The sequence below is a fragment of the Chaetodon auriga genome, chromosome 2 (assembly GCF_051107435.1).
Source record: "Chaetodon auriga isolate fChaAug3 chromosome 2, fChaAug3.hap1, whole genome shotgun sequence".
NCBI lineage: Eukaryota > Metazoa > Chordata > Actinopteri > Chaetodontiformes > Chaetodontidae > Chaetodon > Chaetodon auriga.
The window spans coordinates 5568165-5640253 of record NC_135075.1 but is presented as its reverse complement, the minus strand read 5'-3'; the positions used below and the strand labels follow the sequence as shown (position 1 = coordinate 5640253).

The following is a 72089-nucleotide window of genomic DNA, read 5'->3' as shown; positions in this document are numbered from 1 at the left end:
CCATGGTGGGTGCAGCCTCCAAAAATGCTAGGTGAGTCCATATAATGTAACTGTGAAAGTACATCTATATCCACACAATGTGATTAACACAAAAAACGTGACAGAGACACAAACGCCCCTTCTCTCTCCTCTCTCTACTGGGAGCAGTTTAGCCTTGCATTGTGATAACACATTACTTTGGTCGGACCTTACGCTAAGTGAGCTGAGCTCCAGCTGTGTCTTGTCTCCTCCCCTGTTCTGTCCTTCAGAGCACAGCTGGGTCCCTTCACTGTCCGTGCTCAGGCAGTTGTGCACGCTTAGGTGTGGTTTGTGACTGAGAGAGCATAGGTGTTCACACTCATATGCCTTTAAACGGGCTGTGTTTATAATTATGGTTGCATACGGTATGTACGGTTGGGATGTGTAGTTGTGTGTTTGATAAGGTGTTGTGTGTGTGTCTGTGGGTCGAGTTTGTATATTTGTGTGCTTGGCTTTATGCATAAACAAGGCGTGTGTGTGATTGAGACAGGGCTCATCAGGCTCTGACACATGTTTGTTTTATCACTGAGTCACTTTGCTGCCCTGAAGCTGTTGGTTTAACAGCCATTCAGACATTGAGTCTAATGATTTATGTCCTGGGCTGAACGGCTTTATGTTTCAGAGAAAAACACTTTATTCTTTGCTGGAACTATCTTGTTATCTGATGCTTCTTGGAGTCTGGTTTTCCATTCAACATGTAAAATTCTCAAATGTTAGTTTGTCATTGTTAGATAACCTGTGATACCATGGTACAAATCAGAAAATGGTGATGACTCGTTGATTTTGAGTGACACACACACACACACACACACACACACACACACACACACACACATACCATACACATGTACACACACACAGACACTTTTAGGTAAGTTTTATCAACAGCATCCTTTCATATTTTGTACCAAAAAGACACTGAATGGATATTCTTATGAATCCAACTTCGTGACTCCTTAAGTAGAAGACAGTAAAGATGACAGGTCTCGATGTTGCTGTCACATTGTAATGTCATGTAATTTTAGTCTGGCACTTGGATGAATCAATATTTTTACATAAAATATAGAGATGAACCCACAGAGAATTATCACCTAATTTCCCTCAGCTAGACTGAAGTCTCTTTCACCCATCTGGTCTGCAAACTCATCTGGTTCAGTCTGGCCAGTTGAAATCTGGCCAAAATTTATTTAGTAACTTCTTTGCTGGCAAATTTTCTGGATTGCCCAATCACAGACAAGGAAGACTGATCAATCTAAAATAAGTAAATTAAGAAAGAACCATGTGTAAGATGCTAATATTCATAAAAAACAAAAACAAATCTATCACTCATATTGTGAAATTTCAGTGGATAACAATAATAAACCCATTTAAATATTCCACTTTTAAGAATAAAGGAAGCGACCAATTATCATCCTATTCACACTGTTCCAACTGTCAGTGTATCAGTTAGCATCACCGCTTACCTTCCTTTACCCTGACCCATAAATTAGCTTGTATGTCATCACCCTAAAATTTTGGTTTTCAGCTGTTGTTGTTGTTGTTGTGTTGAAACTAGACCAAATTAAATTATAGAATATTATTGAAAGAAGCATTACAGTATACACTGTTGGATCATAGAATGAGAAAGTTATGACAGTTATCTATGTTTGCAGCAGATGATGATGATCTTTCATTACTCTAGCGTTTGTAGCCACTTGGTGTGTTGGTTAGAGATAAAACTTATGGAGCCATTTCCATGGCTCTCATGGTCCTCTTAAATTCTAATATGTCCAAAATGATAACACTAAAAAACAGCAGTTCTTTGGCTGCCAACATGTACAGGACTGAATACATGATTTCTGAAATCACATGCAATTCACACCATCCTTTAAACAGCAGTGGAAAGATCAGTTTTAACTGGTTATGAAACAGTCTTAGTTTAATCCTGATGCGTTTATGTGACAAACATAAGCAAAGGAGAACATCAGCAAGAAGACTGGCTCCTTCTACACAGCTATTCTTAGTGCCTGCCAGTGGGGTGAATTCCCCACAAAGTCAAATACAATGATTTATGGCACATGAAGTTTCACAGGAAGGAAGGAAGCAGAAGGAGATTCTTCTTTAGAGAATTTTGATTTTGAGAGTATTTTTTTCTGGTAAACACTGATATTGGCTCAGCATCAGCAAAGAGAAAGACAAAACACCAGTGACAGAGTTCAGGCAAAAAAATGAGTCAGCCTTGGTCGCTCATTCAACAGATGGACAGAGTAGTGAGATTTGAATGGATTCAAAACCAAACCTGAATAGGAACCCATCCTCCTGGACCGGCCTGTCATATGGGGAAATTTAAATATCAATATAATTACAGAGCAAAACTTTACTTTGTTTCACCGTTGTGATATGGTGATATGAAGTCTTATTTAGCCACAAATAGATAGATTACGTCATTGCTATGCATGCTGCAATGTAGCTATTTAAAACAAAAAAAATGTATGAGCAATAATTTCTTTCACTTGATTTTGTGGACAAGTAAAGCAAGATCTTGTATATCTGTAAAAGAAATGTATTAAAAAGCATCTTTAAAAATTGAGTCATGGGTTCAGAGTTTATACGGCTCACTCAGCATGTTCAAAGTTTCAGCTTAAGTTCGTTTGTGTTTCACTGACTAGAAGATTCAAAAGAGAATAACTGCGTGTTCCTGCGAGCATCATCATCAAGAAGCTGCCAGAGGTCCATTTATAACAGAGTGGAAAGTCAGACAGTGTGGTCAGTCAACAAGCCTGTCAGATGAGTAAAGCTTTCCTAATGACCAGCTGTCAACAACCAATTACACGTCCACACTACCCTGATTTCCTGCAGATGTGATTTTATTTACTCAACATAACTCTGGACTGGCAACTTCAAAATGGTGTGATGAGATTAGGAACTGACAGCCTTTCAATGCTTCCCAGTTCTCTATAGGTTTCATATAAAACTACAGAAACAAACAGACCGGTCACTCTGACTGTTGAGCTCTCAAGTTTATTTAGGTGCTTGTATTTATTGTATTATCTATCTATCTATCTTACACATTAGAATCAGGGAATAGTCAAAAGAAAGATAAATGTATGTACGGAATCAAAACAGGGTCACAATCCCATCATAGACAGAGCAAAGTACATTTATCCACATTATTGCTCCTGAAGGAAATAGTCCAATCTGAAAGTAACCGGATCACAGGTCAAAGCTATTTTAATCTTGACTAAACAAAGCAGAGTCAGACTGTTACTCAGTCTGCCACAACATCCTTCATCACCAGGATCAACTCACTGAGCTCCTTTAGCTCTAAATCATTTCATAATGAGTTCCCTGAAAACACAGCAGACACAAAGGCACAATTTCGAAACTCAGCTCTGACATTATACAGTCATTTCCATTGAGGCTTGTGACGAGATAAGACATGAATACTCTCCATACACACATAGAAAAGTAAGCAGCAGTCGACCTGTAAATGGGGGCAACAAACTTTGCTGGTAGTCCATGTTAGGCTTTGATTCACTCTCCCACTAACTGCTAGCAACTGTTAAATTTCACTCATTATTCAAAGCACACCTGGCTATAGAAGCCGTTCAGCTCAAACCTGCAGAGTATACCTTGCAGTTTCAGCAAATTGAAATTGGATAAAGTTTCCAATAGAAACAAACCGCTCCAGAATGATCATATTTATAACATCTTCCTTAAAATCTTCCTTCTCAGTGTTTTTGTTCACACCTAAGTAGGATTGCTGTGTTCAGATTTACCCAAATAAATCGAGCAATAATAAGATGTTTGAACTGCTGTTTGGTCCACACTAAGTGGATGATGTCATCATCATCATCATGTTATATTTGCTGACAGGTAAATCAGTGTTGTCACACATCCTACAACATCAGTACTATGTGGACACACACAGGGAGGATGATCTGAAGAGCTCCTGATTTAATATTTATTATGGGGATCATTAGTTAGTTGAGACAGTTATATGCTATAAACAATAGACAACAGAGGATGAAGAGATACCTTGTTACAAAATCTTGCAATGGCATAAATTGTTGTGTGAGAGGTTATAGAGTTCCCTTGACCAGTAAACAGATTTAATAGTCATGTAGCTTTATAAGTTAGAGTTTATAACATTAAACTGAGTGTTAAGTATCAGTAAATACTGTGACTGGTCCATTTTACTTTCACACCAGAAACTACCCAGACCAAAGTTTGACTGACACACCAGCCCAAACAAACCAAAAACTGGCTCTCAGTCGGTCTCATGTGAATGAAGAGATGAAAAGTTGGGTTTTTCTCCTCCGAAGAGGACTGTGGTACAGTTTGTTTGCCGGCTATGATTAAATTAATTGTGAACCATTAAGAAAGCAGTCTGTATAAGCAGCACATCACCATGTGTGTGTTGTGATTCTCCCTGATCAGTCAGAAAGTGAAAACAAGTTCAAACACGTGTGTTGTTTTCTTGTGTCCTTCTCTGTGTATTTTAGCAGCTTGTCAGACAGTGAGTCAAACATGGCAAGCACACAGTAACTACACTCCCATCTTTGATTTGCTTTCACAAGCAAATCCAATGATTCTGGCAATTTCATTGACATGAATTGATTTCAGTCTAAACGATACAAACACTTCTTCCATAACTCTAATCAAATCAAATCCAGCAAATTCTCCAATAAAATACATGCACACTAAAGCTCCTATCGAGATGGCCAGCGTCTCCCCCCGAAAGCAAAGTGCATGGTAATGTTTGAACCAAGGCTGCTTGAGCTCCGTCACTCTCTGTCAACCTGGAAACACTCCCGTCATTGAACAAGCTCCACTAATCCCTAAGCACTGCATAACGGTGAGAGACACTCAATCTGTGTGTGTGTGTGTGTGTGTGTGTGTGTGTGTGTGTGTGTGTGTGTGTGTGAGTGAGAGAGAGAGAGAGAGAGAGAGAGAGACAGAGAGAGACAGAGACAGAGAAAGAGAGAGTGTGTCTTTGCCTGAGGACCATTGGGATTTCCCTTTTTAATTAATTCAGGATTTGTTTGGGGCAAGGGGTCAGAAATGGAAAGAGAGATAGTCTCTCATGTAAAACCATGAGGCCAAAGAGTGTGTATAGAGGTGTAATGTGTGTGTGTGTGTGTGTGAGTGTGTGTGTTGGGGAGAAGAAATCCAAGTAGGAGAATGTCAAGGTAAAAACAAGGAAATAACAGATAGAAACGAAATTTGTTTGTATGGGAAGCATAATAAGAAGTGTGCGATTAAAAAATAGAAATGGTGTGTGTGTGTGTGGGGGGGGGGGGGGGGGGGCATCTTGAGCCAGCTGTCTCTAACAGTAATTAGGCCAATATTAGAACATAAAATAGCAAATATATTCTAACATCCACCGTGCACACTAAGTTATGATGTTCAACAACCTGCCTGTCATTGTCCTTGTGGTGGTGCAAGTGAATCAGGCTTGTTATTTGAATATGGCAGGCTTTAGGCTATCTCGCATGCAGGTTTCATCTTTCAAAGCTGGAAAGAAAGATGTGGAACACAAAAAAAGAAAAGAAAATTGGCAGTTTAGTGAACCAAAGGGGACAACAACGTGCTGCGCTGTCATTTGAAACAGCCTAGGCTATTGTCTGTTTCAACCACAAAAGTAGCGGAACATCAACAACAACAACAACGAAACAGTAGCCAAGAACCACATTGACAATTAGCTGCTCATCAACCACAGCAGTTGCAGGCCATTATTAAAATATTCACTTCCCAAACCAGAACAGTCTGGTTTGGGGTGGGACCTATGCTTTTTTTGGCTTCCACACCATGGCAGCATCATCAGCCACATCTGCCATCTCTGATCCACACCTCTACATATTTTTCAGCAGGGAACTTCACTTAGGACACGAAAAGATTGTTGTTCAGTGTCTCTACCATCATTCCTGTTCCTTCATCAGACAGCCAGGTGTCAGGATTCAGCACCGCAGCAGTGGACAGCACAACATTTGCATCCTCCAGTCTCAGTGGTTTTGTTTCTTGCAAAGAAAAAGTGAAGCTCTTCAGACTTCTTGTGATGTGTCTCACTGGTCTCAGATCTCTCAACTTTTACTTTTGGCATGATTTCTGTGGCAACCCTTCGATGTAGAAGCAGAGACAAGGCCTTTAGGGTTTCTAGTGCGTCTTTCACCCAAGCCATCTCTGATTCAAATCATCAATTAATCATCTTTTGATTGGGACTCTGAGAGGCCCACACCCCTTAGTTAGTGTTGCTGGGCACAGTAGTGAAGTTTGCAATATTCAGTTGTTTTCACTTTTAATGTTACAAGAGAACCCGCTTTCCTGGGTAAGGTAGGCTGGGGGTTGCTGGAGCAGAAACTTTTTCAAATTCAGAGCTGCTAATGCAAGCACACAGCTTTGGCATGTAGTGAAATCCAAAGTCGAACCTAGTTGTAGTTGCTAAGCTATGACTGATCAACTACTGGGGAGAGTCAATCATCAATTTCTTAATTGTATAACATGTAATAACATGATTTATGTAAGATCCAGGTTGAAATAACTTCTTTCTACTGGCATTTTTTCACTTGCTTTCGGAAAATTAGATTTTTATGAGAAGTGTGGAGTGCATATTTTTTCATGCATTATAATAATTAGAGTATGTATACACACTATAGGCCTATAGGCTGGCAGGTCTCTGTGTGCGTGTGTGGGTGTGTGTGTGTGTGTGTGTGTGTGTGTGTGTGTGTGTGTGTGTGTGTTAACAGATGTAAAGGGATCACCTATTAAGGTAAACTCAGGGTCAGAGGAAGTGCAATAAAAAAGAGCAATATAAATTTAGATGGCAAGCAGGGAGTATAGGCATGAGGACATGAGTGAGTGTGTGTGTGTGTGTTTGTGTGTGCGTGCGTGCGTGTGCGTGTGCGTGTGTGTGTGTGTGTGTGTGTGTGTGTGTGTTTTTGCCTACATTTGTCCAATTCCAACAACTAAAGAATGCTGACCTTGCATGTCCAGTCAAGATGAACTAGTCAGTAATCCCATCAGTGTTTAGTAACTTGGCTTCTCTTTTATAAAACAGTGTGTAGGATCCATACTAAAAATGTACATGTGAGCAAACTACACACTTATAAAAGTGAATATGTACACCAATATTCCCTTTATAAATCACAGTGGATTGGAAATGTACACACATGGATCTGCGTCATATCTTGTCCTCTACACGTCCATGTTCAGCTGGTCAATGCAAAAGAGTGCCAACATGCTGCTTAATGCAGTGAGAACAACAGACATTACAGTACCAGAAATTAAAAAAAAGTAGTCAGATCTGAGGGTGCAAAAAAAAAGAAAAGAAAATTGCATTCCACCGCCAGAGTGTGTCTGCCACTGGTTGGGGCAAGGGCACACAGCCACTGCAGTGTCTCCAGCACACTCTGTGCACACACAAAAATTATAAAATCTAAAATCATACTTGATGATATGCACAGTGAAACTCTGTTTTGCAATTCTTCAATGTTATTTGATATCATCTTGGATTTCTACGACCACTGATGATAATTTCTTCATCACAGTCCGACTGTCTGATCTGTGCTCCAGGGGAATGTGATGGTGAGAAAACTCTGATGAAATATTGAGCCAACTACAGTTTAAAATTTGAGTTGGCTGATATCTTTTCAAATTGAAAGAAGCTTAGTTACGGCTCAGCACGTGCAAGTGCAAGTACAAACAGCACTGCTGATATGTTTATGATAACATGGATCTATAATTAATATTTGATATTTAGTGAAATGGTCATCAGTATACAATTTGGCTGAAGTTCACCACCTCATCATCTGCATTGCCAAATTCTCCTCTCCAAAAAGTGTGGTATGTCTCTTTAATGCCCTATTTTGTGCAGGAATTCAGCTCTTGTTGTGAATATATGAAGCAGAGGACTGACTGACAGGCATTGTAGGTTGTGTATGACTCCATCTTCCTTTTCATCTTCCTTTTCTTTCAATACACAAGCTATGTGATGACACTGTAAATGTAATTGTTAGATTACCTTTGAGAGTTGATAATTTCTGCAGATCTCATAGCTCATACTCATAACTGAAGAAGTTTTCAGTTCAGAACATGTATGGAGAAACCTTTAACAACAAATGTTCAGTTTGAACTGAGTCCAGTTAAACATCATTGTCACTGACTGAGATTTTCTGTGCAGGTCCTCACTGTGACTGAAAGCACCATTATCAACATGCAAAAGCAGTTTACAGTCCCATTAGCCACAGCTGCACTTGGTGTTTTGTGCTAAAGTCATATTAAATGGTAGCCACAGTAAACACTATTCACCTTATTTTCCATGACAAGGGTGACAAGCAGTCATTTTGTCACCCTACTTCCAGCTGAGAGAGATGTAAGTTAGCTAGCCATAGAAGATCACCAAAGCTATGATGTCGGGGTTGCCATAATAACTAACCCCTCACTAATCCCCTCCTCCAAAAAAAGCAACTGTCCAATCATACCTTAGTAACTGTAACTATGCACCAGCAGGCCTGTCAAGTTTTGCATTTCTCTACATGTTGATACAGCATGCTTGATGGCTCGCAGAAGAGCAACACTCGGTATCTCAAGAGGCTGGTAGGGTGGCGTCTTTTACAAGTGTTTCAAAATCCTAAAACATGAAAGCAAATGTGAGGAATGGATTTATCTTTGCCTCCATCTGGAGACATGCCACAGTAAAAAAAATACCTGACACATCTGTGGATATGTTTATCTGTGAGTTGAGATGCAACTACATCAGAGTTTAGAGTAATGACAGCAGCTCAGTGCTGCTCTTTGTTTGTTTTGGGAAGTTCACACTCCAGCAACTCCAGCCAAATGTGTGTCAGGTGATGACGAGGTTGTCAGATTCAGGTAGGCTTGCTAGCTTTGTGTGAAATCTGTGCTCTAAATACAGTTTAACAAATACATTTACAAGATTGTGTTCCGCTTTTCTTTTCTTTTTTGATGCATCTCTTTCTCTTACACTGTTTTGTATAACTATGGTTGCCATCCTATATTAATTCCCATGATGATGGACCTTGAAATTCATCAAGTGGCACTTCTTTGTTGAGTTTTAAGTCCAGTGTGTGACTGATCCATCACAGGTACCTATCAACATAATACTATAACTTCTCAACCAGCTCATATTAGCGTGTATTTGTGTGTGTGTGTGTATTGGAGGTAGATATGTGTCTCAATCCTCATTGTTATGAAATCATGTTGTTTGGTTTCACTCAAGCAAAACCTCGGCAGGTCCACCCTACTTTTGCAGTTCCCACAAAATCCTTGTAAGCCCCCTTTATGATTGATACACAGTACAGCACACACTGTAGGCACACACACAAACATGCACACACACGTGCACGTGCGCACACTCACTCATACACACTGTCTGTTTCTGGATACTCTAATGATTCATAGGGAGTAGCTGAGTGTTATTACAGTTTGGAGGGCTCTCACTCGTAAAAATGGCCCCTGTGTGCGCACGTGTTTTCGAGGTCTGTGTGTGTGTGTGTGTGTGTGTGTGTGTGTGTGTGTGTGTGTGTGTGTGTATGGACCTCAAGCTCTGTGACATTTCTTAGACTAACATTAGTCAGAGAGTAAGAATTTCAAAACTTTAAGTGAGATTCATTTGTTCTTGAGAGCTCAGCAAATGAGAGCTCACTGTTTCCAGTGAGTGTGAGAAACTAGTGTGTGAATGTGACGGATGTGTGTCATAATGATTTCAATGAAATATGGAACCCAGCAAAAACTATTTCTTATCACCTGACAAAGTTGCTCTGGCTGCAAAGTGCTTGTGATTTTTCTTTTTCACCTCACCCTTAATGTGACCCATTAAGCCATGACTGAGAATAATGTAAGGGCAGTTATGAGAACTAGCTCACAATACAGTGCTTCATATTAAGATGTTTTGCATTTAACACGTGTGTGCATGCATGCGTGTATGTGGTTAAGAGGAATGCGCTGGGTGCAGTAATTGAGTGATAAGATCACAGCAGAAGGCCCAGGTGTTGACAGACACGCAGAGAGGTGATGAGACTGAGAGAGACCATCTTAATGCAGATTCTTTCATTTCCAGGAGCTGCATCAGTCAGATGTGCTCCCACCAAGAGCATTCATAAGGCACCCTTTAGCAATTCTATGGGATGCACCTCAATTTACTCCACTGTAAACCCATCCACGGCAATATTAGATGACCAGAGCAACTGCTCCAGCCATCCAACTCATCCCAGCCTTCCTTCAAGATTCGTAACAGGTGATTAATGTTGTAAAACCGTTGTTGTTTGGTTAGGTTTAGGCTCGTAATCGAGGGGCAATTAATTGAGGTCCTGAGGAGCAGCAAGATAAATAGATATATAGAATAGATATCCTATGGGGTTCAGACACTGGTGGGATGGTGGCTGATGACTCTGTTGACTCTGTTGACTGACAGGCTGATGAGGATGATGAAATGATGAAGCTGATGAATTTGCACAGACTGGGTGGTGAACTGGGTGGTGATGGGGAGGTGGAGGGGTGAGCGAAACAGCAGCATGAATGAACCAAGGCAGAGAGTTCGTATTCAAAAAGACAGCAGTGAGATGATAGGCTAACAGTGATGTGGCCAGCTGATGACAACAGCTGATGTCACAATTGACAGCTTCAGACAATGACAGCAGAGAAACTATTCTGTACACTAGTCAGCATATGTGAGAGGAATGAATGCAGGATGGTATGAGAAATAAGCTACAGGCCTAAGCATGCAAAAGAATAGTCTTCCTGACTGAACGTTTTCAATAGAGCTTCAGTAAGTCTCATCCTGAAGGGAACATGGATGTGTACCACATTTGTTCACAATCCATGTAGTTGTTGAGAAACCACAAAACCACAAATTTCAACCTCTTGATGGTCAAGGGATCACCAAAGTCAATATGATTCATCCTCTGGGCACAATATCTGTACCAAATTTCCTGGCAATCCATCGCATGGTGAGAGATAGATTTCAGTTTGGACCAAAGTGGTGGACTGACTGATAGACCATGGTCATCCTTAGAAGCAGGCTATTAGAATGGCTAAAACCTGTCTAAAAGCAGTGTCTGAAAACAAACATTTGCTTTGCTTGATGGTTCTGATCAATTCATTTATTGTTTATATTTGTTCCTCTACAGTTGTTTTCACTCAAGTTTCAGTCAGTATTCACAGGCAGCTGTCAGGTTACAGTGTGCAAGACAATAACAGAGACCAAATGTATTCAGTTTGACGTTGAATGTCCGCATTGTGTGCTCATTCCAAAATCCTCCAAACTTTATTTTCTTGGGTATACAGCAATGAAAGTTGGGAAGGGGAAAAATTCTGTATGTGTAAATATTGTTTTTCTCATACTCATTTTACCTAGCAATTCCAGCCAACCATTTGTGTTCAGATGGGAAAAGTGAATGTTTAAATTGGTGGATGTGAGATATAACTTGTTATAGGATACACAGGGGAAGACTTAAGGTGGGTTTGGTGTTGAACTGCATCCAAGCACACTTCCCACTCTTATTGGACCCACTAGAGTGGGTCCAATAAATGTGTGTGATTGCATGCGTCTATATGTGTGTGTACTTTAATGTCCAGTGGGGTTGTTGTAGTTAATATGACAAGGGTCAAGGAGATGCTGGGTTATGAAACTTAATTCCCATCATAAACCAACTCATTTCCACCACAATATGTAGAGCACACAAAGCAAGTGAGTATGGAGGGAGGGAGTAAAGATGGAGGAAGGGAACATTCTGGTTAAAGAGAAAATAAGGAAAGGGAATAAAATAAGGAAAATATTTCGAAAAGGAGCAAGGACAGGAATATGAAAGTGGGGTAAAGGTTAAGAAAAGAAGTGACTGAAGGAAAGGAGGTAGGGCTATAGAATGAAAGCACAAAGAAAAAAAAGTCAATATTAAAAGAACAGAGCGAGATAAGGGAGGAAGCCTGGCCTGTCCCCCTGAGCTGGCTGGGGGGAGCCACTCCAAAGTGTGAGCAGCTGGCTCTAGGTTGGGAAAAGTGGCTAACAACAGAAGGTACAGCTGAAGGTTGGGGCTTGGTGCTGGACAGGTGGACTGCTAGAGCGCATGGAAGGCAGTCTCCAGTGTTGGGCAGAAGGCCTGCAAAAGAGGAGGTGGGTGGAGTCGACCCCTTTGGCTTATAGCAGGTAGAGATGGATAACTGATGATCTAGCTGGGCATTGACATCACCAGCTTACTTACTGGCAGAGGTGGCTTTGTGGTGCTGGGAAGCTGAGATACTGAGGCACTGGGAAGCTAAGAAAGCCCATTAACTGTCCCTGTCAGCCACCCTCGGGACTATGGGCATTCAGCCTGTGTCCCATTCAACTAGTCTGTGCCCTCCTAGCCTCTAGGCTGCCTCCCATTTGGCAAACCTTGGGGTCATTTGCTAAGATGTCAGGTCGGTCTGCCTAGTCCTCGGGGTTTCACCCGCAGTCCAATGGCCAGACCGAGAGGACAAATCAAGACCTGGAAGCCACTCTAAGGAATCTCCCTTAGGTACCTGCACATTTGCACAAAATGACCATTACACTCTTTTGACTTCAATCCCAAATTAGAACCTGCAGTTTTGCATGTTACAATAAAATCATCAGCTTAATTTAAGAATATTTCAAAGTAGTTTGAAATCTGTGAATCCATCCAGTTTGATTAAAATCATCATCATTCACACTGCCAGATAAGAACTGCTAAAATCAAAATCTTATGAATCAGTGAATAAAAACAAAATTTCATATCGACTATGGTAGAAAGTATTGTTTCTGGACGTGGACGACAGTAAATTTCTAACTTCCAAAAGAAATTGCGTACTGCAAGTAAAAAGTGCAAAAATAAAATGTTAAGTGACACAATAAACGTACAAATTTCATACCAGCTATGGCGGTAAAATCTTGTTTTTGAATGTTAGCAAATTAATTTGAGGAGATGAAAGACTTAGAAGTGCTTTCTAAATCATCAACTTCCAAAAAAAATTATGTACTGCTCAAAAAAAAAAAAAAAAAAAAAACCGAAATGTTGAGGGCACAAGAACTGTAGAAATCCCATACCAACTATGGAAGTAAAGTGTTTTCTTTGGTAGTTATATCCAATTTATGGACTGATCTGGAAGTGCGATTGTCTCATTCATCACCTTCAGCCAGCTTCCCAAAGTAAATTCCTATCGTACTGCCGGTTATGTACAGACATGTTTCTTGAGAAAATAAATTACACTGCTAGATAACTGCTGACATCAAAATCTTAATTAGCACAATAAATACAACAATTTCATCCCAACTATGGAAGTAAGGTATTGTCTTTGAAAGTTACCTCGCAAATTAGGGAAGATGAAAAATCTGGAAGTGTGAAAAATCATCACTAAAAGCAACACTGTAAAGGGAGAAGTAATTTGAAAAGAAGTAAGGAAATAAGAAAAGGGAGAGACATGAAAACTTATAAGTGAAGAAAGGGCAAAGGAGGGGGAGATGGACTGTGGATGGAAGGAAAGAGAGGAATTGGGAAGGGGATGATGAGAAGGAAAGTAAATGAGGAATGCATGGAATAAGAAACAAGAATGTGAGTGAGAAGACAATGGAGTTAAAGCAAGAAATAATAATAATAATGAAAGAGGCAGCGAGGAAAGGACCCTTAAAAGTGCAGTACGTAAGATCGAGAAGAGAGCAGACTTAGCCTGAAAATTTCAACCAGTAGTAGTGATTGACAGTTGTCAGACACTCCCTCAGATGCTCCTCTGGCTCTGATTGGTTGTTTTGTGTTGGGCACGGTGGATTCTTGCACAGTAGGAGCAGTAGGTGGGACCAATGGAGCCATTTTTTTTCAGAGATTACATGTTTCATGTACTGCAGTCTGGGCATAGGGACAGTTTTAGCAAATATGACAAAAAAATTACTTTTGTACAAGTTACCTACTGCAGCTTTAACGAACAATTAACAAGGAGTTAACAAAGAGAATGATGACTGGAAGTAACGGAAAGACCTCAAATGAAAAGACAGGATGACAATCTGGCAAGAAAAAGGGGAGGAAATGGGGTGCAAAAGAAGGGAAGAAGCACATGCGTGGGATGGAGGGATGAATGGAGGAATGCCAGTGTTAATCCGTGTGTGAGAGCAGTGGCTCAGTGTCAGGTGTCTGCCTGTGAATGAACCAGTCTCACTGCAGAATCACCGCGACTGGGCCGGGACGCAGGGAGGGGGGAGAGAAAGAGCTGCAGCAAGCCTGACAACAGGTAAGTGTTTCTGAGTATGACGGAGAAGAAGCAAGCAAACAAAAGTGAGAAAAATTGAAAACTGAGTAGAAGTCAAAGAAGAAGAAAATGTGGAAAAAAAACAGCATGAAATGTCAGCATCTGTACCTGTTTGCCCGCGAGGCTGAATGTCTGTCATCAGCAGGCTTCTGTGTCCTGAACAGGAGCCAATTTGTAGAGAATTTGTAACCCTCTGTCCTCTTTCTGCTGCTCAGATTCAGTCTGTCTGACACTTTTACGCCTGAGGATTGTTGTCACAATACCACAGTCCAACACACACCAAACCCCCCACGCACACACACACACACACACACACACACACACACACACACACACACACACACACACACAAGACTGCACACAAACTCACTCACACTGTAAGGAATAAACAGTGGTGGAAGGAGTATTCAGATGCATTACTTAAAACATTACAAATCAGTATTTTGTATGAGCTAGTATTAACTGTATGAGCAATGGATCACATGAGAAGGAGGTCCTTGTTGTGATGAACCCATAAAGAACTTTGCAGTTCTCCTCAGGTACACTGAGCATTTTCATGTCTTTCAGTGCAGTGTTTTAGTTTTCTGTCTTGTAACTTTACTGTTTTGGTTCACTTTCACTGCTCTCATCAACCATGTCCAGCAGCAGCAGGCAGCTGTTTTCAGTGAAAAAGAACAAAAAAATAAAAATTATGAAAGCAGTAAAAAATAGAAAAGCACTGAAAAACCCAATGTACATTACACAGCCTTGGACCGAACAACAAGCAAAGTTAGTGACTAGCTGGAGGATATAGTGAAGCATTTACAGCTAAAGATATTTCCATGACCACAGAGTGGGAATGAAAAATAGAACTAAGCAGTGAATATTGTGGCTCCATATCTGCAAGATATGTGCATAGGCAAATATTTGCCTGCACATGTTCACCATATCTCATTAGTAAGGTGATAATATGTGCATTTTGTATTTATAGTTTGTTCTGCTGCCTTCAAGTGGTAAAATATTTTTAGCCATGGTTGCAGCTTTAAGGATTACAAAGCTGGTCAGTCCAGCATTTTGGTCCAGATTGAAATATTTCAACAACTACTGAATGAATTTCGATGATAGGTTGCGTAAAGACATCGATATTCCAACTTTAACATTTAATTTAAATCACCTTCTGCTAAGTTTGGCCTCACAGAACCACAAATATGGCTGCACATTAAAATTGTACGGTAGTATGAGTAATCAACAAAATGTGCATTAACATGTAAGCAGCATTTTGATGCAGTTGAAGTAGAGCTAATATTAATACTTCCTATACTGTTGGGTAGTGTAATAACAGTTTATTGTGTTTTAGAACTACAACTGCTAGAACTAGAACAACTGCCACTTGAAGTACTTCAATCTTGCACTGAAGTACATTGTGTAACTGTACTGAGATGCTTTCACTGACTAAGAACTATTGCATGAAAAATACCTTTGCAGCCTCACTGATTATCACTCAAACTCATGAAAACAAAAGCTGTCAAACACATGCATAGCCCTCTCAGAAGGTGTGTGTGTCAGTGTGTGTGTGTGTGTGCATGTCAGTGTGTGTGGTACTAATTACACTTGCTCTGTCTACAAAACAGCTTCCTCATTTTTCACCTGCCGAACACACACATTCCAACTTGACACACACATCCAACCCTCTCTCTCTCTCTCTCTCTCTCTCTCTCTCTCTCTCTCTCTCTCTCTCTCTCTCTTCCACTGTCTCTTCTCATCGCTTCTTGTTTTTCTCCCTGATTGGTATTTGCGTGTGTGTGCATGTGTTTGTGTGTGCATGTATATGTGTGTGTGTGCGACTTACTGACACTTTACTGATGGAGTGATGTCCATCTGATCTGCCTGCTGTCTCAGGTGTCCCTCAGCATCGCTCAAAACACATCAGTCATGCTAAAGCTGCCCTGCAGCCCCAAAACACACACACATACACAACACCGTCACCACCACTGTCATGCACAACTGCACTGATAAAATCGCACATCTTCACACAGACACCGTGGAAACATCACAACACTGACCAACCCACACACACACCACCACCCAGTGCAATTTCAAATATGGATGGTGGGAGATGAGGGAGAGGGGATGGGGGGTAGAGGGTGTTCACAAAAAGAGATAGGGTGCTGTGACCAGGACCTAAACACACACACACACACACACACACACATGCTTCGCAGTAGGCCTGAGGCAGATTCTTTAGACTATAGTCTTCATCTTGGGTGGCAAGATTCAAACACACATACAGTCACCCCATTGGACCGGTGATGGAAATGGGGTGTCAGAATGGAGTGATAGATTAAACTCATACCAGGAGCAATGGAGTGGTAATCACATTGAACTGGAACCAGCAAAAATCCAGTCTGTGTGTATACTGTTGCATGTGTGTGTGTGTGTGTGTGTGTGTGTGTGTGTGTGTGTTTGTGTAGAAGGGTGGTAATTACATCCGAGATCCTCAGAGTGACCCCAAAACACATACTGACCCCCCCAGCCTGAGGCCGCACACAAGCCAAAACACACACTCCGCCAAGCCACACACAGTCACAGACACCAGCTCACCTCCACAACACAAGCCCATAATACTCAAAGGCGGTGCATTTTCTCCATATTTTATGTATTTTACCACGAAATTTTACAACAGTAAAGTGTTGATGTGACACACCTGACACACCTGTAGATGTTTCTTGATTTTTCTGTGGCAAAGGAGCCATGTCACCAGACACATTTCTGTCAGGTTATGCCAAACAATGAAGTTTAGTGGGTCAGAGGCTCACATCTGCTTCACTTCACTCAGCCTGACAATGATGGCACACACCTCAGCAAGAAAAACATTGATGCAAAAGCCAGACTAATTTTCCACGCATTAAATATACAAGACACAATTAAAGATGAACTATTGCTCTGATTTCAGATAATTTATTTCCTTAGGCAACAGTTTAATCATTTCTAAATTAATTGCAGTGTCTGCAGATGTAAATTTATTACCATAGTGATGAAACACCTAACTGAGAAACGGAATACTGAAAATGATACACCTCCGACTTTATTGCATGAAATATTTTACTTTGAAGTCTGTCTCATTTTGTGAGGTTTGGATTCTGGTCTTTGAATTTTGCATTTCAAAACTGATAAAAACTTTTTTTTAGAAATCACAGACAACCCATTTACACCTGGTATTCAAATGTGATCTGCATCCAGTCACACTACTCTTATAAATGATCCGATGTTGCCTTTGCATTTACACCTGGTATATTTAAGGTGTTCTCATTACCCTCATTGAGATCTGAGCTCTGTTCTCCAGAGCAAAACCTTCACATGAGTAGTTTGAGGTGGCGGCAAACCAACCCCAGACTCCCAAAACAAATCATCTGGTTTTGTGAGTTTTTGAGTTCAGGAAAACTTTGTGAAACACTGTCTAGAACAAATTCTAGAGCCTATTATTTATTATTTGCCCCCTCCTGTAATTTCGGCATTAAGATATTTCCCTCTTTGCATCAAATACATTGTGTCAGTTTGTCCTTGTCTGTTGCTGTAGTGGAGTGCAGGCAACTCTGTGACTAGATCAAATATATGCAAACAGCTGCAGAGGACAGTGAAATGCACAAGAATCTCTGCATTGACCTTGTTTGTTGCAAGTGGAAGTTATTTTTTACAACGCTGTGATATTGTGCACATTGTGACCCCTGCACGGAAACATTAATTATGCGGGTAATCTTACCATTCCAGTAAAAATGAGCCTACTGCACCTATCAAAGACATACCCAATGTAAATTGATAGCTGTTCTTAAACCATTTGGAGTACATGTATGATTTGGTCTCTTGAAAAGTAATACTCTGAACTTTTATGCCCAGCAGGCAGAATCACTGTAAGTGCTACTGGCAGTGAGTGAGTAATAGATTTTTTTTTTTTTTTTTTTTTTTATCCCCACCTGATTTTTTTTTTTTTTTTTTTTTTTCTGTTGCAAATGGATGCCTGCAGATGACTATATCTGGGACTGATTAGCAGGAAAACACAATGGGACCTTACAGTAGTCCAAGTTCAATAAAAACTGATAACAATACCACTTGGTTTCTCTAATGGTGTGTATTTAGGAATCCCCCCCCCCCCCCCCCAAAAAAAAAAAAACAACACTCCTATTTACTATATATTTATGTATATACATGAATATATTTATATATTTATGTGTGTAGCGCCCTCTAGACGTCACGCCTATATTAGGAGGTGCGCTCCCCAGATTCTTTCAGTTTAAGAAATCGCTTTCTTCGTACTTCAGTAGTACTGCAGGTAAGTAACTGTATTATGACACTATGTTTTATAAACTGTATTATTTATTCTTATATAACAACTACTACCCTTTTTTAACCAATGGTGTTTTTAATACAGTTTTAGCTTCCAAAGCATTTGAATAATGAAAATAAAAATAAAAAAAACACACACACACACACTAAATGTAATTTCAGTTACTCCCAATGTTTCAAAGAAAAAATCAGCACATATCAAATATGGCACTTATTATTCACTGACCTAAAGCCGGCACTCTTTCTTTAAGTAAATGTAAATTAAAATGAAACACAATGCAATGAACAGGGTACCCTTTAATCAGTCAATCGTTGCAGGCCTGAGTCGATGCTGGGAGCGGAGTAGCCTCAAACCAACATGGCTGCTTCGCGCATGGCACAGAAAGAAAAGAAAACCATCAAGCGGTGACATTGAACTCACTGCACTGGAATCGTCCAAGTCCGTCTGCTCCGACAGCGGTCTGCTCGAACACAGTCCCTCGACGACGAATCACTCCAGCCACACGTTCTGTCTTTTTCAGACACACTAGATGCTAGTAGCTCCTGCAGCTCCGTTACCACAGGGACAGCCGTCGACTTTGCCGAATGAGAGTGCTGGGTTAGCTTCTCTGTGGCTACGTGACTTCAGGCTAGCCTTAGCTAGGTTAACTGTAACTGTGCTGCGCGTAGAGTATTTCTCTCCGCGTCCGCCCCGTTCCAACTCGACAACAGGCTAAATTCACTGCACACTTACTCAGAGATGTTCTGGCCGATATCTCTTGTGCGTCAGCTTCAACCACTGTCAAGTTCAGAGTCTTTTTCTGGCCACCATGAAACTTTGTCCGCTCTGCTCTCTCCTCCTCGCTCCCTCGTGTCGTCTCGTCCTTTCTCTTCCAGCCGACTCCCTTGCCGAATCCACCCGACCTCCAACCTCGATCACCGATTGGATACATCTTACGACAAGTAAACTCAAAATAAAATATATTTTCACTTGTAAATATTACTTTTCACATTCTTTTAAACAAAACTATACATTTGTTATATGAAATATGAAAATAAAACAATTATGAAAAACAAATAAAGTGAGTGCTTTTTATTTCAAATTATTTATCTATTTATATTCTTAACAGGGTTACATGTGTAACACCACACTCACATACACAAAAAGTTAGGGATATTTGGTTTTCGGGTGACATTTATGGAAGATGTAAAAAGTTCACGCTACAGTGATATTATATCATGAAAGTAGCACATTGCAATGGTGATTTCCTTATCTCAAACAATTTATTGAAACAAAAGCCAACAACAGTGGTGGGTATGCCACAACAAGAAATGTAAGTGTCTCAATAACTTGTCATGTGCCCCTGAGCATCAATTACAGCTTGACAATGACATGCTGTTCACAAGTTGACTTATTGTCTGCTGAGGCATGGCATCCCACTCTTCTTGAAGGGCGGCCCTCAGGTCATTGAGGTTCTGGGGTACAGAGTTATGAGCCTCTACACAGCGACTCAGCTGATCCCTTAGGTTTTCTATGGGATTCAGGTCTGGAGAAAGTGCAGGCCGCTCCATTTGAGGTACCCCAGTCTCCAGCAGCCGTTCTCTAATGATGCAACCTCGATGAGCTGGAGCATTGTCATCCATGAATATGAAATTAGGCCTGTGTTGTTCATGCAGGGGCACAATGGCTGGATTAATGATGTTATTCAGGTAGTATGGGCTTGTCACTGTACATTTCACAAAGTGTAGGGCAGTTCTGTATTGACTAGACACACCTGCCCATACTGTAACACCACCACCACCAAAGGTTTGTCTGGTGACAACAATGGCTGATGCATAGCACTCTCCTTGACATCTCAACATCATTGGCAGCCATCATTTCTGCTCAACATGAATCAACTTTTATTAGAGAACAGCACTGAGGCCCACTGGTCCCTCGTCCAGCGTAAATGCTCTCTGGCCCATGCAAGACGATGACACCTATGCCTGGTGGTGTGGTCGGATACCCTTGCAGGTCATCTAGCACACAGACCACGCTGATGTAAAACGGTTTCAAATGGTCTGACATGACACTTGGGTGCCTCTCACCTCCCTTAAATGTGCCTGGAGTTTAGTGGCATTCATCATCCAGTTCTGCAGGGCACAATGAAGCACATCTGAAGTCATCAGTGTGGAATGTGGCCCAAGGACGTCCACTTCTATGTATTTCTGTGACTCTTCCAGTCTCTCTATATCTCTGTTGCAACCTGCCAATGATACTCTGTGACACTCTAAGCTCAGTGGCCTCTTCCCTCTGAGAACATCCTGTTTGAAACCTCGCAATGTCAAGGTACTGTTGATCAATTGTTAGGTGTCATCTTGGTTTCACAATGCCAAAGTGTGAACAGCATGATGAAGAGGACTGTTTGAATACCAATTCTAATTGAACTGGGAAATGTATTGGTCAATTTCTAGGCTCGTGATTCATCGAGCGAGGTGTAATTCAAAACCTGAGACTCCACAGAGTAACTGCAGGCAAGATGGTTCCCATCTGCATAAGGTTAGGAAGTTGTAACTGGGAAAGACAAGCAAATGACGAGCAAATTGTCGTTTGTAGTGTCTCTTGTTGTGATTGTATCTTGAAATGGCTTACATTGATTAATGAGAATCGAAGCTTTCAAATGGCATATAAACATGAATGTAGCGAATAAACTATGAGTAATGTTATTATTCCAACGGGCCGCCCACGGGCCAAAATAATATGACATTAAGTTAAGACTATCTGGATGAAACTTGGGACATGTCAACATTCCTATCATTATCGTATCATATCGTAGGTTATGTGAATATTTCTGAGTGAGTACGATTGTGTTGCTGCTGAAAAGACAAGATTTTATAAGACTATGAAAATTTTAATGGTTTAATAGTTTTTTAATTTGGAATTGGAATTGAAAAAGAGGTTTTGAATTAATTTATTTGACATAGTGCACAGTAGAAAAGTTGAACTATGAGTCTTTGCCGATTAGATCCTATTGTAACATCATGCAAGAGAGAGGATAGTCTTCTTAACTTAAAATCACCAAAGTCATTTTACTGGATAAGACTATGAGCCCATAGGTCTGTAAGCAAAATATGTATTTTCCACCACCAACTCAGACTTGTTCACTGCTGCTGCTGCTATTGTGGCTTTTAAATATAAATGCCATACTCATTAATATTTCTGTCTCGACCCATTGTGGTAATATTGGACATCCATTAACTCATGACTTAAGTCAGGGTGAACATACTCAGATTTGATTGCACTAATTGTGATCAGCTGAGATGGGGTTAGGCTTAATGTTTGTTAAACCTGCTTTCTCAACCAGGCCCCTTGCAAGCATACATCAGCAACAATAAGAGTACACTTGCAAAAACCTTTTTATTTTTAACCATGTAAGGCTGCCACTGTATCCTTGTTCAACTCATGATGTCTGAATGAAAGAGGCCATCTCTTCTGCCTGTCTACATATAGGAAAATGCTGCTTAATAATAAAGACACAAGGTAGCCACTTAAAAGAGACAGAGAGACCTCGGTGGTGAGCTTGGGGAGTGTCTGTGGTTGTGGTGTTAAACCTCTGTGCTGGGCTGCCTCCCTCCCAGTGAGATCACTCCTTGTTGATTCAAGCTATTGTATTTTTAATCCCAGACACTTAGGATGATACCTTTGGTAAGCTGTGGGACAGTGTGTCGTGCATGCATGTGTGAACTGTTTTTCTTGGCAGTGCGGTTGACTTAGTGAAGGAGAGATGGAGCAAAATAAGTAGATGTATTAACGCCATTTGAATTCCTGTACATGTTAACTTTGCTGGAGAAAAGCCCAATGATGCAAACTTTATGGATCCTCTTCAGGGGCCTGATTCATTATAGCCTCAAAGATCTGATAGGGTAAAATACTGAAAAAATGTATTACATTTACATATACTATAAGTGTGGGATTCTTATGCAAGTGATTCACAGCACTATGAGGGTGTGAATAATAACGGCAGCATAGTGGTAAAGAAAACATGCAAACAATATGAGAATGTACAGGAAAATTAAACCTTTGTAATTTGTTGCAGAGAGCAGAAAGAAACTTATATGCAAGTGCTGCAGACTTTTGGCGCAGCTATCAGACCATATGTATATTTCCACTCTCTCTGATGGCTAATCTACAACATGATGCTTATGATAGTGCATAGTGTTTTTCACATGTGCTGTGTTTGTGTGGAGTTTATATGAAAAAGACCATTTACAAGACAAATCAGACAGATTCATTGCAAATGGAAACAAAAGTCCGGAGTCAACTGCGATCCGATCTGATCCACTGCTTATCATCAGATAGCATGCGGAGCCACCCAGAGATTCCACACAAACCACATCTGCTCAGCATATGACCCTGCAGCCATGCCATACAGTACTGTACAGCAGCCAGGCCAACACTCCAGAAACAGCAGGGCCCTACTCCGATGCGCTTTTAAGGAGAAAAATGAGTCAGGTTGAAGGAGAAACACAAGACATGAAAGATGAGACTGAGGTGATGGTATATGAATAAGAAATCGAGAAATGACAGCACTGAAGTAGTTATCAGTTATTGATTTGTGGTGAATTTGTCTTGCAAGTGCATTGTTTAAGCATGAACGTGTGCTTCGGTGATCTCTTCCAGATGATGGTCTACATGACGGTATCTCACTGCCTGCCGATCACGTGACTTACAAGATGCTCTGTGGTGTTCTAACCAGAACTAAATACCCAGCCTGCATCCTCCATGTCATGGTTCTTATATCCTGGCTGCATTTCCCCCATCTGCCTACCCCACATCTTCCAGGAACACATAATTTCAACAGTGGAGCACACATGGGGTTTACGCTGCCTGAGTCCGTCCCTGCATGTGCGCTCAAATGAATTCATGTATTAACAACTCAAAGTGTGCATGTGCGCAACGTATTGTTCTGTATCTGTGTCAGAACGGAAACAGGTCACTCTCAGTGCCAGTAAAGTCCCATTAATCACACTTGCAGCCATAAGGCAGGCCGGGCCAGCGGATGGGACCGTATGTCTGTAACTCTAAACCACAATGCCTTGCTGCTTATGAACATTGTCTGTCCTCCATCGATCACGCATCTGGATCCCATTGTCTCATGCCCCGACATCAGACAGTCATCTGGATCCCATGGAAGAAGAGGGAGGGAATGGAGGGGAAGAAGGGCACTCCGATTACTGGTAGAGTGATTAATCATAACCATATTGGAAGTAGGATGAGGCCACGACAGAGTTGGACCACAGGGCAGAATGATAATGGCTGCTCCTTTGGGTCTGGGGTGTTGATAATACTGTAAGATTGAGGGGCTAAAGCCAAACGGTGAATGTGACGTCTGGATAAAAGGTTAAAGGGTAAGACCTGAACTGTAACTGAGAAGTTAAGGTGAATTAATGCTTTCTGCTAGCAGTCATAGTTCTGTTTTATATTAGCATAAGCAAGTTAATGCTCTGTAAGAGCAATGTAGACCACCTAGGTCTGAGGTTTCAGGTCTGATTGTGGCACTGATTCAGAATTTTCGACTTCTATGCCAGATTCTTTCTTTCTTTGTCCACTGTATATGTTTCTGTTTTAAATGACAGAAGTCAGATGGAGGACACAAATGTGCTGTAAACCATCAAAAAAGTCTATTTGATTCTCAGGTGAATCTTATATGTGGATGGTCAACAAGCTTATCAAGTGAGGAAGGTTGGGCACAACTGCTCAAGGGTCACAAGGGTCTGCATTCTCTTCAGCCCAAAGTTGCATGTAGTTATGTGCAGATGGTACACACTCACTGCATACAAACACATTGGGCTGCAGTTTTTATGAAGTATAACTGAATCACATGTGGGTCCGCTGTCTGTTTTGGAGTATATACTTTGCTGGATGTCTGCATAAGTGAATCTTACACATGCGGTCCGCACATGCAGTTGTCGGGGTACTATGTGGACAAGGAAAGGACTTTTGATATTTTGATATCTGCTTTTTGATATCTCTTTTCATTCAACATTACATAATCATAGGTTTGCAGCTGACTAGTTATTCCATCAAATCAGGTTAACAAAACCAATCCTCAGATTCAGTAACTGATTTATGCTAAGTATGTTTACCTGCTGCCATTTGTGCAGTGACAGAGTGGAGCTCACAGTGGAAGCTGAGATGTTTGTTAGTACCAAGCCAGCAAGAGTAATGTGAGATGGCGGCTCATTATTGGTCCTGCTTACCACACAGGCAGATCCCAAGTGGTCCTTTGTTGACGTGCCGATCAGAATTTATATATGAGCATTAATGGAGATTAATAACAGTAAAATTGACTTCTGCCTGCACCCTGGAGTTGTCTCTGTCAAGGCAATCAGAAATAACATGATTTGTATAGAAATAGATATGTACAGGATAACATATATATAAAATTGCAACTGCATATTACTATATTGTTGAGCTGTATTCTGTTGTCCACATGCCAAAGACTATATGGAATTTGTCAAAAATCCTCTTCAAAATCCTTCATTTGCTGATGCAAGGAGGGGCCAGAAGAATGACAACAACTTGTTTTTACCTGAATTCACTGACGAACACATCAGGACTGAGCTGAAAGGGTGGCTCCATTCATTTCACCCCTCTAACTCACCTTCTCACAGAGACTCTACCCAAACAACTCTGATCATCCTAACTGAAATGTCTTTTGGGCTTTAATCTCTGAATTCCTCTCAAGTTCACTCCGTGACAGTCCTCTCGTAACATGGCAGAGATGGAGAGGAACTGCTGAAAGGCAAAATGTTTAAAACAGAAAATCAATAAAAGTCTCTTGTAATTTAAGTGAGACTCTCCAGATGCTGGACAGCAGACAAAACTCTATGTACTTCTTCTTTGCCTTCAGCCCCCACCTCTGCTCACAACACCACCAGCCCATGTTCAAAGGCATTCTCTAAACGGATGGAGTGTGAGTTGCAACTGCTCTTCCAAAACCTCTCGCCCTCTATTGCTGTGCGACCTTTAGTAACAAACCATTACAAATGTTCTCTGTTGCTTTAGTTCAAGTCAAGGGAAACTAACTTTATCTGGACACAGAGACACTGTAAACAAGAATATACCTACATAAAAAATATTCTACAAGTAATTACTGGGCACATTTTTCTTGTTACATTGTTACAAGCTGCCAATATTTGCGAATTTATTCAGCACTTTAAATCAAAACTGTCTTTCAGTCTTTCAGAATTCAAGAATTAAAGGTGCATTACAGGAAGTAAATCAGAATGTAAAAGGGGTCACGTAACAGCCCATAAAGTTTTTCAATTCACAAAAAAATAAAGAAAAGCTTCAAATGTAGTCCAGATTTCTGCCAGATTTCTAGAAAATCAGTTAAATGCAAATTCATTTGTGTTTCCATCCACTGCTGTTCGTGAATATTAGGAGTTGGTTCAAGATAAACATTTGGTGGTGCTAACTCTCCAGTCAGGTGCCATTAAACCATTGCAGAAGAAGAGGGCCCAACAAGATGACGATGTGGAAAATGGGACAAAGAAACGGCATTTATGTTTGTTTCATTTATTAATTTATCATTTTCAAGTTTGGGACTTTTCCACTAAGATCTTTTTATGCGTAAATTGAAAACGAGAATTAAAAACAGGGGTATGACCATATACTTGTCTTGCCTGGAAAATTACTGAAAACAGCTCATCAATTAAGAAAATAGACTGCAATGAATTTTGTCAGTCCACCAAATGGTTAATTCAATAATTCTCTAAGAGAGAGATATCAAAAACTGTAGGGACAGCACTACAGCAGGAGGAAGAAAGAATGATTTATAGCATTTATGTTCAGTTCATGAATGGAAGACAACCCTCATTTTGACAAAGACAGCCTTATATGTGGACTTTTGCGTCACTGTGGCAACAAAAAATGACAACTGGGGAAACTGATGAAATCCGCTCCTGAAAAAACAAGAAAAAATGCTTTTGTTATGTCTGTCAAACTAATGTTTAAATAAAAGCAATGTGTGATATAAATCTAGTGCTGGGGCAACTGGAAAACCAGTGAAGCTTAGAAATTGATATACCTCAGCTGATACTGCTCAGATTTTTCAGCTTCATGATACATACAGTGTACTGATATCCCTTATATGAGCATATGCATGCCTACATCTGCAGATCACTGCATGACAACAAATTCAACTAAGGCTGGATGGATCACACACTTAGCTGTGTTGACTTTGGATTTGCAGAGGTCAGGGATGAACTTTCAGGGGTCAGCCAGTATCTTGTTTGTAAAATCTACGATCACTCCAATGTGCTGGCAAACCGGACATGTCAGTGGGAGCCTGTCTCTGCCCTGAGCAGATTCCAGAGTATATCAGCAGATGAACATCAAACATTTTGTCCTGTCTTTGATCTGTGGATTAAAGCAATTGATGCTGAGTTTTATGGGATGGGCAAAGTTCAGTGTATGGAATATGTTCTCCGGCTGTGTGTGGCTTTGCCGGTAAGAATCTGGATGACTCATTACATCCCCCCTACCCCCCATTCAGCTCCAGCTCCAGTCAGACGCCCCCAATCCAGCCCTGGCACCTCTCCTTCTGCCCCGTTCGGGGTGATAAGCCCCAATTATGACTGCCCTCATCCAGAGTTCACACACACATACAAACACACTCAAACATGCATGCAAAACTACACACAAGTAAGCAAGCATATACACAAACACACACACACACACACACACACACAGTGAGAGGTCTGATGGTCAGGTGCCCCAGACAGCATTCCCCTGTGTGATTAGGCTTAGTGAGCCATCTCCTCTCTCCAACCTGTCGCCAGTAGCTCTGCTTGGCCTTAACACCCAGCCAGCCAGCTATACAACACCACTGTCTGTGTCGTGTGTGTGAGAGAGCCAGTGTGTGTAAGTATGTATCCACAAATCCAGGCAGTGTGTGTGTCAAATTTCTCTTTCACATAGATATACAATGCATGCGTGTGTGTGTGTGTGTGTGTGTGTGTGTGTGTGTGTGTGTCTGCTGTCTGCAACCCCTAAAGCTGTGTGGATTAGTGACAGGACCTCACCAGAGCATGACAAGGCTTTTGTCTCTGGAGCCCATTGGTTTTATGGCTGAGCACGCTCTTGTGTGTGTTCTGTGTGTGTGTGTGTGTGTGTGTGTGTGTGTGTATCCATGCAGCTATGTGTGAATGTATTTGAAGGCATGTACCAGCGAAGTTGTTTGTTGTCTTTATTCCCCAGCCTTTATTTCTTAATCATAGTGTAGAGATAGGTTAATGGAAAGGAGAAAGCAGGCTCGTCATTCTGTGTGTGTATGTGTGTGTGTGTGTGTGTGTGTGTGTGTGTGTGTGCGTGTGTGTGTGTGTGTGGCAGATAGACTTATTGGTGTCCTACTCCACTGTAGCTCCACAGCCTGGAAGAAGCTGCTGTGACATAACCAGTAACTTACTCGACCTTAAGCCACTGTGTGCATTTCAGCTCATACCTGAATGAAAGTGATGGATTCTTCTTGGGGCAGGCAAAGTTATCAATTATGGTTCATCATGAAATTTATTAGCAAGCTAGCTACACCCTTCTGGCAAATCAGTCCCTCATATTTATCACCATATCAATCTCTACGCCAGACTTTCGGGTTGCCAGTAGAACATTTATCATGTGACCTTGTTTTCAACTCCAGTCTACCCCCTTTGTGGGACAAAGATGCTTACTAAAAGCAATGTTACAAAGATATAGACCCCTTACTTTACCAGTCTTTATTTCGAATCAGACAAGGAGATTGAGTACATTATAAGAATATCTGCTGTTCAGCTTTGGCAACCTCACTGAGGATTCACAGAGCACAACCAAAAGATGTACAACTATCCTTTAAAGAGTACTCCACCAATTCTGCATTGCACTTAAGACATATAAAAAGTAATGCAGCAGAACTGGATATATGTCTTTATTATTCCATGCAGTCATTGATGGGAATGTCATTAGTTTGCAGGTATTTGGTCATAAAGCAAAGTAACAGACAAATTAAAATATTTGAATTTTTAATTTTGGAAAGCTGATTTAGGATATGTAAAGTTATCACAGTTAATCTTGACATGGATATCAACCTTTAGGTGGACCTGCATCCACAACCCAACATTTTTTTTATTTTTATTTTATGGCTCAAAATTCAGTTTATTCATCCATAGAATCATGGAAATTACAAAATAACATTTTTGATGGTCTGACCATTAGCAGCAATGTGAAGTATTGCTCCAGATGTGCTCTTGATGGCACCAGCCATGGTTGATTTATCTTGAGCATAACTACAGATTCTTTATAGTTTCTGTCTCAGAAAGCAGATCAAATCATCATTTTCAAACAACTGATATCCCCTCTCTTCTTACTCAGCTATGACCACTCCTCACCTCTGAAACCAAAGCAGCTTTCTATACTTAGAGATATACCTCTGACTTTCCAAAAAGTTGGGACACTGTCTAAAACATAAATAGCACAGAATGTAATAGTATGATAATAATTTGCTTTGACGTAGACAATATATTTAAAAGTTTACCACATCAACTTAATTGATTTTTGTAAAATATGAATTGGAAGTAGCAACTAAAGACTGGGAAAGATGTGGAATGCTCCAAAAACACCTGTTCAGAACATTTCACAGGTAAACAGATTCATTAGTAACAGGTGATAGTATCAGGATTGGCTATGAAAGGGGCATCATTCACAAGCGAGAATGGAGCGAGGTTCACCGCTTTGTGAACACATGATTGTATAAAGGAGATTAACATGGATTCATGAACACATTGTAAAACCGCTGTTGGTAAACAGTTCATTTGCAAATGGTTGCATTCTGTTTTTATTTACGTTCTACCCAGCATCCCAACTTTTTTGGAATCAGGCATTTATATCCACAACAGGTGAACAGAGTGTACATACCAAGTCTGTGTGGCGGTCACTTTGTCCACTAAGCTGGAACTGAGAATTAACCCTGCTGTCCCTTAGTGGCAGTGTTTTGTGTGTGTGTGTGTGTGTGTGTGTGTGTGTGTGTGTGTGTGTGTGTGTGTGCTGGTAATTGGGGACCGTGGGGTTCGCGCTGCGGTTTTCCGTGGAACTGTGATTCCGACTGGAAATACCAGAGCTTTGACCTCACACAGAAAAGATCCCCAACTCTAAATCCCTGTCTGCCATCTGATAGTCCAACACAGAGACACGCAGAGGTGTACAGAGGAAAAGCACAGAGACCAGCAGTCAGTTGTGGATGTAAGGGCACAGCTGATGAGGGGCTGATGATTAGTCAGTAAATGTCCACCATACTTTCAAATGACACAACACGTTACTATACACATGCAGTGGATGGGGCAGACCTGGATGGTACCCAGAGTTAATAACTGCAGAAGACGTTGGGTTGCTCATCTGTCCTTTGCATCAGACGGGATGTAATCAGTGAAAGTACAGTGGGATAGTGTCAGATGGATGCAATCATTAAAGAAGACTACTTCACCAAATAGTTTCTTCAATTTCTTCTTTTGTTGAGCTGTTGTCATCATGCCTCAATGTGATTGGCTCAGCTGTTTGAGTGATGAAACCAGTGATGTGATTTGCTGAGAGTGCGCTTATCAATCACCACCCCCTCCGATCTGCACTCCACTGCTGCACATACATCAACCACAGTAAGTGTGCTTGGAGACACCCAAACAGTCAGTGCACCCAAGACCTACTGCTCTGCACTGCTCATCACACTTACACAATTAAATTAGGACCCATGTTATTATTTGCAGGTTAATCAAAATGTATAAATCAATAGCATCCACATGCAGTAGTTTTTTAATGTATCTTACATGTATGTGAATTGTGTGTGTGAATGTGTGTGTACGGTGCTGCCTGAGCAGCCTGCAAGGAGCACACTTTGGGTAAATCCCTGACAGCTGAGTTGTGGTGACAGCGAGAGGTGACGCAGTTCAGCACCCTCAGAAAACAGAGGAATGAACCAAATTAAATTCAGCTGTGAGTGTGTGTGTGTTTATGTGTGGGCCAAAATGACACTGGGCTGGACTGGGAAGGGAAACCCGCAGTGACAGTGAGGCCCGGCAGGCTGGAGCTGTCGGCTGTTGTTGTTTTCACACCAGTGCTGTGGTTAATGCCTGGAACATTTGGGCAAACCCTCGCAGCTGAAGGTGACTATCTGATTTCATATCCACTGCAGAAATGACTCTGATAAGGTAGAACATACCCTGAGGACCTGGACCTCTCGTCACGTTGACACACACACTTGCAAAGCAATATGCTCCTTATCGCCTCAGCCATGGTATAGGGCACTCCTGTCAACATGCATGTGGAAATTGGAACTTTCAGCACTGACACACAGGCCTCCAGCACAAACAAACAGTTTTTTTCATTTTCTTCCAGCTAGTGAGGAAACTGTTCACTGCTGAGTGACGCTGAGGAATAAACACATACATAGTTGTGGCTTCTGTCCCTAGAAATGCAGGAAGTCACAGCCAGTAAATGTGGGGAAAGAGAACGCCAACCAACCCTCGAGCCAGCACCTACTGTATGTAGTCAACGCCTCACTGGCCCACCAGCCTCTACCTCAACCTCCTCTCTCTCTCTCTCTTGCCCTCATTGTTGAATAACCTGTGTGTGTGAAGTGAAAGGGTACTCTAAGAGGCCAGGCAGTACTGTTTTATCCTGCTAGCAGCATGGCTGTATGGATGCCTTTGTTGGACTGTTGGTAAGTCAGCCAGTTGGTCAGTCTCCCACTTTTGTAAATGTTGAAATGTCTCAATGACCATTAGAGGTTTTGCAATAAAGTTTAGTAAAAATATTCATGATATCCTCTGGTGCCACCAGTAGGTCAACTTTTTCATTTATCCCGTGAAGTGTTTCAACATCTACTTTTAAAAGATTAAAAACATTTAAATATGGTTTAAACCATTTAAATGTGCTTAAAATGATAAAATATGGTTAAAAATTTTGGCTGCGGTTAGTTAAAAGTAGTTAAAAGTATATAAATATCATCATCACAGTTTGCTTGATGCCAGTTTTCCTTCATTTAACCCCCTGAAAATCTCCAGTATTGGTGAGTACTGATTACCTTGCACGTGCATTTTTTTTCATGCTCGTGGAAACGAGTGAAGCGGCCATTACAGTTTTTAGGCCTCCACACACTCAAGCCACAACTCAGACCTGAACAGGGTTTTCTTTCTTTTCTTGTTTATATGTTGGTATCACTGAGTGTGTGTGTGTGTGTGTGTGTGTGTGTGTGTCTGTGTGTGTGTGTGTGTGTGTGTGTGGACCCACAATAATAAGTATTAAAAGAAGTTTAAAGGAGACTTAAAGTCATCAGGAGTATTATTATTTTGTGTCTTGCAACGAAATAGACTGATTTTGTGTTTAACATGTCTAATTGCCTCATACCTGTTCATTTTTACTTAACGTGATCTTAAATAACATTGTTTGTGTAGCTTGACTAAGTAAATGGGTTTGTGGGTTCTTGCATTTAAAGTAAATTTGTTGGATCATAGTTCATTACATGGTAATTCATGTTATCATGAACTGCAGGAGGTATACATTTTTATTGTACTTCCTTCAATCTTACTGGAGGCACCACCAGTTATTTTAGTTTTGAAATAAGTGAACACTGGGTGTAAGTATTAATGTGAAAATACAAGTAACAGCAGCATTAAATTTAAAAAGTACCCAGGTCCCCGTCCATAGTACTACACGAGCAGATAATAAAGCTACATGGGAGGGGTGTTACACTAGTTCTCATTATATCACATTTTCTGACAAAGCTGCCCTCAGACCTCCTTCATGCTTGTTAATCTCATGGAGACAAAGCCATTTTCAAGGTCTAATTATGATTTCATCTGATTCCACCCAACTACGCAGGACTGTGTTTTGATTATTTTTGTTTTAGATATCTGAGCAGACATCATTCCACTGTGGTGTGGGAGAATTTTTCTCTAACGTCTATAAAACCTGCAGTGAAACTTGCCTCGCCCAGTCTGCAATCATAAGTTATAAAATTTCACCAGTTTGACTTTCATGGGAGAGTTTAAGTGTCCCTTCATGGTCAAAACCGTGTTCCGGTGGCATTTCCATCCCGACAAGAGGAGCACTCTGTGGCAGCTGATTTTTCCAGTCTTTATGCCAGCTTGAGTGTGTGCATGTCGGTTAAAGTGTGTGGTCAGTGTTGGATTTTTGCTGAAAGCCAAAGCTCTTCCAAAGCCACAGACAAAGCCACAGCAGGTGGATGGGTAGGAGGGTGGAGGAGAGGAGGAAGGGGGGCCGGGGGGTTTCAGAGAGCTCAATGCCTCTCCTCATCACGCTCCTCGACTCTGAAGAAAAGGCTGATTAATCTGAGCCTAATAGGATGGAGGGGCCGCACTCATCCTTTAACTGATGCTGGACAGGCCTGCAGGACAGCAGCTGACTGACAGACGAGAACCTGGGGAGTGAAAATTGAGAGGATTGGTGAAAATAATGCTTTACATCAGCAGGATGAATAATACATTTTTCAAGCGTATATTTTTTCATCATGGCCCCTAAATATGGGACTGAAGTTGAATTTCCCCTATACAATGATGAGTATTTTCTGCCCTGTCTCTTCTAATTAATTTCCAGTATTATTATTGAGACAGTTGTTACAGTTTTGATAAAGTGAGAAAAGAAGTTCCAGGCTGGAGGGATTCCCGCTGCTTTGATTGGATTAAGTGAAATAAAATCGCTGTGTTTGATTGCCTAAAAGGAGGGAAGAGGAAACTGAGTTATGCAGCAAGTCCTCACACCTAAATGGCAAAGTGAAACCAAAACAATGAAGCGAAGTCTGAAACGCTCTGAAGAGCTGAAGGGGAATGCATAGCTCCATTGTTAATGTTAAAGTAACGATTAGTGCAGCTTTAAGCTCAGAGACAGACGGTGGTTTTGATTGAAAGAAATCCATTTGGACTCTTGTAGACAGTTGATGAACTTTCCTCTACTCTGCTGAAGGCTAGCATCCTGCTACATTAACCACTACTTGCATGGTACACTATTCTCTTCTGAGTTGGATTATGGGGAATGTAAGTGCCAGGTTTTGACAAGAAAGAAGAATGTGTGCAATAAATAAGACAATATCTCTGTCTTTTTAGCTGGTTATGATACTTGCTGATAAAGCATCACGCTGTCAGAGTGACTGAGAGTGCCAGTGACGGGGCCCATGGGTGACCCATTGACTGCTGTTGTCCTATGACGCCTGCAAGGCTTTGTAACGGACACCTCTTGGGTCCTCTCAGGCAAGCTCAGTCTGGCCCCTGGACCCTTGCAAGGCCTCTGGGAGCCCGCTGTAGACTCCCCATTGTCTGTGTAAGTGTGTGTGTGTGTGTGCGGTATATATATGTGTGTGTGTGTGTGTGTGTGTGTTCAAAGGGGTCTTTGGAGGCCTCCTGGGGGCCGGTGACTCCTCTTTGTCTCCGGTTGGCCTGCTGTCAAAGTGTCTTTGTTATGACAGTTGGGCTGCTTTTATACAGACTAAATCACCGCTCTCAGCTGTTCATTTTCTGGCCTAACCCCAGACAGCCCTCGTGACACCTAACATACACACACTCTCTCACACACACACACACACACACACACACACACACACACACCTCCAACATCATCCTCTTCTACTTCATTGCATCCCTCGACTTCCTTTCCAGAGAACATATCTACGTCCACCCTGTGAAAATCTCTGTGGCTTCTGCTAAGTAGAAGGAGAAAAGAGAAAAGAGGATGAAACGAAAAGGAGGATGAGCAGGGAGTGTAACAAAGCGAGGGAGGGGAGGGGGCAGGCCAAAGGGCATTTGACCTCTGACCTTTGTGTTATGGCTGGGGCACGAGGGGGTCAGAGGACGCAACAACCCAGGGTAATCAGTAACTACAGGTTAGATACGACAAACAAATAGACAGCAGAGAAGCGCAACAAAATTCAGCCCAATTGAAATCTGATTTATCTGTGTGACAGGGAGTGAAAGAATGAATGTGTTGTCAAAGTAGTAAAGTAGTAATTATAGTGATATTGCAAGCAGAGTAATTAAACACAAACTTAAAAGATTTCCTCTGAGGAATGTTTAAAACACAACAAAGCAACAATAAAACAGTAAATCACATTCAGAAAGCAGAATCAATAAATGTGAGGTCATCTTATCCCGGATTCTGCTTTGCTGTAAAACAACTTGCAATTTGGTCTGATTATGAAGCTGTTATTCCAGTCGGAATTACTCACAATCATCATTCCACTGACAGATTATATTCATGTTTGGAGCAAAGTTACACATTAGGATTGATCAGTGAAGTAAATACTCATGGAGTGCAGAGAGAATGGCAGCGTGATGTCATCACTGATATCTACAGTCAATATTGAACAGCATGACCTCGCCTGTGTTTGAAGAGACAGGAAGTGCACACAGCACTGTCGTGTGTGTGTGTGTGTGTGTGTGTGTGTGTGTGTGTGTGTGTGTGTGTGTGTGTGTGTGTGTGTGTGTGATGATTGATGACCCTGAAGTTTTCTTATTATCTGCAGTAGTATAGGTATGTCTGTGGTAGTTTCCACACCTGTACTTCAGTTCATTTTTCAGGATGCATTGTTGTCTTTTAGTTCTGGTCCAGGTCCATTTCTCACTAACTTGTTTAGTGCACATCAAAGTTTGACTGACAGCTTTCACACCAAACAAACCCAAAGCACCGTGTTAGGCCTTTTCCAATACAAAAACGACTTCCAGTGTAACCATTGTCACTGTTACTAATTTAATTACATTTCCCACTAATCGAGCAGAGTAGTTACTTCAGATTCTAATGTAATATTTCCAGTTGTGAGCTATTTTTTCCACTAAGCAGCAGGACAGCATGACCAAAAATCACAATATTTGATTTTCTCCTGCAGAAAAAACAAGCTAAGCAGTATTTTCAGTAACTTCTCTACGGATTCCTCACTGTCACTATTTTCCATTTCAGGAGAGAATCAAACACTAAGAGTGGGGCTGACAGCTTTTGGTGTGTATGTCAGGACAGCCAACCTGTATTGATGGATGCACGCGCCTCTGGAGAGTCAGTCAGTACTATCTGTTTTTACTCTCCTATACTTTAATGATACTGATGCTTAAAAGTCACAACATATATATGTAAAGGAAACTCTATAGCCCCACTTTCTCCATTGATGTCTATCCAACAACAGAACTCACCTACAAAAAGAAAATGAAAATGACAAGGCAGAGCCAAGAACCCAGACCTTAAGGGTTCTTGCAGGATCAGGTTATGGGAAGCTCAAAGTTACAGGTCATTAAGATAAGGTATTTGAATCCTCTATATCCAGCAGATCTGTATTTTCTGCTCCAGCAGATTCCTCAACAGTTGAGGATGAGCCCAGTTTGGTTTCTTAATGTCTCTATTTACAACACTGCTGGATTTGACTTTCCATAATATCATCTGTTTATCCCCATATGAGCAGTGGCTCTTGTTTAGTGTGAAATTTATCACCATGTTTTGTACAATTAACCATTTAGTATGTAACCCGCACACAAGTTGGATGATGACCAGAAATCTGGATCAGGCTGTTGTCACAGAGTAGCAGAATTTTTGGATTTTTCAAAACCAGAATAAAACCTCATCTAAGTTTCTGAAAGTCTGGCATGATGTTTAAATGTGCAAACATCAAACTAAACCTCAATTCTGCAAGCAAAAAAAAAAAAAAGAAAAAAAAAAGATCTTAGCTGCAGTATAACTGTGCATGTAAATGCACTGGTTTACCTCTAAAGCATCCCTGATGCCAGTTTACCTTTCTCCTCCTCATCTTCTTCTTCATACATCTCTGATGTGTCTCTGTTTTCAGGCAGCAGGACGAATTAGGCCCATCTTACAAAGGAGGAAGAAAGAGAGAGAGAGAGAGAGAGAGAGAGGAAGAGGCTTGTCAGAATTGTCATAACTCTTCCAGGAGGTCACACACTGTGTGTGTGTGTGAACAGTTCACTTGTGCACGACTGTGTGTGTCGCCTGAAAGTAAATGTTAGCGGGCTGAGCAGCATTAGTGTTACCGGGGTGATGGCACAGGAGTGTAAAGCCAGGGGCAATATAAAACCTGTTCTTTCCCAGAATGCCTTTGTGCCGGGCGTGTGTGCCAGCTCCCGTTGCCATGGGGATGGGGGGTCATTGGGGTAGCACGTCCTGACTCAGACCTTTTCTCTCATGACCCCCTTTCACCGTGTTGCATGTGTCCAGCAAGAACACACACCGTCCATGCCTGTCCGGCTCTCTCACTGTCTTTATCTGTCACACAGAGTCATGCACAGATGTGTGTGTGTGTGTGTGTGTGAGTGTGAGTGTGAGTGTGTGTGTGTGTGTGTGTGAGAGAGAGAGAGAGAGAGAGAGAGAGAGAGAGAGAAGGAGAGAGAGAGTGTGTGTGTGTATGTGTGTGTGGGCTGCCTGCACACTGTGTGTAGCGAGCCCAGATGTCTGGGGCTCCATGGGGGATAATGGTTTCTTTCACAGTCAATGGTGTGTGTGTGTGTGTGTGTGTGTGTACGTGTGTGTGTGTGTGTGAGAGAGAGAGAGAGTGAGAGAGAGAGAGAGATTTAGAATGAGTATGTGTGTGTATGAGCTTGTGTCTCCCTCAGCAGTGGCACATGCTCGCAGCGATCTGACTTCAACAAACTGAATGGTAGTTAGTTACAACACACACACACACACACACACACGCACACACACACACAGCGTTGGAGAGGAAGCAGTGGGTTGAAACTGCTGAGTGTTGGCTCGTGCACTTGCATGCTTGTGTGTTTTGTGCAAATTAGATTTGATCGTGATTGTGAGCAGCAGAGGATACTTCAGGACACAGCAGGAGCTCAGTTCACAGCTGGAAACTGAGCATTCAGTCAAAACCTCCACATGTCCACTGACAGCTGTGTGACTGCTCAGCATTTACAAACTCTGAAATACAGAAAAAAGACAGAAAGCTAACCACTTCAGTTACATCAGAGAAAGAAAACGCCAGTCAAGTTTGTACATAGTACGCCGATTTAAAGCTGTAATCCTTAGAAGGTTTTGTTAAAACAGATCCCAGAGTTCTGTTTCAAAGACCTGTTGATCAATCACTGCGGGCAGGAAATGAGCTTTTAGCAGCTACATGCACAGGTTCCCATGGATGCCTTTTACTTGCACAGCGGACTTCACCACTTACAATTAAAACTGTGATAGAGAAGTAACTAACACGTGTAAACACGTTTCATGGATATAGCAGAGTAAATGCCAGCCAGAAAAAATATAAAAATTAAGTTTAATTTGATGAAAATGTTCAGGATTCTACTTGTTAAGTGTTAAATGATTAACACTTTAAAATGTGGTATCTATTTGAAAAGAAAGAGAAAATCTTTGATTGTCAGAAAATGTGACTATCTTCCACACAGAAGATGCATATTTTAGTTTATTTTTCATGCCATTTACAGTTTTGCATTTCTACAGGATTATAATTACACTACAAACAATAAACAACACAAACAGATAGTTCAAGTTAGCCCCACCTCCACCTCCAACAATGTTCAAATGCTTCTTTTGTTGTTGAAAGAAATGATTAGAATCCAATTATATAATGCGTAGTAAGTGCAGACAGCTCAGACTGCTATATGCAGACTTTCATGATTCATACTTTCACAGCATCTTGTTGATAAAACAGTTTACTGAAGTGAGACTTTTGCACGGGGCTTTTATCTGTAATGGTGTCTTTTAATTATGTTGTATTACTACTTTAGCTTAAGTAAATGATCTAAATACTTCTTCCGCTATTGTTGATAATCAAGTGCGACTGAATCCTCCATACAAGCAAATGTATTGTTTGAATAAGCTTTCCACAGTGGGCACGCTCTCTGCTGCACCTCATTTCACTTTGGTTTGGCTGCTGCTGTTTTATGTTGTGTGCATGTTGTATCCATTAACAAGCCATTTAGCTTGGTTTGGACATTACAGTTCTCATACGTGTCTCTGCTGCAACTCAATTTATTATAGGGATTTCCTTTAATCAAGTTTTTTTTTTCTTCTCTGGGAAAGCTTTGGATGTGGACGCCTTACAACGTTAACCCTTTAATAGTCTTCCAGGCCATCTGGTAGAGCACATTTTGCTCAAAGTTGCACTGAAGTCAGTCTGATTGAGCCATCTCTAGCACTCGTTTGAAGCATGTTAGGGCCAAAACAAATTCCCGGGGTGCACTGCAGATTTCATAAATCTTAGCAGCAGAAGAATCACTTGTGGCTAGTTTCAGAGCGCATACTGAAAAGAATAATAATAATAATAATAAAAATGTCTCACATTTGTCAACATGCGCATGGATTGGCAGAAAATTTCACTGATAAGCAGGGAGGCGAATAAACATCATGTTATGTCATTCTATGTTTGTTGAAATTATATTTTTTGTCAGAATTGAGATTATGTTATTAGGATTTCTCTGACTTTATTTAGAGATTGAGAAATATTTTGACATTAGAAAGGAGCAGATTATGGAAGTAATGTTTCTGGTTTTATATGACTTCTTGAGTTCATTTTTGAATTTGTATATATGTCTTAAAGTTTTACACATTATTCATATCCATAAAAAAGTGTTTTGTTTAGTGCCATTTAAGAGTTAAACACTTGCAATACTAAATTCCTCTGTCATTCAACATTGCAGAATTTCCCCAAACAGAAATGTCACTTTGGAATGAGACTCTAACTCTGCTTAATTTAACTGTTCTCCACCTCTTTCTCACAAACCAGCATTTCTCATCCATTCCTCTACACAGTATGATGGTGGTATGACAGTGAGGTACACTTCAGTTATGTAAGAGCATTCTCAACAAGCTCCTTTGCTCACTTCCCCCCTCTGTTGGCCAATCAGCAGCAGAGTTGATGCAGGTGACCTCTGGGAAGCGACCTGGATGCACTCGGGGATGTTGTTCACTTCATTTCTCGTCACAGCTGGACGCTGAAGCCTTTGCAGCGGCAGACTGCGAGGCGGCACCTCTCCTACTCACTGTGTAATGCACTGCGAACTTTATACACTCCCCTGAGCTCAGTGCAGGTGCCATCTGTCTCATTGTGAAGCAGAAATGGGTTCAGTGGGAGCAGAAGTTTGGAAGAAACTGTCAGTTCAGAATGTAGGTCAGCAGGTTCCCACACCAGCTCCGCTCTGCTGTCCAGAAGCTTCGACTCTGGCTTTTTCTGAGGAACCTGCAGACTTTCCGCTCAGATGAGGAGAAAACTTTAGAGCCTCTTGTCAGTTACTGTTTTCAGTGTTTAGTTGATACTCTTGTTTTTGGGCTCATGTTCAACTTTTTTCCATTGCTGAATTCATTTGGTTTGGCTGCTGCAGCAAAATGTCCCCACAGGGATCAATACACATTTATCTTATCTTTAAGTATCTGAAATCAAACAGATGACTTGTCTTAGTCAGTGCTACAGTGTGTGTGTGTGTGTGTGTGTGTGTGTGTGTGTGTGTGTGTGTGTGTGTCTGGCAGGCAGGAGCCACGCTGCACACAGCTGGTGGCGCGGCTGCAGCGTCTCGTCCCAGCAGGGTGTATTCTTAGCTCCCTAAAACCCAATAAGTGAAATGAGATTAGACTACACACACACACACACACACACACACACACACACAAAACCCAAACCTCAGCCACCACCACCACCACCACCACCACCCACACAGGAACACACACACACACAAACACACAAGCTTAAGACTGAGCCCATGTGTGACGTGAGGCTGCTGCGGCTGCTGCTGAAGTCTCCTCTGAAGTCTGACTTTTTTTCTCTTTCCACATCTGCAGGTTGTGACTGAGACCAGCTCTGATCTCACATGTTAACGTGTTCATTGTCCTTAACCACTTTATATGAAATGTCCTTTTTAATTTCCCCCTTAACTAGCTTTAAGGTTGGAAAATTCATCTTGTTTCAGGCTGTCTATTCTATATGAGTTTATACCAAATATTCAAACCCTTTTTTTTTTTTTTTACTGCTGCATGATTCCATTTAAACACCTTATGCATTGTTTTATTCACATTTTCTGCATAAAATGCTCCAGATTTTAAAATGAAGTTCTGTGGGTTTGAACAGTTTGGAGATTGAAATGAGTTATCCACCAGATAAGTGGGCTTAACAGTGCTGAACGTGTGTTTTTATCAGTTTTGCCCTGCTCTGTTTTGTGCACTTTATTTGTTGATGTTCACATATTGTATATGTGTACTTAATATTTTTTTTAGATTTATTAAATTTTTTACCTATATTGCATATACTAGAATGTGTTATATTATTCTTATATTAGTACAAACATAATTATATATTATTACTTATCACATTAAATTATACCCTGTTGTACACTTTTTTGGCATTTTGCATCATTTTACTCTTATACCCACATATAAATACAATATTACATTACATTACATAAAACATATTATTTAATTGATGTCACATATGATCATGATATTATATATGGTGTCTAGCATACTTTACCTTGCTGACTTGCAGCTATATTGACCTTACCACTGCACCACATTTGTAACGCACTATAAATTTATAGTGCAACACTGATCCTGATCATTGTGTGTATCTTGTCTTGTAATTCTGATTTATTTGCTTTTATTGGTTTTATTGTGTTTTGTTTTTCTATTCTATTAATTTAATTACTTTTGTTGATTTATTGTTTCTTACTTTTTCTCTAATTATCTGTACTCTGTTTTCTTCAGTATGTGTTATTCATATTCATAATATATTCATTATCATACTATTATCTGTATATTAGTATGTGTAACACTACACACACACACACACACACACACACACACACACACACACACACACTGATTTCAGGCGGGCTGTGTAACTTTGATTATCTATATCCTCTTCCTGTCTTCCTCTCTGCTCTTCTTCTTTCAATGCTGTTGTAAAACTGCATTCCTGTCCTGCGATTAATACATTTAGATATTATCTTATCTTGTATATTGTATGTTTCATATTCTTTATATGCATGTAATATACCTCTGTATGAACAGTATTTATTTCACTGTAAATGTTGAGCATATACAAACATTTCCTTCAGGATGAATGAACTTGTATCTTGTCTTAAATTAACCTCTCACACCCTGGTTTTAAATATCTGTAATAACTGTGATAATATCTACTTTTTTCTTTTTTTTTTTCGTTTTTTCATTTCATCCAAGCTCCTCTTGCTTGCACTGAATGGATACGCAAATCTAAGCCAATGCCAAGCTTCTTATGGCAGCGACGTGTTCAACACAAATACTCTACATGTTTGTGCATCTTTTAATACACCTTTCCCCATAACTCACTCTGACATATTTGGTATAATTGGAAACTTGGATTCTGGGATCCTCATTGGAGTTAAAATAAAATCCTGTGGGTTTGAACGAGTCATTTGTAGTGATGGACAGGGGCAGCATTGATTCCTGTACAATAAATAAGGCCCATGTGTTTTTTCTCATGTTCATTTTTTTGTTATGTAAATAAAGTATCACCTTTCAGTCTTCAGTCCTCCACCTCGCTCTTCTTCTCCGCCAGGATCAGGTGAGTCATATAGAGTCCTCAGTGGTATTACATGAGGCCAGCATGGCTGCCTCACCTTATTATCCTCCTACAACGTTTTCATCAATCAATAGTGTGTAGCTGACATTTGTCATATTATTGGGATTTGCTGGTTTCAAATGCAGACATTTTGCAGCCAAGCTTTAAATAGCCCGTTGACCGCAGAATATTTGGTTGAGTGTGTGACAGGGAGAGTGAGGTGCTGCCAAGAAGTGTGTGCGGTTTGAGGAGTGTGTGTGTACGTGTGTGAGTGAAAGAGAGCGTGTTTATGTGTGTGTTGGAGAGGAGTGGAGGGCGGCTGGGGAGGGCATTAGTGAATGGCTGTGCTATTGCATCCTCCCAGGAGACCTCTAAAACACACACATTGTCCCGTCCACACACACACACACACACACACACACACACACACACACACACACACACACACTACCTTCGCAGCGCACAGAACCCGCCTCCTTCATCCCAAAAAACTCCCATCTCGCAGCCATACCTCCATATCCTCGCGCCGCCCCTCAGCTAAAGTCAGCACACACTCTCTCCTCTGCCAGACTCACCGAGAGACGGTGGTGTGTGAGGACGGCCCGTGCGTATTTACGCTCAGAGTGTGTGCATGTGTCAGGGGAGAGTTGGAGAGTCCGCGGCGCGCTGACAGGAGAGCGTCGCTTGTCTACGAGCGGGACTCGGCAGCGGGTGATAAGCCTGCAGAGAGGAGGAAGAACCGCCTGAGAGCTCCTCTTTGGTTTTTATTTGACTGCCCCTCCACGCGCTCTGTCGACTGGCGTTAACGCGCAGCTGAGAAGGAAAGCAAACAAGTTGATTAAGAAGAAGGGTCCGATTCAGCCCGAGCGGCTCCAGAGTTTTGATCGTATTTTTAGCATCCCTCCTTTCCCCTCTCCCCGTCCCTTCTGAGTGCGGAGTGGCAGAGGGAGGGACGGGAGAACCGGGCGGACGGACGGTGAAGCTGCGCGCCTCCCCGGTGGATGTTCCACTGGATGCGGGACGATGGATTAACAGCCTTGTCCGGAGCCTTCCGCTGCTTCTTTTTCACCACCGACCCCCTGAGCACCTCGGGATTAGTTCAGCTCTCACCGACCTCCCCTCCCTCCCTCTCGAGATGACCGAGGAATATGTTTTGCGGTGCGTCCTGATGCTCTGCTGTGCGCTCCTCTCGGCCAACGCGAGTAACTGGCTGTAAGTTGGACTCCACGTCTCTAATCCTGATTTTAGAAAGTGGGCTTCATCCCTCTCTCTTTTTCACCTCCACTGTTATCACTCACCTGACCTCCTCTTATTCCTCAGCTTCACATGTCCGCTCATCTTCTTCTGTCTCCTTTCCCTTCAGCTCAGTGGCCGCTCAGGTTAATTGTTAACCATCACACACACACACACACACACACACACGCACACACACACACACACACACACACACTCCCAGACTTAATAACTTACCAACACCACTGCATCCCCCCCTCAAAGACCCTTACAAAAAAGTAACCCAAAAGTGAAAAAGCACATGTTCTTTTTGGAAAGGTTTCCACAGGTGAAATTTCATATTCTTGATTGAAAATGACATTTTTTATGTGAAAAAAGAAGCTTTACCATGAAACTAATATGTTTAATAGCAGGTGGAAATGTGACAGTAATATACATGTCCAGCCTGAGGAACAAAAGTTTATAAAGTTGCTGTCAGATGCAAGTTTTCCAAAGTTAACAGGTACCCTCTGCCTGTTTTGCCCCGATGACTCTCAACCCCATTTATTCATATTTCAGACCCTTTAGGAAATGATGCCTTCGAGACCTTGCAGAGAGAATGACATTTTTTAGAGCAGCCTGTAAAAGTTTATGTGCCCACTTTCTTGTAAATGGCAAGAATAAAATGTGAAACTGAACAGTTCTTTAATCTGTCAATCTTTCAAGGAACTGCGAGGAGAACCTGCATCCTTAAAAACATTTTTTTATAACAGGTGTAAATATCCTAACAAATTTCCAATACCCGAATAACACGCAAATATTACACTGACGCTAAAAAAAAACACAAATGAATGAAGTAGAATAAGACCCTTATTAATTTCCCATTAAATTCTGCAGGCAGACTCTAAGCATGTATGAACGCAGCAGTAAGAATATGGAATATCTCAGGAGATCAGGAAACATGAAAAGTTCAACAAGGTCACTACAAGCTCACAGTCGAATGCCAGAATGTTTTATTATCCGTTTATTTGTGTAATTTGGGGCGCTGGTAGAGCAGTCAGACTATGGGGGCTCTAAATCTCCGCTGAGGATTACACACAGTGTGACTCTGTAGTTGAACTGCGCAGTGCCACCTCTTCCTGGGGCCGGTCTGTTGGGTCGCATGTGTGTGCCTGCTCTCTCGGCAGCCTGTGGGAGGTGGTTAGGTGGGTTTCTGCATTCCTCCGCAGGCTCCGCTCCATTTTCTGCTGTCATTCAGTCCTCTTCAGCAAATTTACAAGCAGCGTTCATCATTTAAGGGAGAACCTTTCTGTTCTCCTCCAGAGAATCAAGGCTCCAGTGGTATGAATTTTACCTGACACTGATAGTTATTGTTGTACAACCTAATTCTCTCCTCCTATAATCTTCCTATAGGGACTTAGATTGCGGTTGCTGAGCCAAATAGTGACTGGATGTTGATTTTCACCTTTGCCTTTTTATTTCACCTCTTTATTTCCCTGTATTAATACCACTGTAAGATTTCTAATAGGATCACGAAAGCCTTGTGTGTTTACATCAGGATAGCGCTGCAGACGGCCTAACTGATATTGCTGACAGATTCATCAGAATAAATCAAATTAGAGCCTTGCCAAAAAGCACAGCCTACCTTGAACTCTGTCACTGAGTGCAGGGTAATTTTGCTGTTTGGGGCTGAAGGCGTGGTGACAGCAGCGCAGGAGCAGGCATGTACAGGCAGGCTGCCGAGCTGCCAGTCTGCTCGACGAGACTGCACTGTTGAGGAAAATGTGTGTGGGGCTGTATGGACTGTATGTCATTCGTCAACACCTCAACAACCCCTCGAGCTTCAGTTTCACCTCCACACAGCAGCAGGTGAGACTCAAGGTCGCAGGATGGGAAGCAATTAGGAGGGAGGTTGTTGCTGTTAGTTAGGACCATAAAACGGGCAACAGCCAATCCGCTGTAAACTGAGCAGCTTCCCACAACAGCACGTGATTGGACAGGACTCTTCATGACAATCGTTAGTCAAGTGAACATGTGTCTGTATCACGCCTGTTTGTTTGTCTTCACCTGTCACATGTGACTGCGACTGACACATCGTGTAGTTATTTTTTGTTTGGGCTTACTGTAAATGACATATCTCAAGAAAATCCAATCCCTTTTAAAGTCTGATCGTATTGCATAATGCTAATAATGACAATGATTAATTGACGTTATGTGTTTTGTCAAAAAGTAGGCCAACTCTGACTCTTTTGTTCTTTAACTTACCGTCTACACAGGGAGTGGAAATTTGTCACATGATGTAGGTTGACATGTGCTGCTTGTGATCACCTTGTGTCTCCATTTTAGCAAATATATTATCCAACACATGAAGGAGTGACAGAGCTGGAACCGTCTTCTACAGCAGTCTGACAAACACAGACTGATATTAACACTACTAATTTGATATCAGTTCTCCTCCACAGCTCTGGGATCAGCTGTTCAGGTTACTGATATAATAGTCCCGGCCGGTCAGAATGTGTTGGTATTTGCATTTTGTTAGTGTTTATAACAAAATGATGTTGTTACATAAGTTGTCTGAATGGCCTCTCCAAAACTACAAATTTCACAGATTCATATAACACAGTCAGGTTTTGTATGATATGGCCCTCTTATTGTGTAATAAGTATAATATAGTAATAAAATACATATATATTACATTGTTGATAAACCAGCTTTCAGACCAACAAAGTAAAAATCACATGCTTTAGATAGTTCAGTTTAGTCTAGTTATGCTAACATTGAGCTGAAGAAGTTCTTTTTAATCTCTTATGTGTGGTGATGTGCTGTTGTCAGGTCGTATCCTCCTCATACTGAATATGGAAGTGTGTTCTCGACTGTGAGAAACGTGTTGCATATGAAAATCAATCGATACAGAAACGTTTGACTTTTTCATTTGTTATTATTTACTATAGCCAGCATGAGCAGTTCAGATTTTTTCTCAGACCTGACAAAGCTCCTCCAGAACCAGAACCACAGGCTGAAGGCCTGCCAGCTTAATTGGGTTGTTCTGTCTGTTGATGCTTCTTGTAACTTTTGGTTAATGGAAATGCAATTCAAATTCAAACTGGTACGGTCCAAGCAGAAAAACTACCCAGTTCTTGAAAGCCTGTGCTTTAGAAATGTATTAAACAGCTGCAGTCTTCAGTTCTGATTTCTTATAGTATTGTTACCATCGATTGTGACAATAATTCACTGGCTTTAGCTTCTCAAATGTGAATTTTTTTCTGTTTGGTCTTCTATTCTGGGTTTTGGACTGTTGGACTGGTCAGATAAAAGAAGCAGTTTGACCTCCTTGGGCTCACCTTGGGCTCTGGGAAATGGTGACAAGAATTTTTCTCTATTTTCTGGCATTTATAGCTCAAATAATTAACTTATTAATCATGCTAATTTTTAGGAGATAATGGACACAGTCGTCTGTCGCAGCCCTCGTCCTCTTCATAATCTGTACTGTAGAAATATGACAGATTATTGTTTCATACATTAAACATTTGCTAAAGTCACCCACTGACTATGATTCAGAATAGCTGAAATGTTTCTTATTCCTCTCAGCTGTTCTTACGTCACGTTAACCCGCAGCCTGTTTGTTTACCTTACCTGTAGCTCTGCCTGTGCCTGTCACCTTTAGCCCGTCAGCCAGGATGTGATCACTTTGCCAAATCTCTGCGGCTGCTGAGTCATGATTAGTGTCTCGCTGCCGAATAGGGATTTGAATGCTACTTTTCATTAGTTTGTCCGTCACCACCCTCCTCCTCCTCCTCTTCCTCCTCTTGCCCTGCTCCGACTGGTTCTACTGCACCTGCATGCTGCTCCTGGTCTGCCGTGTGTGTGTGTGTCTGTGTTCCTGTGTGGGTGATTTGTCTTCGATTAAGCATGTTAGCTGGCACCTTCCCCAACAGTGGCACACACTCAGTCATTACCACACTGACCACACATGAATGGAAACCACTTAAAATGCACCAACTCACACAGACGCACGCACAGGCAAACACAATGTTACAGAGGAAGCAGATAAATTGTGTGTCTGGTGTCTGTATGCATGTGTGTTTTAAAAAATCAATGAAAAGGAATGTACTGCTGAGTGAGAAAGCAAATGAATTATCAATTAATCTCACTCAGCATACATTTAGGCAGTGGTGGAGGAAGTACTCAGATCAGTTAAGTAAAAGTAGCAGTACTGTAGTGTAGAAATACTCTGTTATAAGTCATTGTCATAAATTCATTTAACTGGATTATAATCATGAATTGATTATAGAATATATACCATTTACATTAAGGAGACATTTGTAATATTTTACTTCTTTATTTATAAAAATAACAAGGCTAACAGTCTGAAACCATGCTAGCAGCTCTGTGGGGCTCCACGTGGGTACAGCAGGGCTTCCAGCTAAATGCTATTGTCAGCATACTAACATGCTAACATGCTGATGTTAAGCAGGAACAATGCATTGTCACTGTTTCGGTTTAGCGTGTTAGCCTTCTAACATTTGGTCATAAACCATATAAACATTATAAACAAGCAAATGATTTTCATTCACTGCACATCAAGACATTATAGAAAAAAAAACCGAACAAAAATAAAATTCTAAGCAGAATTCTGAACAGAGCTCTGTAATGTCTCTTAATGTGTTTTATCTTTCTGCTGTCTATTGGTTTGTGTTGAGAGTCCACAGTCAACAAATTCCTGACTGGTCATATTATTTGGTCATAAACCATATACACCAGGTTAAGAACAGACATGGTTAGGTTTAGGGAAAGGGTTTGTAATTAGTAATTAAGGTTAATTAAGGTTAGACAAACATGAATTAACAGTTTTACCGTTAGCCCTCCCATCCCCTCCGACGTCCTCCCTTTGCAGACAATTCACCCTGAGGTAGACATGAATGTTTATATCAGATTTCATAATCCATCCAGAAAGTGTTGAGATGTTTCAGCGTGGAGCCTCAGCTGCTCCCTGGAGCCATGCTGCCACATGACTAAACATTTCACTTAATCTGTCTTCTTCTGTTTATATTGTTTAATCATGTGTAAAACATATTTGTAATGTATATGATAGTGATTTCAATAATTGTTTTTGTAGATAATCAATTATTCCTTCCATTTTCTGTGACTTGGCGTAAGAGATGGTGTTGGTCTGTCAGTCTGCCTGTCGTTCCATCACTTTGATGCAGACGGAAACATCTCAACAAATATTGTATTGATTGATTGATTTTAGTGATTTGCTGATTTTTCATCTAGTGCAACGAGTGGATTGAAGTTCTCTCATATCCTGTGAAATACAATTAATGCGGGTACAAACATTCATAGTTCGAGATGAATCTGAAGAGCTTTGGGATCCACATTATTCTTTTGAAGGAATATATTTGATATTAATACTTGATCAATTTGTCTTTGTTTCGAAATGTCCTCAAAAGTTACTGACAAAGTAAAAAAGAAAACAAAAACATGTCATTGACCTAAGAAAAAGAAAAACCCTAGTAGCTGTGAATAATTACTTTTGCACTGTTGTGGCAAAAGAAGGATTCCGTTTGGCATCAGTCTGAAGAAAAGACAAAAACGAGAGTGGCCTTGGTTTCATTTATTTGTTTGCTTAAACTGTCATGAATCTGCACTGGAGAAAGGATTATGATCCTCATTTATTTGCTTAAGAAAGCTCTTGCCCTTTAAAACCTAGAAAGAGTTTGAGTGTTTGCTTTTTAAACACTTCACTTTAAGGAGGACAGCGGGTTCAAGTTTGGATGCCATTTGCTACTGTCAACATGAAGCAAAAGATACGGCAGCAAAGCAGCCAGAAGATGGAAACCAATGTGGTTGGAGGTTCATATTATGGCTAAATGCTCTAGTTTAGACAGAATATATGATTTTTCCTTCTAAACGATCAAATACACCGTACATCACTGCTCATCATCGTGTCTTTCAGATTGTGAGTGTGTGAATATACATGCATGTGTCATGGGCAACCATGGTGAGGTGCTAAAGAGAGGGCAGCTGATTGGTAACCAGAGAAAGCAGAGACCTTGGCATTGCGGTACACGCTGGCGCCTCACACTTCTTTCACACGCGCGCACACACAAATGTGGTAAAGCTGTGGCATGTTATTTCGAGCCCTCTTGTCACCAGAGTGTGTACAATTATCGTGACACACTTGGAGCCGCGGGGAATCGCTCAGGATGACCAGATTACCACCAGGAGAGCTTGGGCTGACGAGGAAACACCTGGGTTGCTGAAAGACAAGAGACAGTTCTGGCAGATCCACAGAGAAGCGCTCAGGGCTTTTAGGAGACATAACATACCATCTGGCGGCCATGTTGGTCGGCTTGTGCTCCTGGGCAACAATGGCTGTGAACAGCTGATTGCATTTCTGAATGTATGCTGCAGCTTTTGTTAGATGCATTTGCTAGTGAGCAAATGAAACAGGTCAGGAACAGTTATTTTCATGAAAAATGTTTTAAAAGTGTGTCTGTCATTGGCAAATATCAGTTGCTATAAAGCAGAGGATTTCAAATTTTGAGGCACCTGTCCCCATGAGAGTGCAGGAGAGTTGAAGGAGAGGCATGGAGGGAGAGACATGAGGCAAAGAAACCTCATGTCTCATGTTGAGATGAAAGGGACAGGTGCACTTATTGTTACCTATTTTTACTTATTGTGGTTTGGTCCACTCACTGACACGGTCAGCAGTTCCAACAGAGCAGGGGCTGTGATATAAAACACTAAAGTACTTTCAAACGCTTTGTGCCCAAAACACGTTTGTAGATTTAGATTCAAATGGGACAGTTAGTTGAACTGAGTCCCTGTTCAGGGCGCTGCTTGCCACTGACCCTAACCCTGAGTGACACCAGACAAATTCATTAAATTGGACAAATGACCATTGAATACATGTCACTTAACATGACTGAACTCCGTGGTCAGTGATTGAATTCACCTTCACCTGTTCATCTCTGTTGCTGTTGCAGTGTTTTGGCATTAGAACAGTTTGTTTGGGCCGCAAGAAAGCTTAACATTGAAAGTGAAATCATGTCTGAGAGTTGGCAAAACTGTCATGGGGTCAAAATGTCAGTTTGTCCACCGATTTGATTTATCACCAAATTCCCATCAGTCTCAACTGTACTTTGTTTTTTGTAGTAATCGGCTAATGTTAGCTTGCTAACATGCTAAATTAAGATGTTAAACATGGTAAACATTAGGCTCTTACATAGCATAGTCATTGTCAGCGTGTTAGCATGTCATACAGAAACAAAAAGCTGAGAAAACATCTTTCAGCTTTTCAGAAAGTCATGATAGAAACTGTGCACAAGAGAACTAAGTGAGAGCTAAAAGCTGCAACGCCGCAAACACATGAGGTTTTACAGAGACTTGCTTCCTCAAAAGCTGATATGATCATACATGCCTGTCATCATCGCCCACCAAACCTGACCAAACCATCACAACCATCAAGTCTGGCATTTAGGAACAATCAGCTGTTTGCACCTATTGTTTCCAAGAGCTACAGACCTCTAACATGGCTGCCACAGTGTTTGTGACATCACCAGAAGGACCATTATAGACAGAAACAAGTCAATAGGAAACATGACAAAGACTCAGAGGACAGTGACACACACACACACACACTCATGGAGTCCTAGCCTTTTGGGACCACGGCAGTGACACCAGACAGGAGGTTAATTTCATGCCTTTTATTGCCACTTTTCCCAAATGTGTGTGAAAGCATGTTTTTGTGTGTATGTGTGTGTGCACGTGTGTGTTTGAGTGAGGGTTGTGGTGTTGGCAGAGCATGTTATTTTTAGGGGGAAATGAGCTCTAGTGGAGCCAGCAGCATATAAATACACCCAGACACACGCATGGGCACACAGACACACACAGAGACACACACAGACACACACACACACACACACACGCACACACACACACACACAATCTCTAGTAGTGTGAGCCTCCAGCTGCTCAGTAACTGTGTTAATTGAACTCATCAAATAACTTTCACTTTCGCTGCTTTGCCCCTTCTGCCTTCTCCCTGCTTGCATCCATTTCTCCTCTCCTTCACTGTCTTACTTGAAAGGATTCCCGTTGACCTTTTGACCATCCTCCCCTCCTTCTTATCTTTCATTCTTTTCTTTGAAGGCACTGTCTCCCACCTACATTTAGTTTATTTGTAACTGAATACATAAGAGCAAGGCTATTTTGAGTATTAATACTCAAAATTAGATCTATGTAGTCCTTCATACAGTGACCACACACCGACCCATTATTACCACTGCCACCCTGAGGCTGCTGAACCAGCCGCTGCTTGTCAGCAGTACTTTACTTTAATGTTTTGTCTCACAAGGACTGAAGGAGTTTTATTCCTCAGTGAGATAGCCATCATTTGAGAACAGATATTTTATATTTTTCTAATGTATGTTTTTGACTCTTGAGGAAGAATTACAGATTGCATATTACTTGAGCAAGTGCAGGCTCTCATTCCCAGAAACCTTTGCTCTCAATTTTTCAAAACACAGTTTATTTTCATATTTTTTACTAAACATATTCACCCTTTTCACAAGTCCACTATATTTTTAATTTCCAGTTTTAATATTTCATAAATGAGATCAACAACAGTATGACACCTGTGCAGTAGTAAGATGTGGCTAGATTTAGACAAATAAAACCATTTTCATCAGTGTTACTGAAGGACCATTATGGTTATGTTCAAGAAAAGCAACTCATGATATGATGATAAGATGCAGCTGCAGGTGTTTTCTTTGTCCTACATGCACTGCCTGTTGATTAGATACACCTAAGTACAGCGAATGCAGTCTAATACAACAACCCTGCAATAAATCCTGCCTCCATGAAGGTTATAATGTTCAGTTTCTGAGCGGCGTCCCTGTCAGAAGTTCAGCACCACCACAAACTGCAGTCTCAAAGACGAGCGGACAGTTGAAGAACAGTTTCAACAAAAACAGATGGAACATTGTCGAGGTTACTCAGCCTCTTTCAGTTTAATATGCAGTGCTCATTCATTCAGAACGGTGTGGGTGTGTTCGAGGTGTCCTGATATACATTTTAAAAAGCAGCCTGGGCAGAAAACCTTTAGAATGTTGATTTCCACAAGATCCGCTGGCGGTCTGTTCTGTGCGTGCGCTTTGTTAATGGGAAGCAAACAAAGTGACTCAAAACGAGCCACACAACATGATTCCAGCCAATCAGCAACAGGTGGCGTTCATGCTTGCGCATAGGACAAGGGGAAGGAGGATGGAGATGGGAGGACGAGGGAGACGGTAAATCTGGAATGCTAATGCTAATAAATAAGGCAGTAATATCAACCATCTCTCTGCAGAATGACTCACTGCACCTTTAAAATGATATGACAAATGTGCTCAGACAATTATTAGACTTGAACACAGAGGTTCAGAGGTCAATATGAGGTTTGAGTTGGCCAGAATGAGAAAGACTCATCTTGGCCTTTTTTTCTTCCCTTGAGGTCTGGTGTCAGCTTTTGTTAGATGTTCAGATTCATGTAACAATATCTCATTAAGATGGCAACTTAAGACATTTTATGGATTTCCTATTTTTACTCAGATGTTTCTCCTCTATGTTGGTCTCTAAAAATGCAGATCTATAGATGTTCATTGTCATTATGAAGTAATCCGTTGGAGGCTGGTTTAATATTATATACTATATATACTAAACTTCTCCAAGAATTCTGGATCTAATGCTGGAAAGCAGAAACTGTATGCCCCGGTTTAAAGGCTTGTTCCTTCTGCCTGTATTTAAAGCACTTAACCAGTGCACATGAATTCAACAGAGGTGTTTTCTCAAGAACAATTTGAAGACACGTGGCACGACCTTGGCTTTTCTGGGCAGTGTGATCATCTGAAGCCATCAGGAGAGCCACAAAAAGGTTCACAAGGGAGGAGAGAGAGCGCAGTGCTGTGGTTCAGGCGAAGTGGCTGAATATAAACTGAGAGAATAGTGCCCTCTACAGGTCACTATATGTTTTAAATACTGAAGGTGTCCAGTGCAAAGTGGACAGGGAGGGTTAGCTCAGGTCATACCACAGTCACACTTGTCTTTACAAGCAGTTTAAGTCTGTGCTGGCTTTCTACTAGTGCTAAATGTCAGGGTTTCTGAGCACTCTATTGGCCTACAACTAAAGAAAAATATTGTCCATGCATCAAGTCAGAAACTCGACTGTCACTTGCTGCAGTGTGGCTTGCAGGTCAGTTGGCTCTTGCCTCAGTAGGAAAGAAGTTTCTTAGACTCTCTCTTGCAGCTCTCCTCCTTGCATTTCCCATCCATGCTATATTTACCTGTCACTGTGTACCTCTGCTGTGTGCTCAGTGCTGGAAAGGCAAACATGAGGATATTTTCATATAAATACACATTAGAGATGATGGAGGCACAGAGAGTGTGCTGCACTTTGAGAGCATGTGTTATTTTGTATATGTGTGTGTGTGTTTATGTGTATGCAGGAAAGCTGAGAAGTTTACTGAAGCACAAGACTGTCATGCAGATGTGTCCAGCTTCTACTGTATGTCCCCTCCCTCCCCTGCACTTCTGTCCCTAATGTCTCCTCCTTTGGCTTCCATTCTAGCAGACTTTTTACTTCATGAAAAAGAATGTGTCAGTATATTCAATACTGAATGAACAGAGTGACAAAACAGCGTAAAACTGATAGGTCAGATACATTTCATGCAGGAAAGTGTTGCACCGTAGGAGCCAGATAAAAACAGGGTTTAAAAGAGGCATTTTGATTTAAGCACAAAATGCAAATTACATTAGCTGAAGTTGCTGATGTAGTTTTACTTAGATTTAACAGATCAATGCAATTCTACCTGCCTTCTGACAAATCCAGTTAATTTTCCAGTTAATCACAAGTTGCTTGTTTTGTCTACCTACAGCCCAAAGATAGTCCATTTAAAGTCATACAAGACAAAACAAAAAAGAAAGAAGCATACGTAGTATTTTTGCGTGGGAAATAGAAACAGGTTGACTGATTTTAGGAAGTACGCTTATCGACTTCCAGACACAGCTCCTGGCCATGACATAGAAATAGTGTTTTTTTTGTACATATTTAACAAACAGGATACATTGTGTGAATTAGTGAGTTTCAGTCATACTTGTAGGTGAGTTTTGTTACCTTTTCAAGCTCGCTGTGTCCTTCATTGTTGACCTTTAGTAACAGCTTATGTAAGAAAATAATAACACAACAGCAGCTCAGAGGTCCACTTAGCAGCTTTCAGAACTTTCATCCAGGTCTCACACTCTAGAATGAAGCTCTGAAGGCTAGATCCTCTGATATTATATTATTTTGAGTAGTAATTCATGAAAATGCACTGAAGTGGTTCAATGGTGATTTTTGTGTTGTATTCACCATTTTGATGTTAGCCTTTATTTCCTGTCTGGAGGTAACAACCCGCATCTCCTCTGTTTAGAGTGATCTCTTGTTTTCAGTTTCAGCCTCCTGTGAGGCCGTGGGGGGCTCTGGGTGGGATGTATGGAGCATTCCACCTGGACTGTGGTGCGTTCGCAGGCCGCTGTGTGTTTGTGTTGCATTACACATCGCAGCCTTCACAACACCACTGGCTCCACTGGGCTTAGGCCCCTGGGATTTAAGCACGCAACCACCAGAGGCCAGAGAGACTGAGAGAAAAGAGGGAGAGGAATGAGGATGAGATGTGGGATGACGGGGTGTGTGTGTGTGTGTGTGTGTGTGTGTGTGTGTGTGTGTGTGTGTGTGTTGCTCCGTCCTTCTGTGGGTTGACTCCTCTGTCTCCTTGTTGAGGTGTTTTGTTAACCTTGTCTGTGAGAAGCGAAGGGTATACACAGCAGAATGAACAGATAGAGTGAGACAGAGCACTCACACACACTTGCCCAAGGCCTGTGCTGAACTTTTCCCATGCGTGTATACACACACACAAACGCACATCTAGAAAAATCACCTGAATAACAGCTTATCCATTGTTTATTAAATGTTTCCAGGGTGAATGTCAGGCCAGCGGGCTGCCATGCTGTCTCTGTGAGAGCGGTGCTGCCGTCAGACGGGCAGGTTTCTGTCCTCCTCTGTTTTCTCAGTGGCTTGTTTTTATCGCTGTCTGACGGTCTCCCAGCTGGTACTTCGACCCAAACGTAGCGCCCTGCCCAAGGCTACACTATACAACAAAGAGGGATCAAACGCCGCACATGGCTTTGATGAAAGCCCTGCAAAGTTCTGCAATAGAGCAAATCAGAGCAGGACAGAGTTGGACTCAATCCACACCGAGAGGGCGGCTGGACCTGTAGATTTGAGAGGAGAAATAACCTCACAGAGAGCTCGAGGACAGACAGTGGGGCTCAGGATTCCACCAACAGTTTAGATTTACTGCAACTCAATTCCCTAAAAAAAGGTCCATGTTCCAGAGATTTTGAAGATGTTATTACCAGGTCTCGTTCTTACCAGTGTTATCTTTCCACACTTTCATATCTTCATTCCTTTCAAATGCTTTTCTTATAGCTGAGGCACTTCTTTGACCAGAGTGTGTCATCTCCTCCAGGTTTGTTAAAGCGTTAGTGTGTCATGTCAAAACAAGAAATAGCACATTTGTCCTCTTACAAATGAAAAAGCAAAGGCATAAACAATAAAAGGCACCATTGCTCAGTTGAAAACTCTCTCTCTCTCTTGCTGCTGCAGCCTTACTTGGTCTGGCATGAGCAGTAGCTTATGATGGCGACAGTTGGCAAACTTTAGCTCAATATTGCTGTGTGTTTGACACTGCTGAGTCAGGTGCTGACTCTCGCATGTCACAGAAAATATTTTAATCTCAAAAGAAAAAACACAACAGGAGACATATGGTCCCCTGTGGTCCCACCCTGCACTCTCTCTCTCAGTCAGGATGTCTAATGATGTCTTTAAACCTGCAACAGCTTTTTTAGCCACTTGGAGGCAGCTGAAACAAGTTGTGAACATTAATAGATAATCAACATGATATGCTGAACTTGTTAGCAATCAGCTGCCTATTTACACATCCAGCAGTTACAGAGCAACAATAGCTTGCATTCACTCATGTTTATGGCCCCTTTTTCAGCTCTATTTTTGGCCCCGAACCAACTCCTGAGAGAAACATCCAGCTCTTTAGCTACTAAATACCCCCCTATGTTCACCAGCTAGTTGCTAACTGTGTCTGTCTGCTCTTTGTGCTGGCAAGGTAGTGGTGTATCGCTGGCACTGCAGTTGAAAATGGTGCCATGAGAGCTGTTAGAGTGAACCGAAACGGTAAAGTCAGAGTGTGAGTTTGACAGCTAAACAATAATAGTAAAGCTCTGTGAAGCTGAGGGGAGCTTCAGGAGCTTATTATCAAAGTGAGCTAAAAGACGCTAAAATGCTCCATAGAGCTGAAGGTAAGAGTTGGTGATATTTGTTGAGTCACTCTTATGAGAGAGTGAGGTCACTCCTGAGGATGGATGTGAGCGGATGTGGCTGAGATGCGGTGGAGTGGTAGAGAGCAGGGTTATCACTGCGATGAGTGCTAAAAAAGAAGGCCATCAAAGAGACAGAGAGAGAAAGAGAGCGAGAGATTATCTGAACTGTTGAGAGGAGGAGATGAGAGGGTGAATGGAGGGGAGGAGCTGTTTGACCTCTAAAAGGATGATGTACTAATTATACTACAACATTAACAAATAGTACTACACATAATACATTAATGAGAAATTTGTAGTCCAACTACTTCTCTTCCTTTTACCTGCACTGGAGGAGGTGATCTACAGCTGATCTACACATAATGAAATAATCAGAATGTTGTAAACCCTTTTTGCTCGTATCAGTTTTATGAGCTGGCGTAATACATTCGGTAGCATGACTTTGTGTTGTGTATTATAGCTTTGTCAATAATCTGACAGCAGAATTCTCTGAAATCTGGATCTGTGCCACAGCTTGATTGAGACGGGCTAACAGGGCTTTACAGAGGTATGTGTGGTCTTGGGAACTCATAACCTGAGACTCATAAAACAAGCTTGAGAAACCTTAAGGAAAAACATGTCTACTTGCTCAGAATGGGAGCCTAAAAGTTAATTTTGCTGGCATTTGCCTTTGCTTTATTATTAAGGGCCATTTTGAAATACAAATACCGAATTCATTCCTCATAGTAAAAGAGTTCACATTCATATGACTGAACATTTGTCCTTCAAGACGCTTTTTTGTGCCACATTTCACATTAGATGCCAGCTTTAGTTGCTCTATTTTAGGTGAGCATGTACCACTGTGTAGCTTCATACAGTGCAAAATAAAATGGGGAAATTATCAGGCCATGGACAATCTGATGTAGTTGATTTTAATGCAGTCTCTTTTGTTTTATTCTGGATGTGAGCACTTGAATATACTTTGGATTTTGTTCAACAATGCTGTGTTTCCTTGACCATCCCTGAAAGGAAAAGTTCAATATTTTGGGAATTACACCAACTTGCTGTCTCTCTGAGAGTGACATAAGAAGATCAATGTCAATATCTGTTTAAGTAGAGAGCTGAAGTGGAAAGTGTTATTCTCACTGTATGGTACGACTCAGCTCCGCTCACTTTTGCTACCAGGGACTTTTCCCAGTTTCATTTTCCACTGCAGATACTATCCCTTCAAAGCAGATGGAATTCTTAGCTGACCTGCCATGACATCATCTTCAATGCGACACAAACAGTGCAGGAACAATGGAGAATATCAAACGGATGGCGTTTTTGATTCTTGCCATGTGGCAGCTGGTTACAGCGAGGAGACAAACGGCTGAAGGCCTTGGGAAATCCTACATCACAGGGTAGTGATGAATCTCTGACTAATCAGTGGTCCACAGTGTTTTAACTCCACCTTTAAGTACTGGCTCAGCTCGACAAACAAGTTCAACAAGCAAGATACATCATATTAATCAGTGAGTTTTAGAGGTCAGGTCAACTGTTTCAGCCTGCTTCCAGTCTTTACAGTGCACCAAACACCTCCTGACTCCACCGCTGTAACAACAACTTCAATGTGTTGGATGCTGCATAAAAACATTTATCTCAACAGTGTCTTTAATCTAGTATTTAGTGGTAAAAATACAAACATGAACAAAAAAATACAAACTGGCGAAGTAATTTCCCCTTTTTACAGTGTAAATGAGCTCGTTTAGAAAATGAGGAGTGATCTCATTTAATCTGCAGAACTTTCCATTGTTTGAAAAAGCTCAGATTTTTAGACTCAACATTTGTGTCAATGACAGCACTTTGAACAGAGTAGACAGTACACAGTCAGGGCTGCTCGCTCTGCGGAAGACTCACTGCCAGCTTATGAGAAAGCCTATTTCTGTAAGGTGCAGCTGGGGCTGGAGATATGAGAGTGAAGTGAGGTGAGGTGGGTGTGTGAGGGTCAGGGCATCCAGACTGATGCCATTTTCTCACATATCTTAGATTGCGTGTGTGTATGCAGTATCTCCCTGACCTGTCTGGCCTGGAGGTGGTGTGTGTGATAAGCCACTTCCCCTCCTCTCAGTGTCCTCACAGCCAGACATTTATCCCAAACATTCCCACAGCATCATGGGAACCATCCTCCTGTACACAAGCTCTGCTTCATCTGAATGATGTCGGATTCAGTCATCTGTGCTTTGAAACTTTAACTGTGACTGTGCCTCTGAGCAGCCTCTACCTTACTTGTATCACATCTTGTGGCACTTTAGCACACGGACATCAGATTTGGTACTTTCAACTTCTCCTTCTCGATGTTGTGTGTCCTTTCAGGCCTCTTACTGCCCACTAAGGAGGTCCTGTTCTGTTGTGTTTTTTTTTTTTTCTGTCAGGTACCTGGCCAAGCTGTCATCAGTGGGAAGCATCAGGGATGAGGAGACGTGCGAGCGGTTACGAGGCCTCATCCAGAGACAGGTACAGACCTCTACCTACTCACAATAGTGTATTTTATCCCTGTACACAATTCCATCACTGTTGGTACATGATGGACAGTAGAGTCGCAGAGTTACACATACACCTCAGTGGAACTCATTCACAGCCTGTGGAGGCTTTAATTCAGTCAGGAGTCCCTGTGTTCTTCTGTCATGGCTGTGGTCTTTAATGCACAGGCATAGTCATTATATTGGTTGTCAGTCAGTGCAGCAGTTTGGTCCAGATGGAATAGCTCAACCATGACTACATGGATTCATCTGAAATTTTGTAGACTCCTTTATGGTCCCCAGAGGCTGATTCCTAATGAGTTTGGTTATCCTCTGATTTTTGCCATGCCACCAAGAGTTCAGCATTTTCACTTGTCCTGTGAAATATCTCAAGATCTACTCAATTAAGTAGTACTTTGTTAGTGTAATGTGTGCTGTGTCAGTGGCTGATGTTGCTCCTGCGTGTTTCTGCTCCAGGTTCAGATCTGTAAACGCAACGTGGAGGTGATGGATGCGGTGCGTCGTGGAGCCCAGCTGGCTATAGACGAGTGTCAGTTCCAATTTCGCAACCGTCGATGGAACTGCTCCACTCTGGAGACCATGCCTGTGTTTGGCAAAGTGGTCACCCAGGGTAAGATTATACACTTTTCTGTCAACAACTTCCTGCAAGCATCTGGACACATGATCACTCAACTTTTCTACCTGCGTGCATTATAAAATGGGGATGTTAATATCTTTGATACCATTTCAAATCTGTTTCCAAAGCAGATCTGATGTGCATTGTTTCATGCCTTTTGAAAATATTTTTGAGCTTGTTTCCATTTCTATTGGCTTAACCAGGTCCTGCATGGCAACATCCTGCCTCCTTTCCTTGGACTTCGATGCATTCTTTATCTTCATACACACTTTTTGCCTTTCAGAATGAGAGAGCCTTTCAGTTACATAATGAAACAATGTGACTGTATGTGTTTGTGTCTGTGTGTGTCTGTGTTTGTGTATGTGTGTTAGGCACCCGTGAGGCAGCCTTTGTGTATGCCATCTCAGCAGCCAGTGTGGCGTTTGCGGTCACAAGGGCCTGCAGCAGCGGAGAGCTGGAAAAATGTGGCTGTGACCACAATGTACATGGAGTCAGCCCAGAGGGTAAATCTCTCTCTCTGTTTCTTTTTTACACACACAGACACACACACACACACACACACACACACATACACAAAGGAAACATAAGGACCAACTGATCCAGCACCTTTTGATACAATAAATTTAAACACTAAACAATAATTGTTTTATTTTGAAAGGGCCAGGCAGATATCATTGGTAACATTTTAATTATGTCATCTTATCTTATGTGTGTATATCCAGATTTTTAGCAATATGACCATCAGTACTGAAAGAATGTGGTTGCAAATTAGTGTTCAGGTGACATACAGATGACCATCTTCTGTCTGTATTTTGATGTCTTGCCATAGGGTTCCAGTGGTCGGGCTGCAGTGATAACATTGCGTATGGAGTGGCATTTTCTCAGTCCTTTGTAGATGTGAGGGAGAGGAGTAAAGGCCAGTCCTCCAGTCGGGCTCTCATGAACCTGCACAACAACGAGGCTGGCAGGAAGGTAACTCACTGTCCTTCATGTAAAATGTGAATTAGCCGTTATGTAGAACACTGCATGTCTTTTTATACGGAGCCCCAACAGGTGACGGTGGGATTTTTTTTTTCTGAACTGCTTTTGTATTTACTTGAAATATTTCTGCTTTCGTTGATAAACATTTTTCAGTCCCTCACAGTAAGTTTTGTTTCACCTTGCAAAGTTTTTTAGATCCCCCCCCCGATCCAGAGGAACAGTTAGTGTGTTAGTATGAAATATGCAGACACTACAGAGAGGAGATGTGTTGTGACACTTTCCATTATGCTTGTGTTGCTCATTACTCAAAGGCTGAGGTCCGACAGAGACTGGCTTTGACCACAGCTGAATCTGCTCTGCCAGGCTGTGCTGGTTGAAGCTGTGGTGATGGATATGGCTGTTGCTCAGACCACAGCTGCGTTCTTACTCCTATTAACAGTAACCAAGAAATGATCGTTAAGCCACACAGGATTTCAACCTGCAGTGCTTCTGTTATATCATACTACTATATCATACAGTTCAGCCTCTCTGTCCACTCTGCATTTCCTCTGGGAATGCAGAGTGGATTGTGAGGGAATGCAAAGTATTGTGAGATGGCACAAAAGGATTTAAGAAAGTCCCACCATGACCTTTCAGAGGTTATGTATATTAATGTCTGAGGAAGATTTTTTCTAAAATTCTGACGTTATGCACATTAGTTTAGTATTTAAAAATGATGGCAAAAGCAGTGACACTGAGAAGAAAACAGATAGAGCTATTCAAGTTTCAACTTATTTGAAATAAGTGCAAATTAAGTTTCAAGTGATTCTTGACAAGTTAAGTTTTAAGGCACTGTGGTCTGATATACAGTGTGTTAAGTCTCACAATAGTCAAGTCCAAATCTTATCCCAATCCTTCATTTTGTGACTGAAGTCTGACTCAGGTCGAAGTCTTCAGTCTACAGCTCAGGTAGCAGGAGAACATTTTGTTTGTCAGTGTGTCATTTGTGATCACATTATGTTTAGTTCTGTCTGTTCACCTCCTGTTCTTTGGCATCTCTGCAGGCCATCCTGTCCCACATGCGTGTGGAGTGCAAATGTCACGGCGTGTCAGGTTCCTGTGAGGTAAAGACCTGCTGGAAAGCCATGCCACCCTTCCGCAAGGTGGGCAACGTCATCAAGGAGAAGTTTGATGGTGCCACTGAGGTGGAGCAGCGCAAGGTTGGCACCACCAAAGTCCTGGTGCCTCGAAACTCCCAGTTCAAACCTCACACAGATGAAGATCTGGTCTACCTGGACCCCAGCCCAGATTTCTGCGACTATGACCCTCGCACGCCAGGTATGCTGGGCACGGTGGGCCGCCAGTGTAACAGAACCTCAAAGGCCATCGATGGCTGCGAGCTGATGTGCTGTGGCCGTGGCTTCCAGACACAGGAGGTTGAGGTGGTGGACAGGTGCAGCTGTAAGTTCCACTGGTGCTGTTATGTCAAATGCAAACAGTGCCGCAAAATGGTAGAGATGCACACTTGCCGGTGATGGGAGTGGGAGTTACAGAGGGCACTGCTGATGAACAAAACAAACGCCCCACAACTCCTACTCCAGGAGCAAGGAGGACTTGTGAAGCTCCATCTTCTCCTGCTTGAAACCACCCCACCCCTCCTACTACTGGTCAACGGAAACAGACTGAGTGGCTGAGAGGTCAAATGTCATCCTATTCATTTTATGCCATCATAATGGATATCAATAGTTTATGCATGGGATTTCCTACAAAGCTACAGAGGCAGTTTGTTTCTTCTCAAGTAGAGAGCATCTTTCACTTTCTGTCTCCCTCCCTCACTCTCATATTTGCTTTGTCATTGATGCTTCTTATTTTTGTAATGTTTAACTTATTTGTTGAGACTGAGGAGATTGACAGTGGGTGGACCTAGAAGGAGGGGACAGACGAGTGGAGACAATAAGGGACAAACAAACTGGACCCATGGGTGGACAGATGGGTGGGTGGGGTTAAGGGTTTGGGGTGGGGTCAAGAGGAGGGTTGTTTGCCCTCTGTCCTTGCTGCTGCTGCTGCTGCTGCTTCGGGGACTCACTTTGAGTGCTGGATGTCAAAAAGGGAGATGCTGAGTCTGTCAGAGGATGGACTCAAACAACAAAGAGGAGCACGTCGCAGACGGACTCTGTGATTTGCTTCCTGAGTGTACGTGGCTGTGCTGCGCTGAAGTCCAGCTGCTGTTGAGTCATTAATTTTCCTCCCTGCAATGCCCTGATGCTGCTCCACTCACACTCTCTCTCTGTGTCAGACGGAGGATGATGATGGACAGGTGAAAGCCACTGTCAGCTGCTTCCTGTCTTTTCTGTAGGCACTGGCAGGTGATGGGCATGAGACACACAAAACACACACATATCCAGCAAACACTGCGCCAAGACTACACCTGTATATCGACAGCTGCTACCTGCAATGGGAAACCAGAAACCTTATATGAAATCAGTTCCCAGATCAGATTTAAAATGAGTTGTTACCATTTCAAAGCATCATATTGTGAAAATCTTGCCTGTTCGTTTGGACTGATATTGATATTGGGCTTCTCCTGCTCGTCGCCATCTGCCAAATGCTAGTTGGCTTAATGCAAACACGAGTAAACACACAGAGACATGCATGCACCAGCAAACACACACAGTGCAAACACACTCACACACAAAGGGGTCTGCCAGAGGGTTGCAGAGCATGTTCACCATGCATGATGACTGAAGCACTTTCTCTCCAAGCGCACATAGAACCCTCGCCCCATAGCATCTGACCACATATTCAATTCAAATCACATGGACACACTCACTCACTCACTCATACACACACACACACACACACACACACACACAGTTTCCCATGCCACTGTGAGGACTCTATTGTTGTCTTGTACCACCACCAAAAAGCCAAGCTTTCCTATAATAACGTGCTATCATTATAGAAACATACTGTAGATCTGTAAAGACTTATACACTGAAGAAGACTATACTGCCTATGAATGTATGTTAATACGGAATATATGCTGTGTCAAAAATGACTGTTGTCACTTCTTTCTAAAGAGTCTTCCTGTTGTGTGTGTGTGTGTGTGTGTGTGTGTGTGTTTGTGTGTATGAGTGTGAGAGACAGAAAGAATGCCACAAAAACAATGTTGCCCAGAAGGAAAAGAACTAACATGAGAGGAGAGAAAGATGGAAAGTGAAAATGGAGCAGATCCTATTCCACCACCAAGCTCTGAGACACACACACACACTCACACACAGCCCCGCTGACAGACATACACATTTTTCAATAAAATCGTCCATTTCCCGTGTCTTTCAGCTGCATTATTATGTGGCCACAGTGTGCACTGTGCGGCATTTTGTGTGTGTGTGCGTGTGTGTGTGCGCGCGCGTGCTGTTTGTGTGAGGTACATTACACCCTGAGGTCCTTCCCTGCACCCCTGACACCTATAAACATAATTTATGCGCCATATATCACTGCATGCAGTATATCAAGCAGAGATGAATGGATGTGTTTCCCGCAGCGGTAGAAACCTGGTAGTCTGGTTTTGGGAAGAACCAGAGTGGCCACTCGGGTTTCAGCGACCGTCTGATTGGGTTTGGACTGAAGAGGGAACAGAGGCAGGAACACCAGGCTAGAACAGGGATTACAGTGAAATGCAGACCACATGGCACAAGCTTTTTCCCTTCTTCTGTCTCTATCAATATCTTACTACCCCCCTACAGCTTTCTCGCTCTTTCTCCGGCAATATCTTTGACTTAGACTGGTTCCAGTCCGCTCTTCATCTGCGGAAAGTGTAACCCTAACCACTCTTGGTCTGCAACGTTGGGGATCTGTCCTTCATTAAGCCACTATGATGGCCTAGATGAGGTGGGTGGTGGTGGCCACACTGATTAGGAAAGTCTGTTGGCTTGTGTGTGTGTGTGTGTGTGTGTGTGTGTGTGTGTGTGGGTGGGTGGGTGTGTGTGTGTGTGAGTGTGTGAGTGTGTGTGTGCTCAGTCTGTCAGACAGCCAGATGTACAGTAAGGCAGTCCATCAGTCAGTCAGAGAGCTGTAATGCCTTTTGTGGTTTGCTGCAGTTGTGGTGAGACAAGAGGCTGACAGCAGGGTTTTACCACTTAGTGTGTTTATGTGTGTGTGGGAGTGTGTCTAAATTAAGATGGGTTTATGAAGGCTGGAACTGAAAGTATTAGTATTGAAAAATAAAATGCAGCGTCCCTTGCTGAACCAATATGGGACGCCATTTTTCCCTTATTTTAGTGCGCAGCCTTCTCTAATGCATGCACGTTTCCACATGCTTTGAATGACATGACAAAAAACAAAAGTGTCACGAGACAGAGCAGACAAATACTAAATGACAGTTTGCCTATTGTGGAATGACAGGAAGCTTGTATATCACTCAACATCATCACTGGCCTAGTTACAGAGGCTCACGCTTGATTTTCTGAAAATGTCTGCAAATACCTGCAACTCAAGTCCATCCGTAAGAAGACAGTCCAAACACAGATCTGAGTGACAGAGCAGCCACGAGTGGATGAATCCAGCCAGTCAGAATGATTGCAAGGCAAACTCTACTCTTTGCCATGGAGTATTTCCTGTCGTCTATGGTGGACTGTCGGACCTGAAGCAACATTCAGCCGAGGACGCAGAGAGGAAAAGCTCACTTCATGACACCCCAGAGTTCCACAGAGCAAGTTGTTGCTGGCTAATGTGAGAACTGTCGTTACTCAATCTACTGTGTTTAGAGTCATGTGACAGCTGCACAGTGCCAGGGTTCTCCCAAGTTGACAGTTCTCTGAGGATGCTAACTGGAGACCCGCCCCCTCTGCTTGCTGTCCATAATCAGAGACAAATCACCAACCACTACAGCAGTTGCTGTTGGAAGCTGAAGCCTTTGTACTTAAGTTAAATAACTACTTTAGGCGTATAAAAAAATCTAAAGCTCCCATGAAGAATGACCAGCACAGCAGCACAGGTACTTGTGTCATCATAACTGGCCGTCCTCTATATCTAAAAAATTAACCGGCTCCCTCTTCTAAAGTCACTTTTCCAACTTTATAGCCATAAACTCTGCTGTCTGAAAACTTCTACAGCGTTGAGTTCTCTCTGTCCTGTTATTATTACAGACATGTCTGAGCTAACCGCGACCCTTCGACTCACTCACAGCCGAGACTGTTAACCCACGATGGTCTAAGGCTTATGGGAAATGGGTTCTGTCAAAGACTGCTGCAAGCAGATGTGTTAAATAAACAATATTAATAATAAACAAATATTACATCATTTTTTGTTTTTTAGTTTGCTTTAAAATTACCAATGTTGAAGCGAGCCACGCAGCATGCTGGTGAGTCGGGTTACGTTCCAAGGCTGGACTAGTAATTTACGTTGTTACAAAGGCCAATGAGATTCAGAAGTTGTGGTCTCACTTCAGCTCTCTGTAGCCACAGCATAAGCATGGATGTAAACTGACTTATTGAAGGCCCAGAATGCAACAAAGTGCTGCCATAAATAAGGTTGTGAAAGCATCTGCCCTGTCAGTGTGTACAGTTTGGACTTTTGAACAGGCTTCTCCTGGGCATACAAATCACATCAGCATTAGCGTGGCATGTAATAACAGCAGTGCAAGCACTGATGACTTAGGAGCAGCCCTCCATACATAAACCACACAAACTTAATAAGCAAAATAACATGATAGAACAACATCAGGGTAATGAATATGATTTGACTGTGCTGTCTAATTAGCATGAGTTATTCAAAACCCACAGAAGCACTGGTACGTCTCCAGTAAATACTTCCTGAAGGTATGAGAGGTAATGAGATAACGATGGTGTGATTTCACCATTTTACATTAATCTTCCAGTCAATTCTTCATCCTGACAGGCAGCTAATAGTTCAAATTACACCTCTGCATACCTCAGGTTAAAGGTTTTCTCATGCTGTCTCTCTTTCCCTGTCAGTGTGTGTGGTGAGTGTGAAGGGTTAACCATGCAGGTTGGCTGGATAATAATGCCCCTTGCTCATGGAGCCCAGGAGAAGGCTGGCTTTAGCCCAGGGCCCGGCCCTCCCAGGCCTCTCTCAAACTCCCAGATCTCTTCAGCATACTTCTCATATTAAAAGAAAACAAGTTACACAAATGAGACAGATGGTTCTTGTTTGTGATGACAGTTGCAATTCTTTCTCCTCCAGTCCTCCTCCCCTCTTCTTCCCTCTCGGCTTTCCTCTGGTGTCTCCGCTGTTTTTTGCCCTCAAACAGCCACGTTGTGCAACACAAGCAGAGCGGGCGTGAGAGTCAGGCTCATGGGCATCGAGACACGGACACCAGGCTCCACGTCTGACGCGGCTACGAACTGGTGCGGAGGACTTTCCATGAACTCGTTGTGTTTTATCTTTACACTTTCTACTTTAGTTTGATGTCCTTTCTATCCACAAGTGCACATTCGGTCAGTGAAAAGGTGGGCAACTCCATGTTTTATTTTCAGGCAAGTCGTCCTCATCTCCTCGCACACAACAGTGTCTTCTATGAATTCTGTCCTCATGCTGTGCTGTCGGCACAAATTACAAATATTAGTAGGAGAAGGGACACAGGCCGTCAACCCTCACACACGTTCCCCCGTTGCTTCTGTTTTGTGATATGAATGACACGATTTCCTGCAGCCACAAAGGTAACTTGCTCAGACGGACACACAAGAATGCAGATTATTGGAGAATAAAGAATTGCTGTCACATGACTTGAACTTTTTTTCATGTATTGACAAAGTAGGCTCACAAAGGGTTATGTTGGAATAAATCAGCAGAGGAGGTAAAGACGGTGGATCATTGTCTAGTTTGAAGTCATTATGGGGGAGGGAGCGGTGACACAAACCACAGGAGAGGTGGATAATGGGGGGTTGGTGGTTGACTTTGAAGAGTGATGTAGGTGACCCACAGCTTACTGTTTACATTCCTCCACTCTGTGCTGGTTAAACCCCTGAGTGCCATGACAGACAGACAGACAGAGACTCGGACAATCAACTGCAGACACAAACTAAGAGCTGTGTCGTGGAACTGTGAAATGAGCACATTATCTAATTGTCTTTTTAACAAGACCAAGCAGAGTACTTAACCATGCCAGAGGTGTAATCTGTGGGTGCTTACAATTTGGCTAATACGGCTCCTCGCTCGCCTCATTCCCATCTGGTTCTTGCGTCTTAGCTCCAACCAGCGGTGGATTCATGGGACAGATGCGAGGAAGACACAGGAGGGTTGAAGGAGTTGCATTCACCAAATGGGACATCTCACTCACTCCAGTGTCATTTTAAGGAGACGGAAACTACTCATGAGCTCAGCTGCCCTTGTAATGTGCAGAAGTCAACTGTCAAATGTGTAGAAATAATTAACAGTAACACTTAAGAAAATCATGTGGTGTCTGATGAGTGCTGAATGCTGCAACACTGATTATAGATCTATTGTTGCATCAGGGCATCATAGAACATGACAGAAACATCATGGACAGACAATTAAACTAACTAGTTTGTGAAAGACACTACAGTAAGACTGACATCCTCCTCAGGCTCAGGAGGTCATTCACATATACACTGTATTTAATCTAAAGAGACCTGAGAACAAGAAATATTCATGACCAGACAACCACACAACCAGCATACAAAAACAACATAGATAAAGCCACAAACCACAATCCACAAAAAACTACTAAAAATCAATAACAGGAGTCATAAAAACATCAAAGGGTAAAGCTTTAAAAATCACCAAGGGCAATGAAGGAATCCAGTTTGAGGGCAGTTTGCAGGTCATTCCATTTAAAAGGTGAGTGTCACCTGAGATTAGTTCTGCCAAGACACATGGAAAATCTAAGGTTACAGCTATTGGACTGTGTACTGTAGATACAAGATTTCAATGATGGAACAGGTGAGAGGTGGCTTGGCAGTTTTAAAAGCAGAGCTTTCTAGGTAAATATAATGAAGTGATTATTTCTTCTTGTCAGTAAGAAAGTCCATCCAGCCTTGTGGTACAGAGAACAACGATGAATATGAATTTTGTCATTAGTGATTAAGTGTAGTTGTGACATGACAGAACATCTCTGTAATCGAGTGCAGACATTAAAGTTGATTGAAAAATACATTGTTTGTTAAAGCTTTCTAGAAAAACAAGTAGAAGTGTTTTCTGATGCGACGCATCTATCAGGACGTAGTCTGTGCTATGTTATGGTTTGCTTAGGCTTAGGCAGAGAAAAAAAAACTTGCTGTTGGAACATTCTTGAATGCTCTTGATTGATTTCTGTTATGGGCCGGAGCGAGGATGCGAGGAAGCTTAATTAGCAGAATCTGCCCCCATCATCTTGTGTAAATGCTTTTAACATGAAAAAGACTCAGACACTTAATGAGCATGGTGAGTGCTCAGAAAGATGACATACTTACAGTCACTCATGAACACTTCACACCTGCTTGGAGAGATTTGACACCTGTCTTGGACTTCAGAAGACCTAAAACAGCTCAGGGTAAAATGGCACAAACCGACACACCTTTATATTTAACCAGTCCTGTTTTTCACATCTATCTGTACAAACTCACTGAGGGACCTTTGGATTGTAGTGAATTCCAAGCGCTCATCTCGAGGCCATTCAAGCCACATTTAATCCCTCTGCAGTCAGATCAGATAAGGATGGATCAGATAGAGAAGGAGGAGTGAAAGTGACAACACACAACCCCCTGCTGATGAGAGCTTCATCCCTGGATGCTGGTATGGAGGATCACTGTGATCTTACCTCACACACACTAACACACATTCTCTCTCGGTGGTTACGGCCGTGTGTCTGTCATCAGGCAGATTTCAGCTGAACTGGAAGGAACTTTCCCTTAACACCTGGACACTAAGCACACACACACACACACACACACACCTGAAGATGTGTGTGTATATAGGTGTGTATGCGGGTGAAAGGGGTTGGAGCGTGTGTGTTACATGTATCTATTAGCCAACAGCAACCGGCTGTGTCAAAATAATCCTCGCAGTGACCAGCAGTAGCATCACTTGCTAGTCGTCTGGTTGTCAGACACATACTGGGCTCACACAAAACACAACCAGCTCAGGTTATTATGGGATACACACACTCAATGCACACATACACAGATATTTTTCAGACTGGAAAAAGACATCATGAGGAGTGCCATGCTTGGATCTGCTTCTTTTAACATGAACATCTTTGCAATAGCAGATCAACACATGAATGTAGTAAATATAAAATTTACGTATGAAAAGCCTGAAATAAATTATACATTCATGAGAAACATGAGAAAAATAAATGAATTAAAATGAAATATAAAGGAGAGATTCCATGGGGCATGCCTTGATTGGGTTCTTTTCACCATTTCTTATCAAGAACATGCTGTCAATTTGAAAAGCCTTAATTGAAGTCGAAGCGCCATTGGATGTACAATATACTTTTTATTTCTGTGTCATGCCAATATTTCAATCTCATCTTACAGACTTTCTCCAAGTTACTGGCTAGTGGCACCTTTGGTTTTTATCTGTGCTAATGCTAAATGTGCTTTAAAGGGTCAGTTCACCAAATCTATAAACAGACATGTTTACCTGACCTGGTGTCTCACCATTTTTATTCTTTCCTCCTTGGGCAACACACTGAACCCCAAGTTGATCCTGATGGTCAGTCCAGCACCTTGCATGCTAGCACAGTGCCATCAGTGTGTGTGAATGTGTATCTGAATTGGTGAATGGGAGGTAAATTGTAAAGCACTTTGGATAAAAGTGCAATATAAATGCAGCGATTTACCATTTAAACCTTACTATTGACAATGGACCTACTTTACACCACAAAACGGTTTCTGATGATTAAAAAAATAATAATAATAATAAGATAAACCAACTCTTTAAAACTGCACTTTATGTGCTGTTGTCTGAAATACAAGCAGCAACATATCCAACTGTATGGATCTTTTGTTGAACTTGGACACATTGTGAAAAGAAGGACGACGGATCTCAGAGGAGGACAGGACACCTTCAGGTTCATACTGGAGCTGAGAGATAACTTTCCCCACATGATTCACAATGTGGCTGAGTTAAAAATAAAGACGACCCCACTCCCTCTTCTTTTACTCGGGCATCTCATCATACCTGCTGGAGAGCATTTGGACCAGGCACACAAACCTGCACCTCTACGGCACAGCCAACATCTACATGAAAACCACATTGGGTTCAATGTGTTGGCAGGAGCTTTGGGCACTGGAACAGCGGAGACTGTCAAGGGTTCAGTCCCAACATGGCTAAGCAGGCTGTGTCCTTGCTCTAGCCAGTATTGGAGATTTATTTTCATGCACACGCATAGCTGACGTGCCTCCGCACTGTATGTAGCTGAGATGTCTGATCGCTGATTTACTGCTGAGCTCTGATAAACTGCTAAAATCCTCAGTGTGTTTTTCATCACAAGTCAGTATCTGTGCAGATCATCATAAAATTGTCTCATAAAAGTGGGTGCAGCACACATATAGGCTGCTCTCTGCCAGCACTGTGTTTGTATTTCAGGTTTCTCAAGTGTCCTGGTGCGTTACTTGGTCAGTATGTCCCCACCTCTGCCTGCTGGTCCTGCCCAGACGAGACACTCAGCCAGGCTGGATGGTGATTGGACGACCCCAAAGGACAAAACATTTAGACTCATTTGTCAAACATGATGAAGACCAATGGAGGCCAGGTGGTGTCTCTCTGCATTTGTGTGTGGACGTAGAGGGCTGAGGATCGTGTGTGTGTGTGTGCACCAATATTTCAGCAGAGAGGAATGCCCTTCGTTCAGCCTGTGTGATAATTAATGGCTGTCAGCGTCTCTTTAGTGGAAGAAGGCGCTGACAGACAGCACTTCAGAAACGCAGGGAATGTGTGAACGCCTCACAGGGTTGGATGAGGGTGGAGGAGGGAGTCGAGGGTGGAGGGTGGGTGGGTACAGTGCAGCATCCCTCCCAGCCGTCTGTGGCAGATGATTCAGGTCACCAAACCTGGTACATCACCCTCATTTGCTGCCATTTGAGGAATTCCTGGACATCTGTGTGAGCTGTGTGAAAGTGATACTGATCTCTCAACACCAACATCACAGCGATACACTGTGTGTGTGTGTGTGTGTGTGTGTGTGTGTGTGTGTGTGTGTGTGTGTGTGTGTGTGTATGAGTGGAAGACAGGGGACGAGAATAGCATGACAGACAAATTTTGTAAAAACTAATTTCATTTGATCTTAAATAGGACAACTTCTGATATCAGTTTCCACAC

General features: G+C 41.9%; 1 protein-coding gene across 1 annotated transcript; it reads left to right on the top strand.

Moving 5' to 3' along the window:
• Nucleotides 1–42649: 42649 nt before the first annotated feature.
• wnt4 (wingless-type MMTV integration site family, member 4) lies at nucleotides 42650–63853 on the top strand. Its single transcript, XM_076751127.1, has 6 exons — nucleotides 42650–43316; nucleotides 59120–59201; nucleotides 59684–59837; nucleotides 60215–60346; nucleotides 60673–60815; nucleotides 61868–63853. The coding sequence occupies exons 1-6, from the start codon at nucleotides 43240–43242 to the stop codon at nucleotides 62336–62338; spliced, it is 1059 nt and encodes a 352-aa protein (XP_076607242.1). The 5' UTR covers nucleotides 42650–43239; the 3' UTR covers nucleotides 62339–63853.
• The last annotated feature ends 8236 nt before the right edge of the window (nucleotides 63854–72089 follow it).

Excerpts from the sequence above, each read along its gene's own strand:
- wnt4 (XM_076751127.1), top strand. The coding sequence starts at position 43,240 with ATGACCGAGGAATATGTTTTGCGGTGCGTCCTGATGCTCTGCTGTGCG. Across the intron at positions 59,202-59,683 it reads GAGGCCTCATCCAGAGACAG|GTTCAGATCTGTAAACGCAA; the intron begins GTACAGACCTCT and ends TTTCTGCTCCAG. Across the intron at positions 60,816-61,867 it reads ACAACGAGGCTGGCAGGAAG|GCCATCCTGTCCCACATGCG; the intron begins GTAACTCACTGT and ends GCATCTCTGCAG.